Source organism: Castanea sativa, chromosome 9 (genome assembly GCF_040712315.1).
Source record: "Castanea sativa cultivar Marrone di Chiusa Pesio chromosome 9, ASM4071231v1".
Taxonomy (NCBI): domain Eukaryota; kingdom Viridiplantae; phylum Streptophyta; class Magnoliopsida; order Fagales; family Fagaceae; genus Castanea; species Castanea sativa.
In genome coordinates this window covers 23,589,348-23,643,306 of record NC_134021.1, presented here as the reverse complement: position 1 = coordinate 23,643,306, position 53,959 = coordinate 23,589,348, and the positions used below count along the sequence as shown (strand labels likewise).

Genomic DNA, 53,959 nt, shown 5'->3' with positions numbered 1-53,959 from the left:
TTTTCCAATACAAAAAATATGTGGAGATTTAGCCTTAGGGTACATGCATCCGCATTGACCAGTATCTAGCCTCATGTCTTCTCCTAGTATATCTTTTTTTGATAAGTCGATAGTTTATGTCTTCTCCAAGTGTATCATCAATATATCATTAAAGTTGAAACTAAGTGCCTGCTTAGGAGGGCAGTTTAAAACCAAACTTTTTCAAAGTACATCACTTTAAAACCTCACCTTTTTAAGTGTAGCTTTTCAAACAACCCTTTTTTTATAAGTAATCAACCAACCCATTTTCAGAAAAGCTAAAAATTAAGCTGTACCAAATGGATATACAAAGGAAGTCTGCTAAAGTCCAAAAGGTGAGAGAGTGAGAGGAGAAGAGAAGAGAGGAAAGAGATCTGAAACCTTCAAAAATGTCCTCATAGGAGGGATCACAAACTACAATGATTTCGTTCACTTCAATCAATCGTGAGAAAGTGTAAAAACTGCAAGAAGTCATAATATAATTACTTTATAAGAAAATTAATCAATGAACAATGAGTGTAAAAGCACACAAATAATACTTAAGGTACCCATCTTAAAGTTGCCTTAGGAGACAAACCTACATCTGTGTCACACCTAGGAGGTCTTACCCTAGAACTATAAAAACATGAATCAGGTCAAATCTTTAGTCACTAGATATTGGCTGCAACGATAAGTTTTAGAATAAAAACTTGCATTTATGGTCTGACTGAAAGTTTAAAGCAAGCTTTCACGTTGTGCATTTTTTTTCCCAAATGACTAAATTGATAGTCAACTAGAATAATGCATCCCATCCATTCAATAAGTGAAACATAAATGGCATATTGATATGACCAAATACTGGTTGTCCATTCAATTGTCATGAGAGGATAACTTTCCACAAGCCCTCTAGAAGAATTTGAAGCCAATCCCTTGTGATGGGAATAAGACATTCATATAGAAATTGAGTTGTTTCCATTTACCTATACAAAGCAATTGGTTGGCCTAAAAGTGGAAGATACTGCTTTGGCATGCTCACCTATTTGCAAAAACACAATAGATTCATCATGTGGCAGATGAGGAATAGAAAAACTATTGATAATAAAGAAAATGGAAGCACATATGTGAGATGTGTAGTGTGCTACATATAAACACCATACACACACATGCATGTATGTATGTATATGCAAAAAGATACAAAACCATACATCATCTCAAAGATAACAATGGCACAATTGACAGTATGAATAATATAAAGTGTGAGAGCTAATAATGACTGTACAGTTTCACTAAGTTGAATTCTAAAAGCTTTGTCCCTAAAATCATTATCTATTACAAGAAGCTGAGCGGATGTGACATCCAACTGCAGATGGGGAAAATAGACTAATACATTAAATCCAAGACATTACCAACCCCACATACCAGGTTCTGTAGTGAGTGCAATGCGATCCCTTGAGATCACAAGTTCAGGTGACAATTCATCAAAGCCCAAAGTTTAAGGTACTCCACTACTGTTGTTAAAAGCCCTTGACTTGCTAAATTTTCAGCATATTTTTCAACAAGCTTACACAAAGATGCACTAAATTGCTTCTGTCCAGTTGTGAAGCCAAGGACAATAGTCTTTTCCATCAAATCCTAATGAAACGATTAAAAAAAGAAATAAGTATTGTGGACAGAATATACAGGTCAAAATACACCTCTACATGTACCAAATTAACCTGCAGAAGCTCAGCATAGGATTTCCCTCCATGCCCAGTTCTAAGACTCCTTGACCAAATCATAAACAATGCACTGGAATGTCACCCCCCCCCCCCCTCTCAACAAAAATCATTATTGTAGCCCAGTAATGCATCTCACCATCTTATAACCTCATTTGGTCTATAGCCGCGTTTACACTTGCGGCCTACTCACCGTGACTATAGCTTCAACAGGTTTATAACCGCATTTTTTTCAATGCGGCTACAAGCTAAGACCTATAACTGCGTTTTTAAAAACACGGCTATAGGGTGAGACCTATAGTTGTGTTTTTAAAAACGCGGCTATAAACCATGTTTTGGGTGCAAAAACGCCGTTGTGGGTATCTATAGGTTTGAAATGAAAATTTTTGAAGTTCATTGCCAGAATTTTGCAAGTTGCCAACAAAAAATATATCAGCTTATAAGCCCAAATCTTCAAGTTCATTGCCAAAATATATGTGGTACAAAAAATATATCACCACAGGACAAAAAGATCCTATACATCACAAAAAGATCTTGTACTATTGCAAGCCCAAAGCAGCACTGATTCTTGAACTTGTTGAGCTGCAACAAAAGACCAACCACAAGAATTGGTATTAGCAGAGTACTTTTCAAAAAAAGAAAAGCAAACAAGTGGCAAAGCATAATCTAATTGAGTTAATAATCAAACTTATCAGCTCTTTAGGTAGGTAACTGCTTCTCTTTGTAATGTCTCAGAAAAAAGTTTTGTTTTCCCAATTTCATAATTGAAAAGAGATAGATATTGTTGCAACTGGAAAAAACAATACCTAGTACTAAACACAGCTATAAAATGTATCTTCAAATGTCAGTTCATTGTATAGACATGAGACCAAATTACTATTTTCAACACACCCGTCATGAGAGTGCTTCTAGTCCACTTACTAAGACATTATTTTATACTTCCTCATTCTTGCAAAGTTGTTATCAATTCCTGCAGTTTCACTTGCCTACTAACTATGGTTTGCTTGTTGTTAAGACCCCCATAACTTGATCAAATGGGTGTAAAAGTGAATTAGAAAAGCTAAAACATTCACAGCCTTGAGTGAGCATGCACCAACTTTGAATGAGGATGTCAAAAACTCTTACAATTGAGAATCTTTGAGTTCAATTATTTCCTACTTGACAGAAAGATATCACTTAATTTCACCCATATGGGTAACATCATCTCAACTTTGCATAGATATGACTAAAGGATAGCAATATGTTCTCAAGATGGTTTTTCTACCCCTTTAAGAAATGCGCACAGTTGAATTCCAAATAGTATTCATAAGAGAAACACACCACTTGGAGGACATCATTTTTGGCTCCACCTATGTCAATTGACCATTGAAAATCATCCCCGTTTTCTTCTCCTCACTGGTTCCTTGACTGGTCTCACCTTGCCTAAAAAGAACACAAGCAAATACTAATATGCAAATCATTTAATTATAAAGAGATGTATATGTAATTGGTATTGAATCAAAATATAGTACCATGTCTAATTCCACAGTTAGGAGGATGTGTCCGTGTCCGTTGCGGCCTTCGCGGCCGATCCTCAATGTGTGAAGCCTCTGATAGGGGGGTCTGGATGAACTCAGTATGCACAAACTCAGGGGGGACAGCGCTAGGGGTGGGTCACCCAGGGGTGGGCATGAATCTCATCTTATCTCTACCACGTACATCTGCGGAGGCAGTGCCGGTAGTTGGTGGGGGAAATGTACGAGTGGTGGGTAACGGAGATGTAGTAGAGGATGTGGGTGGGCAGGTATCATTGCGAACCATGGATGGGGACCGAGATGTGTCCCCATGGGCAAATGTATGGGATGGACCCGCATCATCATGTGCCATGGAGCCCATGTCATAACTAGTGTCCAAACACATCTCATCTACTGTCGAACTTGCCTCCTCCATGGTGTGGTCATGCACGGGTGTGTGACGCCAACCAGATGTGGGACGCCAACTAAATGTATGACGCTGACTAGATTGATGGCCTCCATGCCCTTGACGTCCACCTGTTTGCCGACCATGCCCTACAGCTGGCTCACTTGTGTTGCCCACAGCGCTTGCATCGTCCAAGGTCAACCGACCAATCTCTTCAACAGATTTCAAGGAACTAATACAGTCGATGTAGATCTCGGACCCTGGTTCGCACTTCGCCATAATCCTCAACTGTGATTCAACTTGTCACAAGTATACAAGAATAGTGTTAGTAGGTTAAACTAAACTATGCAAAGCGAGGTACGTTTATAATAGAACAGTCTTTGTGAACTTACCAAAGTGTCCTAGTACGAGGTCTCTTTTGTAATATGGCAAAGAGTGCAAGGACGAAACCACACCATATGCTCGTCATTGTAGCTCATCTCCCCATGAAAGGGTGGTGCATTGGCAATTGTGGCATGCGCATCCCATCTAGCAATATGCGTGGCATGTTCTTCAGCCTAGTTTTTGTCTAGCTTGCCCTGGAGTGTTATCTTATGAAGTTCAACTGAAGTATCGACATCGACCGGTATGCCTTGCTTCATCCCAAACTGTTGGAGAACACATTCAGGGTGATGACCTTCAACCACCCAAAAATGCATGAGCGGCAAGACAAACCTTCATATGTGTAGGCCTGTCGTACAATATGCGAGCAGGGAACCCAAATAATTTCTGTATGACTCCTAGATAATCTGCAATGATCTAGCAGATGCAAACAACCATATTAACAATATAATTAGAAAAAATGTGTAACGAATGTAAACAATACGTGGCAACAATGTTTAACTCTGAAATAAATAAATAAAATTATTCATTCCAAAGCGAATTATAAGTACAACAACTACATGCCAAAGCAATTCCCACTTGTAAGGCATGATTCTTGATTTGGCAGTAGCAAAGCAAGCGACACATGATAGGCGTATAGGACGTGTATTGGATGTTCAGTTGTTATCTTAGCCCCTTTCCATCTAGCAAACAACATAAACATAACCTTAATATTAGTTACTTACATAATTCCCATGTGAAAAAATTAATGTGGAAATGTAAAACGGTAACTATCTAAGATCCTACATACTTGATAGCAAGTGGACCTGGGGGCAGTGCCTGGTGTGGATGCCTCATCACAGGACATATGTGTGGAAACCATGCCCACGCCCACAACTGCACCAATAGCAGTGCACTGCCAATCTGCTTGGCTGTCTTCTATGATGCCTTATAGAGGTGTCTATATAGCCAACTTATTGCTCCACTACCCCAACTATAATTCTTTCCATTGTTGATTGGATTGAAAATTGCAAATACATAATTGAGAGTCATTTGCCAGACTTATCCATAAACAACATACCACCCAACATCCCCAATATGTAAAACCGAGCATACTACTGTACAAGCACCTCAGTGGCATCAGTCGGGAAAGGGTTGCTAAACTGCTCCTCGAGCCATTTGGCTTTTACCCTCCGCCCTTCCATCACTGCAGTATTCTTACCAATACCGACTTCTCTGTTAAGCAGTCTATGCCCTAGCAATTCGACGCAGAGGTCACCCCAATCTTGCATATGGGTAAATCCCACCACCAGCAAGCCATTTACAAGTACCCTCATTATAACCTCCATGTCTTGTAACGTGATGGTCATCTCACCGTGAGGCAAGTGGAATGAGTATGTCTCCGGCCGCCATCTCTCCACCAACATAGTGATCAATTCATGGTCAAGGTCTATATGGGACTCGAAGTAGCCCCTCTAACCCCGCATCTGCGATATAAGCGGCAATCCGTGGATCTAACCCACCTTCTAGGACACTTATAAATCGGTGACGACAAGTCAGTATACCTGGCACTTCCTGCAAACGGAGCAACATTGTATTAATAATAGCATTCACTAAGCACGTAATAAATATGCTTCAAACTTAAATGCCAATGCTAGGGACAAGTGCATAGTAAGAAAAATATTTCTACTACACTACAATTTTAGACAAGTGCATACCTCGCCTGCCGAAGGAGCATCCCAAAGCGAACTTGAACGATGCATTGGTTGCCTCGTCAACAAAGGTTGGACAGAGGGTCCCGCTCCATGTGGATCCATATCTGGCATAAATTAAAGGTGATTAATGGCCCATTGTACTTAAAAGCAATCAAATACAACAAAATGCATCCTAGAAGCCAACCCAAACACAGGATAAACATGGAAACCAAAAGGATTGAAAGGAGATACTAAGTGCAATTAAAACTTCATAATAGAGTATTTTTCTTTTATTCAAGTTCACTTGATTAAAGAAACTACTTTCTATTCTAGCTGACATTCTATGGTCCATATATGTGCGTGACTGCCTTCAACTGTTGCTTTGGGTAAGGAAGAATTGTTCCACAATTATAAAAATGCAGTAATAAATCAATATTCCTTTACTCATTTTTTACAGTATAAATTTATATATGTTCTAGAACCACTGGTATTTTTCTCTTCCTTTCCGTTTAAGTAAAATGCATAGGCATTATGTTTTAACTTTCTTCCTGGGAAAAAGAAGTTTATGGTGGTTTACTGTATGCAATTAGTTAGTTGTACATCACTTAATATACAATCTAACTCCTATCTTCCAGGGATAAAGAAATTTGTGGTGGTATAATGTGTACAATTGTTCAACTAAACATAACTAAATATGTAATTCCTATCTCCCAGGTATAAAGAAGTGTTTGGCAGTATACTGTGTACAATAGTTCAGTTGTGCATAACTAAATATACAATCTAACTCCCAATTTTAATATAATTTTCAGCTCTAGCTTGTCATTTATAATTGGAGCAAATACCATGCAATCATGAATGAGGAAATAGTAATACTTCTTAATATTAAATGAATGCTTGAATATGCAATTAAAACTTCAAAATAAGGGGGTTTTTTTCCCTTCTTCCAAGTTCACTTGATTAAGAAAGAAGTCACTTTCTATTCTAGCTGACACTCTGTGGCAGCCCATATGTGTGTGTGTGCACAAATGTAATACTTTTTACATAACGTTAAGGCAAATATACTGTTATTGATATATGGAGAACATGCAAAACAAGTTTTAGACTTCAAATAACCTAAAAAAACTAAGTTTTACCTAAAAGATGGTTAGTACTTATTAGAAAAGCTAGGCCTAAAGTCTCCTTCATCATTCTACACCTTCTCATGATCATGTGACTTGTATATGATTAACAAAAAATAACTGATATGCTCTAATTCTTAAATCTATTTGCTTGAAGTTTTCTTCTGATCTTCCAATATTTCCTAATGTTGGCCAATGTTGATTAGTTTTGTATATGGCATATGTGATTGACGTGTTTTGGCGGGCTTGTCTTTTTATGCAACTGCATCAATGGTTTACTTTAACTGTTTTTTCCATATTATCACCCTTGCCAAAAATCAAAATTTTCACATCAATTATTACCCCCAAAAAAAAAATTCCCATCAAGTCATCAACATCCTTCACCCTAATTGTGAAAATGAAAATTCAAACAACATTCATCAAATCAAAACAAACCAAATTTATCATTAAAAGAAAACCCTAATTTCATTCCACCCATCAAAACCATACCCAAATAACCAAAAACCCAAACCCCCAAAATCAAAAATTCCCATCCCACAAAACACCAAAAAAAGCCAAAATGTTTAATTACCTCAATAGCGAGATATTCGAGCACGGTAGAGAGATAAACCAGAGCACCAGCACGCTCAGCGTACTTTCCAGCCTTGAGAAACCTAGCGATCAATGTGCAATGTGACTGAGAGGGAGATTGAGAGCGTGTGGGAGAGTGAAAGCAAGATGATAGTGAGATTGAGAGAGTGAGAGGGAGATTGAGAAAGTGAGAGTGATGAAAGAGTAAGACTTTTTTTGATACAGATGAGAGAGTAAGATTGAGTGGGAGAAAGTTTGAAAAAGTGTTTTAAGTAGCTCGGCCATACCCAAGTTCAGTGAACTCGAGTATGAGTCTGCATCATGGAAGTAATTAACCCGAGCCATACTCGAGTTATAGAAACTCGGGTATAGACTAACACAATACTCAAGCTTCGTAGATAGACTCGAGTATTACGTGGCATTTTTTAATGCCAAATGGTAGCTCATCCAGCGCCACAGTGGAATAGAAACTAGGAACTTGAGTTTGTTAAACTCGAGTACCATTTAGAACTTGATTTTAGTGAACTCGAGTACCTAAAAAGTTGTACATTGCTAATTAGTTCCAAAATAGTGCTAAATTGCTACAAATTTTGCAAAATGGTGGTGTTTGACCATTTTCACCCAATAGTAACTACATTTTTTCATAATAAAAAAAATGCATATATAGGAGACACGATTTCATATAGAGCTATAGACAACTTTTGTTTGAGAAAAAGATAAAATCGAAGTTGATATCATCTCAAGACAAATTGTCAAACCATTTTCACCTACAGTTCATCTGAAACCATTCAAACTTTGTCTGTTCGACCAGCTCACTCCCACAACCTACACTCCACTTATCCTCTTTTATCCGAAGAATCATTCTCATCCCAACAATCCTCAAACTGATTACCTTAAAAACTCACTTTCAGAAACCCTAAATGGCTTCTACCCATTTTCTGGAAGGCTGAAAAACAATCACTTTATTGATTATTATTAATACGCCGGTATTCCATATAATGAGGCCCGAGTCCATTGCCTTCTATCTAACTTTCTTGAACATCCTAAAACGGAGTTTTTGAACCACTTTTTTCCTTGCTGTCCATATCGCAAAGAACCAAAACCAAAGGAAGTTACCCAATTAGCCGTACAATTCAACATATTTGATTGTGGTGGAATAGCAATTGGTGTGTGCATGTCACCCAAGATCATAGATGCACTCACCATGAGTGCTTTTCTCAAGAGTTGGGCTGCCACAGCAGGTGGCCCTTGTAACAAATTAGTACATCCTAATTTTTCCGAGGCATCATCAAAATCACACTTTCCTCCACAAGATGTACTGCCTCATATTTTTACACCTTTAATCGAAAGGCTTTGGTTCAATGAAGGCAAGTACAAGACAAGGAGATTTGTGTTTGATTCCAAGGCCATAGCTACTCTAAAGGTGAAAGCAAAGAGTGAACAAGTGGAAAACCCAACCCGAACTGAATCACTGTCTAGTTTCATTTGTAAATATGCGAGAGCAGCTTCTAGATTAACATCTGGTTCTCCAAGGCTATCTATATTGGCCCAAGCCATAAACATCAGGCAAAAAACAACGCCTCGCTTGTCTTATTATTCTATAGGTAATCACTTTTGGTGGGCATTAGCAGCCTATGATTATAACTCAGCAGAGTCGACAGAGATCGAGCTGCGTGGCTTGGTGGCAACCCAAAGAGAAGCTGTGGCAAAAAGCAATAGTGATGTAAGAATTTTGCAAGGTCATGAGGGTTTTACAGCCATGATCAAGTACCTAAACCAAACAGCTGCAATGGTAGTATTCTCTAGAGAAAACCCAGAATTTTTCGCTTTCACCAGTTGGTTAACGTTTGGTTACGATGAAATCGATTATGAATGGGTAAAACCCGTTTGGGTTGGGGTCATGGGGGAAGTTGGTTCCGGTAGGAAACTCACCATGCTCCAAAAAACCATCCGTGGGAATGGAATTGAGGCATGGGTGACCTTGGATGAAAAAGTTATGGATATATTAGAGCACGATCCTGAATTCCTTGCGTTTGCTACCTTAAATTCAAGTGTTTTATTCCAATGAGGTTATGCCTTAGATAATTCATAATAGCCAGCTGTGTACTAGTAGGTACAATATTCCGTACCTTTTGTATTTTGATCAAAGTTCAAACTAATAAAGTTAGTGATCTAAATAATTATTATTATTTCGTATAGAGAATCAAATATCATGATTTCAGCATAAAAAATTAAAATTTAACCCAAAAAAAAAATTTATTATTTTCTTAAGAAAGAGGTTTTATTTATCATGGATAAGACAATGCATGATTAAGATTGTAATATAATTTTCAATTTTAAGTTTGGTTTTAGGAGAGCGAGAGATAAAGATTATCTGATTGTGGCCATATGGAATATTATGTGAATAATGTTCACAATCAACTGTCTAGGATATTGAAAAACCTCAAGTGATTGGGAACATTAATTTATATTGTGAAATATAAATATAGGTTCAATTCTAATTTTACAACAAAACACACGACTAAAAATACTTATTTTTATTAGAGCACTTTCTATCACTAATGCTATGTTTAGATGTTGGAACAAGGAGAGAGAGTAGAATAGAGGGAGGGAGAGTAATTAAATTACTTTGTTTGAATTTTTTTAAGGAATGAGGTGGAAGGCTTTAGAGGGCTTTAAATTACTTCTTATCCCTCATTTTTAATTCCCCAAAATTGGAGAAATTTGGAGGGAGAGTAGAAAATAAAAATACTTAACCAAATGAATTACCAAATTTGTCCTTATTATATTAACAAAATTATAAATGAAAAGACTAATTACTCCCCTCCCCTTTACTTAATTTTAAAAACATCCAAACAATATAGAGGATAACCATTTCCCTCTACTCTCCTCCCCTCTTCTCCCCTCTACTCTCCTCTCTCTCTCTAAACTTCCAAACATGCCATAATAGTAGTGATTTTTATTGTTAACACAATTTCTAATCAACATAGCAATTAATGTGCTCACAGTTTATTTTTTAGCCTTAGCTCACTAGCTTATCAGTATGATCCGAATACATTAAGTTATGCAACAGTGTACATGCTGCTGCTATGCTAGTACAGAAATGGATATTATCAAAGATTTCGCCTCATTGGCTTAAAACACTTGGGTTTAGAGTAGCAAAGGCAAGGAATTCAGGATTGTGCTCCAATATAGCCATATCTTTTTCATCTAAGGTCACCCATGCCTCAATCCCATTGCCAGAGATGGTATTTTTAAGTACAGTGAGATTCATTAACCTCGGACCAACTTCCCCATAGATCCCTGTCCAAATGGGTTTTCCCCATCCAAAATCGATATCATCTAATCCGAACGTCAACCAACTGCTGAAAGCGAAAAAATATGGGTTTTCTCTGGTGAATAGTACCATTTTAGCTTTTTGGATTAGGTACTCGATCGTGGCTTTTAAATCTTCACGACCTTGCAGAATGCTCACATCACTATTGATTTTCGAAATAGCTTCTCGTAGGGTTGCCACCAAGCCACGCAGCTCGATCTGATCTGTCAACTCTGGTGAGTTATAATCATAGGCTGCTAATGCCCACCAAAAGATATTACCTATAGAATAATCCGACAAGTGTGGATTTGTTTTTTTCCGGATGTTTACTGCTTGGGCCAATATAGATGGCCTTGGAGAACCAGATGTTAATCTAGAAGCAGCTCTTGCGTGTTTAAAAATGAAACAAGATAGTGATTCAGTTCGGCTTGGGTTTTGCACTCGTTCACTCTTTGCTTTCACCTTTAGAGTAGCTATGGCCTTAGCATCAAACACAAATCTCCTTGTCTTGCGCTTGCTTTCATTGAACCAAAGCCTTTCTATTACAGGTGCAACAATATGAGGCAATATATATTGCGGGGGAAAGTGTGATAATGATGATGCCTCTGAAAAATTAGGATGCACTAATTTGTTACTAGGCCCGCCTGCTGTGGCTGCCCAATTGTTGAGGAAAGCACTCATGGTGATTCCATCTATGATCTTATGTGACATGCATAAACCGATTGCTATTCCACCACAATCAAATATATTCACTTGTACTGCTATTTGGGCAGTTTCCATTGGGTTTGGTTCTTTGCAAAGTGGACAAAAAGTAAAAAAATGGTTTAACGACTCCATTTTAGGATGTTCAAGAAAGTCAGAAAGACAGCAACTGACTCGGGCCTCAGTAAATGGAATGCCCTCATCGTAATAATCAATGTAAAGGTTGTCTTGCATCCTTCCAGAAAATGGGTAGAAGGTATTTAGGGTTTCTGAGAGTGAGTTTTTTAGGTGATTGGTTGAATGAGTATGGTTCTTAGGGTAAAAGAGGGTAAGTGGGTAATAGGTTGTAGGAGTGAACTGGTCCAACAGAGAGAGTTTGAAGGGTTTTAGATGATGAATTGCTGGTGATGATGGTCTGATGATTTCTCTTGAAATGATATCAACGTCCATCATCATTTGTTTCAAACAGAAGTTTATCTTTAACAAACCGTGGGTTCTATATATGTTTGCTTTACCTTCACAAAGATAGCTTAGAAAAAGGAGCCTATTCCCTTTAATAGAGACACTGAGAGTGCATAATTTTAGTTGGCAATTAATTGGCACTTAATTTAATGGTGATGTTTCATGTTTGTTTGGTTTATACATGTCGCCATCTTTCTGGTTTATCCGTTTATGTTTGCTTCTCCTTCACAAATTGATGATATAATCATTTTGAAAATTTGGGTGGTTCTCTTTGAATGCAAATGGAAAAAGATCGTCTTTGTTCAATTAAACTCCTTATCTTAGGCTTTTGCCTTTTGATGATGCAATCATTGTGCAACATAAAAAATTTTCGCACAAAAGAAATTAGCTTTCTTAATTTTCGAAACAGAACCGAAATTATCTAAGATTGACTTCTATTTTATCTTAGAAATGAAGGGAAAGAAAAGAAAAGAAAGTTCACTTGGATATTCTCCACCATTTAAAAGCCAATGTGGGTCTATGAAGTTAAAGCTTCAGCTTAATCATTGGATGCAATGGACAAACTTTTTGTATTTGGTCCACAAAAGAAAACAAACAAAAATAAAATGCATACGCACACACACCAAGGTGTATGTACCGAATTGGCTGACTTAATATATTCCAAATCATCCAAATTTTCTGTGTCTTCATCTCCTTACCAGATTTATAACTTACTATACTGTTCACACAAAAATAAGGCCCACCGGATATGATCATTTAATGTAATCTTCAACAATTTGGTTGGTGCAAATTCTACCACAACCTTGCTTCGATGTGATCTGCTAAACCAATCAGCTGTTGACACATGAGAATTATCTCTTTATTTTAAAGTTTATTCCATGACAAGTGTGTCACATAAAGGGGAAAAAAAAATCAGAATCACTCACGTGTTAAGTATTGTCAGGGTTTATGGCATATTCCAGAATATGCTAATAAGTTTGATTAAATCTTTTTGTCTCACGTGTGTAGAGATACTTCTATTCTGTTAGTATTTAAAGTATATTTTACGATAGATTAAATGGGCTTATACCAAATAATTCTCTTAAGAAAAAATGTTTGCCAAATTTTCAAAATGTTTTACAAAGTGTTCTCCAAATAGATTTTCCCAAATGGTTTAAAAATTATGTTCAAAAGTTTTCAAAGAATAAATTTTCCATTATACTCTCCAAAATCACATTCTAAGAGGGATTTCAAAGGTCTTTAAATATAGAATCTCTCAAAAATCTTTATGAAAATACCATGGGAATTTTAGTTCTTGAAAATATTTTTCTCTACAAAATCCATCGATCATTTTACTTGAAAAATCCTTTTTTTCTAAGAGACTTTGAAAATCACTCCTTGGAAATTATTTTCTAAAGCACATAAGATTCCATTTTCTTAGAAAATATTTTTCCATAAAAAAACATATGAGAAATTGCATCTATAAAATATCATTTTCAAAAACTCGTGAGACTTTCAAAATATCTTCCCGGAATACTTAGGGGGTCTCCCTTTTTCAAAAAATTAAAAATTAAAAATAATATTCCTATTCCAAAAATACCCAAAATATTTTCTTTCAAAAATATCCAAAAAGTCACTAAATTCTATTTTCCCAAAAAATATGTTTGAAACAAATCCTTTTCAAAAATGATTTCAAGAGAATAGGATATGTCCATAGTTCAAATTAATTGAACTTATGAGTTATGACATCCAATCAAGCCAAAAAATCCCCCTCCCCTAAACTAACCATTTTGGTTAATGTTATTTTCGCATGAGAATAACACTTAGAAATTTTCTACCAAAAAAAATAAACTTAGAAATTAAATATGTATTTTCTCAAAAAAATAAATAAATATGATAAAATGTATTAAGAGATTACCACTCTCTCTCTCTCTCTCTCTCTCTCTCTCTCTCTCTCTATATATATATATATATATATATATATATATATATATATATATATATATATATTCTACTTAATATGATTCACATGCTAGATATGTGTATATCTAATATTTACATGTTAACTATGTATATATTATTTTATTATGCAGTAAAGTACGATTATTTTATAGATCTTTGATATTAATAATTAAAAAATCTATCCATAAACATAATTTCGATTTCTAAGTATTCTCACACGTTGTATGTGTATATGTATGTTATATTCACATGTTATTTATATATATTTCTTGTAAATAAACTATTTTTAAAAAATGGCAAAAATTTTAGTTATTTTCCAAAAAGCGAATTGTTTGGATTGAATAAAAAGAAGTATTATTCGTAGGGTAAGCAGTGTGAGAGTGCCTAACACATTCTCCATATATAATCTAGCTTCTAAGTGCAAAGTCTTTGGTTCAAGTCGCTATCCCACCTTATTAGCTTAAGAGTCCTTAGCAAGGCCTTTAGTTAATTAGCCAATTAAAATATATTAGACAATAGGGGACCAATGACCAAGGAAGTCAATACCGTACCGGAGGCTGTACCGGTTTGGCCACCGGTACGATATATTTTGGATACCGGTCAATACCGGTGTACCGTTTCGGGTTTACCGCTATTTATATATATATATATATATATATATATATATATATATATTATATATACGCACACCAAAATCTCTAGAACCATGTTTATAAGCATATAATATTTCACTTATATTATAGTAAATATAAAAGTTTATCATAAAACATTACCTCAATTCAGAACAAATTATTCATAGTTTTAGACTTTAACATCAATTAAAAGGAAAAAAAAAAAAAAAAAAAACACAATATAAAAAATAGAAAGCTTAGTTGTTCATTGCATACTAAAAAAACAAATAATACTAATAAGTTAAATAAGTTACCATTATGCTCTTACAAAAATTCAAAAATTATAAAACTAAAAAAAAAAAAAAAAAAAACTTTTTTCTGTACCGGCCGGTACGCCCGGTACTAGCCGGTATTATCCGAAATTGGCCGGTATGGCCGGTACGCCGCCGGTACAGCCGGTATTTTTTTTGGTACAAAATAAAAGTGTACCAGTACCGGTGTACTGGCTGGTACGATATGTACCGACCGGTACGGCCGGTACCGGTACGGTATCGACCACCCTGCCAATAACACCTAAAAATACCAATAGTTGGCTTGGTGGTGACTCCCAAAAATTAAATAAGTAAAAAGAGTAAAAGATTTACTCGCACGCACATCACCCTCATGTAAAAAATGCACACACGTCACACCTCACCAAAATTAAAACTCCTTAAAAAGACTTCTTGGAGATCAAAGCGGGTCACTCGTAGTAGGAGTCAAAATCCGGTGTCCAAAGGCACTTTGGTAATTAGGTTCAGTAACAACTACCCAGTTGCTTGTTTGGCATGATTTTGACATTAAATGCTCAAATTTCTTTGAATTTCAACTCTATTAATGATGTCTTGGGCCGCAAGTTCAACCAACTAACCCTAAACTTCCTCAATTATATAAGGACTAATTATCATTAAATTCAATCAATCAACCATTAATTATGTCCGTTTAGGAATTTCATAATAATGGTTCTACCACATTAAATTCTATGCATGCAAGCCTACAATAAATCATGGTCTCAACTAATAGTGACACATCCTAAATTTGAATTGGGCCTAAATTGGACCAATTAAAACCAATTATTCATTATCACACATGGTTGGACTTAATTCGTGTAGTTGCATATTAACTGTTAAAACTCAATTTCGTGATATTTTTTAATCTGATGGCCTGTTTGAGGCTCTTGACTAGTCATTTTGAATTTTAGGCTTTCAAGATTTATTTTACATGATGCAATTTGAGATCAAATGTCAAAATTACGGTGTTTCCCTTAGGACATGAAATGATCATTTTGCCCTTGAATGAGGTTAAATGTGAGTTCCAAAATAAGGTGTATATATATTAACATATCACAAACAAGTGACATAAACTCATACATTGCTTATTCTCCCAAACAATGCGATTACAAATATTATTTAAAGCAAGATCATACATTTCTTATTCTCCCACACCATATCGGTAATGTTTTAAGCTTCCATGCGGATAACACATCGGAGAGACTCCCCTTTTAACATGTAATCAAACGCTTTGTTGATCTCCGAGAAAGGGACTAAGTGAGTGATAAATTTATCCAGTTCCAATTCCTGCAACATCAATTCACGGTATCATTATATAAGCATATGAAAACAAAGAATTAGGCCCGGTCGTTACATAAAAGTAACAATCACAAGCTATTACCCATAATAATAAAACATTAGCACTTACTCAAACTATGTCTATAAATTTCATAATAATCTAAGAAAGTTGCACTCTGCTTATTCCATTTTCAGTTGCTTATAAAAAAAATACGTGTGTAAGAAAGAACAATGAAATGGTTCATGAACTAAAAATATAAGCTTACCTTGTTCATGTACTTTTCCACCCGAGCAGGAATATCACTGCGAGGCTTGTAATTGCCAAAAATGGTACCCTTAACTGTTCTCTCATTCAAAAAATTTATAGGATGAGTCATGAATGCGTCATCTTTACTTGGCACTCCAACAAGTACTGCAAGACCCCAACCCTGAGAAGAATAAAATTTTAGTGTCGATGGAAACGTAATGGGAGACTTGGAAGCATTCTCTAATAAGAGAAAATGGCTATAAATTCGTTAAATGATTACATCATGAACACATTCAAATGTTGAGATCATGGCCTGGAAGCTTCCAGTACATTCAACAGCCCGATCCACTCCTCCATCAGTCATCTCAGCAATCACCTATAATTGAGCAGGCATAACTCTGATTAGTTTCAACAGGGAGAGCAGTGCAAACATTTTATACACCAAAACAGGTTTTTTGCCTGGTATTTTCAAAAACATAAAATATGTAGTAGAAAAGAAATCCCAAAATTCATGCTAGTCATGCCAACTGATTAATCACGAAATAGCAAGTCATGGCGTCCAAACTAACCTGTTGAACTGGCTTGTCATGATCTTTTGGATTCACAAACTCAGTAACAGCAAAAATTTTGGCTGCCAAAGAGATTAAGAATCAAAACCATCATCAGGCAACATGTAAATGGGAACATATATTTATGTAACCATTAATGACTCACCCCTATCGAAACGACCAGGGTTCAGATCAACACCAATGATTCTTGAAGCCCCAGCCATCCTTGCGCCTTCACAAGCCTAAATATCAGCACAAGATTAGAGACTTAGAAATTCTTTCTAATCCTTTTGCAGTTGCCAGAAACTATAGAACACAGCAACAAAGAAAACTCACAGCAAGGCCAACAGCACCCAATCCAAAGACGGCTACAGTTTGACCCTTTTGGGGTTTTGCAACATTCAAAGTGGCACCCATGCCTACAAGCACAAAAACAGATACACCAATGGAAAATAATAATAATAAATAGTAGGAATATTATCACTGATATAATTCTTATTCTTCAAATGAAGAACTCCTCCAGACCTGTGGATACTCCACAACTAAGCACACAAACTTTGTCAAGTAGGGCTTCAGGGTTGATCTTGGCAACGCAGCCAGCATGAGAAACAGTGTATCCGCTAAATGTGGAGGTGCCAAGAAAGTGTTAAATCGGCTGTCCATTTTTGGAGAATCTTGTCTTGCCATCATTGAGCATATGACCTCTGTCATTATCAAACCGAAGAGTTTCACACAAGTTGCTCTGTGCTGACTTACAGTGGCGGCATTCCTTACATTCTCCTGTGAAGATAGGGAGAACATGGTCTCCTGGTTTGAGCTCAGTCACACCCTCACCTACACTCTCCACAATTCTGAGCAACAACAATACAATCAATTAGTACTTGTTCACGCCATTAAAAAACTACTCCATTTACTAAACCTATTAGGATCTTCAATTGTAGTCTGAAGAGAGAGGATCAAAAAACTAACCCTCCAGCTTCATGACCAAATATGCGAGGAAACAGCGGTTTCTGCCCCTGCAATATAAAGGGACATTTTAGTTTCAACTACAAAATGAATATAGCCTCAACCGCACCAGTCTAACTTGAGCATGTTCAAATTTTACCAATCAATCTGTAAATACATTCATGAAATTCTGTTTATAAATTACATGGAAATAGCGTGGCTAACTTCAAGCATTTTTTCCTTCACCTTAATACCAAATTTGATTTCAGGAATGGAACCAACAAAATTAATGAATGATTAATTACAAATATAACTGGATTTACTATTTTGCAATAATTCAATATATTAAAATTTCATTTGTATAGTGTGGAATTTCTTAAGAATATGTACTTACCTTGTCAAGCTTAACAAAAATAATTAAATTAAATTAAAAAAACCCTAAGTTCCAAAACTTGACACCCAATAAAAAATTTTATTCTACTAAGTCTATTGCTCTTATTATATCGATGTGCCCCTTCTCTCCCAAAAAATTTAAAAAAAAAAAATTCATGGACCTTTCTTATTAAAATATTAATCAGAAATGTAAAAAAATTATATGTTAAATTCTACAAAAATTCCCTATAAAATTACAACCCCATATATCCACATACAAATGCATGCTAAAAATTAATACTTATTGTAATTGCCTTTGTATTTTAAGCTTATGTCTTTTTAATTTGGACAATTTTATGCATGTTATCTAATTGGGTGCAAGTTAGACAAGTGTAAGGTTATCATTTATATTTGAAGAGATATTCTTGTATTTATAGAAGTCTAGATCAATGAGATAAAAAAGAAAAGTTATTACCCTTTTTCTCTTCTTGTATTTGGAGAAGTATAGAATCAATAGAGAAGAAGAGGAAAAAGTTATACCCCTTTTTCTCCCCCTTGTTATGAAAAATGGTTACTGTTCACTTAAAAATTTGATCTTTGATAAATCCTTTAAAACCTCGTCAAAATCTTTGTGCCTCTCCATTCCTAGGACAATATATACGGTTATAATAAACACCTATTAATTACCACAAATATAATTTTCAAATTTGTTTTAACAAAAGAGAGATAGATATTAGCTATAAAAGACAATAAAATGAGAAAGAAGAACTTTGGCAACTAATCCATATGAAATTTCTCGTAAAACTCTTCCTATATCTTTGACAAACTAATTTGGAAAAAAAAAAACCCTTCAAACTTTTCTTATATCTTTTTATTGAATATGAATTTTGAAAATTTATCTATTAGATTGCATATTCTTATTATATTCTTCATACTTGCAAAATTTGAAGAAGATTAAATATCAATAGCTTTGTCATCAATGACATGTTTAAATTTCAAGTTTTTTGTAGTAAAAATTATACACAAAAAATAAGTTCTTTGATTGAATAGTAAATAACATCCAATTTAAATAAAATTTGATGTGCATGTTAAGAACATAAATAATATATAATTCAATAGTTAGATTTTCAAATTTTACATTCAATATAAAGATGTAGAACAAGTTTAGAGGGCTAGTTTGGAGAAAAAACGTGTCCCTTTTATAACGATTATTGTCTGAAAATTCCAATATGTTCTTTTACAAAACACTTGCAAATGATTCTATTCTTAGTAATTAATGGGCTGAAAGTATGATCATTTATCCAATGTATGTATTGCCCTAAATATTAACTTGGTAAATACTCCCGTTTTTTTTTCCACATGGAATATTTCGTATTTGTTATTTATTTTAGTTAATAGGCATTTATAATGAATTTACCAACTATATCTGAAATCTAATATAAATTTTATAGGGAATTGTTGATATAAAAAAAATATATATCATCTGAAATCTGTTACCTTGGCTTCCCAAAAGTAAACATCAGAGTGGCAAAGTGCAGTGAAGAGAATCTTTAAGCGGACTTCATTTTCCTGAGGTGGTGCCACCTCCACTTCTTCAATCACTAATGGTTTTCCAGCCTCCCATGCCACCGCGGCTTACATTAAAACACATATCCAATTTAGTCCACTAATTCCAATACAACATTAAAGTTTCAACTAGTAAAAACTTTCTAGTGTTTTCAATAAAGACATCCATAATTCAAATGGGTCTTCCCTGTTATAACTATCGAATTATCAAAAATAATAAAATAAAATTTCAAGAATGATCGAAGAGGCATCAATTTATGACATTTGTCAATATCCTTATAACTCAATTAGTTGGCATCTCTAAGTATTTCTGAATGAAAACACCAAGTCTGGAAATCTCCCCATCCCCAACTATCGAATTATCAAAAAAAAGTAAAGCTAATCTCCCCCATTTTGTTTCAAGGTTCATTTGAACCCTCTGCCTTGAATAAGAAATTTTATATATATATATATATATATATATATATATATATATATATATATATATATATATATATATATATATATATATTATTCTACTAGTTTAATTTATCCTTTAAAATATTTTTGCACATCCTAATCATAGATCAACCCATCTCAAAACCAAACAACAATACAAATCATAGATCTCTATGACACTCTGTTTCTGATCTGATCTTTGATCTTATTCTCATAAATCTCATCTCATCTCATCTCTTTTCTCTGTCTAACTATTTCGGTATCTCCGACTTTAAGAGTAAAAAGTCTCTTTATTTATATTATATGTGTATAAGTGTCTTTCATACAGATTATATGTGTTATTTTTTACCTTTTAATTTGTTATAATGTTATTTGTATGAAATTTAGTGTGTGTGAAGGTGTGCATGTATACTATAAATATAATATAATTTTATATAATTTAATAATTAATAAATGCAAAGGGTTTGTTACATGTACATGTGTATTATTATCATGTCATAATAACTTTTTGTTATAAAGTTAGTGATTCAAGAAAAGATAAAGAAAAAATATTTAAAAATGAAAATAAAAAGTAAAGTTAGTGATTGTTCAAGCATATGATTAGTTAAGTAAACACTTAGTGTATTATTTATGTATGAATAAGTGTAACTATGTGGGTCAATAATTACAATGCTAGTGGGTTAAGTTCATCATTTAGTTTAAAATATTTTTATAAAAAATAATGAAAAATAGATAATGACAATTATATAAAAATAAAAATGTTATACAAAATATTTTTTTTAAAATGGAATGTTATACAAATTTAAAACAAAATAAAATGGTCATACCCACCAACATTGACAATAAATAATGACAACTAATAATAAACTATCATCTAATGATTTTAAAATATCAAATTCGTTCAAAAAAATAAAAAATAAAAGGAGAATTTAAATATATTGAGTATGCGTTTGGCACAAATTAAAAAACCAGTTTTTTATTTTTACTATTCAGCTTATTTTTGCTACTATTCATGGGTCTTATTGCCCTTTTTAGTACTATTCATATGTCTCACTATATTATTTCAGCTACCTTTTAGCTTAATTTACGGTACTTTTAACTTTATTTACGGTACTTTTAGTTTTATCTACAGTACTTTTAACAAAAAATTTCAACTTCAGCTAAATAAGCTGTTACTAAACAGACACTAAGGATCCGTTTGGATAGAACTTATTGCTGAAAACTAAAAACACTGTAGCAAAATAATTTTTAAATGTGTGAATAGTGCTGTGAGGCCCATTTTTAATAAAAAATTGCTAAAAAAGTACATGAACAGTGCGCGCACTGCGCGTTTGTCCCCCGTAGCAGACCTGCAGCAGAAACGAAGAAAAAAAAATGAAGCAAAACGCAAAAAGCAAAACGTGGAACTTATAATCTGAATCCAAACACATTCCAAGTATACAAATCTGACAGAGAATAATAAGCCATGAAAAGGTCAACTCACGAAAATGCAAACACCAAAGCATGCAATGAAGAAGTGCATGTCTCTATTATCTTTTTTTTTTCTTTTTCTTTTTTTTATGAGAAAGCTGAATTCATTCAAAACGAAATTGGAGTACAACAAGGAGGAATACAAATAAAGGATTCAGTACTAAAGGGGATAAAATTAGGAGACGGATACCTCCATTGAACTTGAAGAGACGGAGAGTAAGAAGACGGATCGACACCGTAGATAACGCGAATAGGACGATTGAATTTACTGAGTATCCGTCATACATGAATTAGTTACAGATTCTAGATTGTATGTCACTTGATATGTTTAAGTCGATTTTTGCTTTATCTCCACGCAAGCGTGTACACTTGAACTACTTGCATCACACATTTGAGAAGACCCCTATATGGAAAAGAACTCTGGAAGGAAGTTGTATCCTAAAAGGAAAGGCAATTCTACGCCAATATAAATACCTCAAAAACCCTAGATATCAAGGTACGCACAATTGACTCAACTCTGACACTCTAGGGTTGTAAAGAATTCTAACTTGACCTTTGGAGGGTTTTTGCCCGGCACCACACCGGTGCTCTCTTTTAGGTCTCTTTGTTTTCTCTTTGCAGGTGTCGACTTGGGTTGGAGAGTGCTTGCAACTTATTGGTGATTTTTTCGGCATCATCAGTTGACGCCGTCTGTGGGAATCGAGGGCGTAGGGAAGACTATTTAGCCTTTGCTCTATTCCTAAGACAAAAAGTTGCATGGTACTCACCAAATCGATGGCGACAATCAACAATCAAGGCGAAGAACCGCATGCTACAGCGCTAGAAAGGCAAGTCCAAACGCTTGCTGCGGCTGTTGAGCGCCTCACTAAGCAGAATCATAATTTAGAAGAGCAACTGCGACAAAGGAATGCACATCAAAGTGCACCAGAGGAAGACCAGGAAGTCGCGAGCCCGGAGGGGAGGAACGCTGTCGGGCCTAAAGGTAGCACTGCACCGACTAGACCAGAGCAGTCGGAGACAAACCCGCCGTCCGTCTCGGACTCCCTACCACCTCACATCACAGCTGAGATGCAGCAGATGAGGGAACGTATGGACGTGATGATGAGTGCCTTGAGGGGACGAATATCTAGCGACTTGGGCGACCTAGTCCACAGAACAGATTCGCCATTCACAATGCCCATGACTTCGTGCCCCCTTCCTCCAAAATTTCGCATGCCAAACATCGAGAACTATGACGGATCCAAGGACCCTTTGGATCACTTGGAATCTTTCAAGACCCTGATGCATCTTCAGGGCGTGCCAGACGAAGTCATGTGCAGGGCTTTCCTCACCACGTTGAAAGGACCTGCAAGGGACTGGTACAGTAGGCTAACGCCTAACTCCATCAGCACTTTTAAGGAACTAGGCGCGCAGTTTGTATCCCACTTCATTGGGAGTCACCGGCATAAGAAATCCATTGCGTGTTTGTTGAACATCAGGCAGCGAGAAGGAGAGACCTTGAGATCATACCTCAACCGATTCAACAGAGAATCCCTCCAGATAGACGAGGCCGATGACAAGATACTCGTGACAGCATTCACGAACGGGCTACGGAAGGGTAAGTTCCTGTTCTCTTTATACGAGAATGACCCAAAGACTATGTCCAACGTGTATTACAGGGCGACAAAGTATATGAACGCAGAGGACACCTTGCTCTCGAGAGAAGACAAGCCCAAAAAGAGGGAAAGGCCGGAAGATATGCAACCAGACAAGGGGCACAAAAGGGCAAGAACCGTAGAACGACGGGAGGATCGGCGACCCAAGCCGCCTACAGGGAGGTTTACAAACTTCACCCCCCTCACCGCCCCAATTGACCAGGTGTTGATGCAGATTAAGGATGAAGGAACTTTGACGTTCCCTGGTAAGCTAAAGGGAGATCCTAATAAGAGGCCGAGAGACAGGTACTACCGCTTTCATGGCGATCATAGTCACAATACGACGGATTGCTATGACTTGAAACAGCAAATTGAAGCTCTCATTAGGCAGGGCAGGTTGCAGAGGTTCGTCAGAAAGGAGAGAACGAATCAAAACCAGGAACAAAATCCTCGACGGGAAAACGAACTTCCCAGACCACCGGTAGCAGACATACGGATGATAATAAGGGGCAGTACTTCAGCAGGGTCGTCTAAAAAGGCCAGAAAGACCTATTTACAGACGGTACAAAGCGTCCAGTCGACGGGCTCCCCACCAGAAGGAACGCGACGGAATAGCTCCCGCATCCAGTTTTCGGAAGAAGAGGCCCAGCGCCTTCACCACCCCCATGACGACGTGCTCGTGGTTAGCATACAGGCAGGGGACTTCAACATCCACCGAGTTTTGGTGGACAACGGGAGCTCAGCAAATATCCTTTACTACCCTGCGTTCTAGCAGATGGGGATCGCTAAAGAGCGCCTGATCCCGGCATGCACGCCCCTCATTGGCTTTGGAGGAACCCGGGTCTATCCTTTAGGATCCGTCACGTTGGCGGTGACGGTAGGAGACTACCCGCAGCAAATAATCAAGGATGTTTCCTTTCTTGTGGTTGATTGCTCCTCAGCATATAATGCCATACTCGGACGACCCACTCTCAATGCATGGAAGGCCGTCACATCTACCTACCATCTGATGATCAAGTTTCCCACCGAATACGGAGTTGGAGAACTGCGCGGAAATCAGGTGGCTGCGCGGGAATGTTACGTTGCCATGATGGAGATGGATGACCATGTACAGGCAATGAACATCGAGGAACAGAGAACAGTAGCAAAACCAGTGGAGGAATTGGAGGAGGTACGACTGGATGATTCAAGGCCCGACCGGACCACCAGGATCAGAACCTCAGTCGACCAAACGGTTCGACATGCGCTCCTGTTATTCCTCAAAGAGAACCAAGACGTGTTTGCATGGAGCCATGACGACATGCCGGGAATAGATCCAACAATCATAGTTCACAAATTGAACGTATCACCTTCTTTCTCTCCAGTTCGACAAAAGAAGCGTGTGTTCACCCCCGAACGGGATCAAGCCGTAGCAGAGGAAGTGCAGAGGCTACGAGAAGCAAACTTCATAAGGGAGGTGTACTACCCTGATTGGCTAGCAAATGTGGTAATGGTCAAGAAATCAAACGGGAAGTGGAGAATGTGTGTTGACTTCACGGATTTGAATAAAGCATGCCCTAAAGACAGTTCCACTCCCGCGCATTGACACCTTAGTAGACTCCACCGCAAGACATGAACTGTTGAGCTTCATGGACGCCTTCTCAAGGTATAATCAAATTAAATTGGATAAAAATGATCAAGAGAAAACATCATTTGTGACAAGCCAGGGGCTTTTTTGCTACAAGGTGATGCCATTCGGGCTCAAGAACGCAGGAGCCACGTATCAACGATTAATGAACAAAATGTTCGCGCACCAAATTGGCAGAAACGTCCAGGTTTACATAGATGATATGTTGGTGAAAAGCGCAAAGGTGTCTGATCATCTGAGGGACCTCCAGGAGACTTTCAACACTCTTCAGACGTATAAAATGAAGCTGAATCCAAGCAAATGCACATTCGGAGTTACCGCTGGAAAATTCTTAGGATTCATGGTGTCCCAGCGGGGCATTGAAGTCAACCCAGAGAAAGTAAAAGCGATTATGGAGCTATCTCCTCCGAGGACAGTGAAGGAAGTGCAAAGCCTGACAGGGAAGATAGCAGCCTTAAATAGGTTCGTATCGAGAGCGACGAACAAGTGTCTCCCTTTCTTCAGAACACTAAGGAGATCTTTCGAGTGGACGGACGAATGCCAAAGGGCATTTGAGGAGTTGAAGTCATATCTCTCTGCCCCGCCATTGCTTAGTCCGTCCACGCCGGGGGAGGAATTGTTCCTGTACCTTGCCGTCTCATCAGCAGCGGTAAGTGCAGCTCTTATCAGAGAGGAAGGGAAAATACAAAAGCCCGTGTATTTTATCAGCCGGGCATTAAGAGGCGCAGAGGAAAGATACCCACGGATGGAGAAACTCGCTTTCGCTCTTGTGACTACAGCTCGAAAACTCAAGCCCTATTTTCAAGCACATACCATAAAAGTCCTGACGGATCAGCCCTTACGGAGAGCAATGAACAATCCTGAAACTGCAGGACGGATGGCTTTGTGGGCTATCGAGCTGAGTGAGTACGATATCCAATACTAGCCACGAACGGCTGTGAAAGGACAGATACTGGCAGATTTCATTGCGGAATTCACTACACCTGAGGAGCAAGGGGCAGAAGAGACGCCCACATGGAGAATTCACACAGACGGATCTTCCAACAAGCATGCGGGAGGAATCGGGGTTGTACTCCACACCCCAGAAGGAGATAAGATCGAATGCATGATCCGTCTGGAATTCACCACTACAAATAACGAAGCAGAGTATGAGGCCCTGATGGCAGGATTGGAGCTTGCGATAGCGGCTGGGGCTAGGAAGGCGGTGGTCTACTCTGATTCTCAAATCGTAGCCAGTCAAGTTAATGGGAGCTATGATTGTAGGAATGAATAAATGAGAAGGTACCTCGAGGAAGTGAAGGGTCGAACGAGTGACCTCCAATTCACGATAGTTCAGATCCCAAGAGAAGAAAACCAAGAGGCGGATCGACTCACAAAGGCTGCTTCGGCCGAACCTATGGCCGCCCCAAAACAGGTATTGTCCTTCATCCAACATTCATCGCTATTAGACAACGTTAGAATGCAGGAAGTAAGCGCTAAAGACGATTGGACGGTTCCATGGCCGTTCGCATAATGGGGATTAGACATCATGGGTCCATTCCCGATAGCAGTAAGACAACTGAAGTTCTTGGTGGTTAGTATTGACTACTTCACCAAATGGGTGGAGGCAGAAGCTTTTGCTACTATCACGGAGAAAAACGTTCACAGCTTTGTATGGAGAAGTATTATTTGTAGATATGGGATTCCAAGAGTGCTCGTTTCAGACAACGGGAAGCAATTCGACAACGATGCATTCCGGGACTTTTGTTCTCAGCTGGGAATCAAAAATCACTACTCGTCACCTGCCCACCCACAAGCCAACGGACAAGTTGAAGTCACGAACCGGTCCTTGTTAAAGATTATCAAGACCCGGCTCGAGGGGGCAAAGGGCATATGGCCGGACGTACTACCAAGTGTTCTGTGGGCGTACCGGACAACAGCAAGAACGCCAACAGAAGAGACACCGTTTCGATTGGTGTATGGTACTGAGGCCCTCATACCGGCAGAAGTGGGACTAACGAGCTACCACGTGGAAAGCTATGACGAGAGCAAGAATAATGAAGCATTGCATCTAGAGCTTGACCTTGTTGATGAGGTCAGGGCAGCAGCAGCACAGAGACTGGCGCGGTACCAAGACATGATGGCAAAACACTACAACTCCAAGGTCCGGCACCGGGACTTCAAGGTGGGGGATCTGGTATTACGAAAAGTGCTTGGCGCTACGAATGATGCATCCCTGGGAAAGCTGGGTCCTAACTAGGAAGGTCCGTACAGAATTATCTCATGGCATAGGAAAGGAACGTACTACTTGGAGACGTTAGACGGAAGGAACTTGGGTCATCCCTGGAACACGGAGCACCTAAAGAAGTACTACCAGTAGTGCAGCAGTCATAAGACAATGTCTACCGCCTTATTTTCAGTTTAATTTTAAACATTCATAGTTTTTACTTATTAGAACCCAAGTTTTCTTTTCCATAAATAATTTGGTCTGTTAAACTGATATAATAAGAGGAATTTTTATTTAGAAAATATGAAATGCATGGTGTTGAAAATTCTACAAGTACACAAAGTGGACGAATCATCCAAAGGATGAAAGTTCTACAAGTCCACAAAGTGGACGGATCATCCAAAGGATGAGATTCTACAAGTCCACAAAGTGGACGGATCATCCAAAGGATGAGATTCTACAAGCCCACAAAGTGGACGAATCATCCCAAAGGGATGAAAAACCTAGTTCACAAAGTGGACGGGTCTCAAAAAATACATCAGAAAGTCCAGCCCATATAAAGGACGGACATCTAAAATTCTTCACAGTAGATGGGTTATCTAAATGAGATAAACGTACATATAATGTGCGACGGACAATAAGCAAGCAAATAGGCAATAAAAGATTCGATAAGTTAAATTGTATGATTACAAACGACGGTTCAACAAGTTCGCTTACAACGGTAAGAATTTTTACAGATTAAAAAAAAAAAAAAAAAAAAAAAAAAAAAAAAAAAAGAAGTATTACTACTCATGCTTTGGCGAAGAGTTCTCAATCATATGACCGTTGTTTGGTTGACTTGGAGGAAGAGCTTCACCTTCGTCAACTAGAGCAGTGACGGCAAACACTTCGTCTGTGCTTTCTGAACGGACGGGCTGTGCAAGTGTTTGCCCTTGAGCTTCAATTGAAATGTGGGATACGTCCAGATCAAGATACGACGACTTCACCTAACGGATGGCGTCGTCGAATCCATCAGCAAAGGAGTTCCCAAGCTCTGTCAGAAGGAGGTCGAAGTCGCGATATTCCTGGACAGCTATCTCCTTCGCGTTATGGAGTTTAGTCTTTGTGTCCGTCAATTCCTTCTCCTTGTCCTTCAAAATTTCGCGCAAGTGCTCATTCTCCTTCTCCACCTCACCTCTGACCTGCTCCGAGCATTTGAGCTTTCTGTCCATGTTGATCTTGTAGGTCTTCAGCTCGTGAAGCTCATCCTCCATCGTCTTGTTCTTCTTCCTTAGACGGTCCATTGTTGTCTCGTGATTGACGCAACGGCCCATTAATCCTTTTATCATAAGCATGGCCTGAAAGCAAAGTACAACACCATGTAAATGACGGATGAGCATGAGCATGACAAAGTTAGACGGATTGAAAAATACCTGCACAATATTAAAGAGACCCGTCTCTCCCATCGCCTCCGTCGCGTGATTGCCGAGGTCTTCATAGTCGTCAGCCGTCAGGATGGACGAGAGTTTTCCCAGGGCGTAGCTTAAGTCCTCCCTGAAAAGGACGAGTGCTTTCTCCCCTGTGGGAGCTGGACCCTTCATCAAGCCCTTGCCCTTTCCGTGCCTGACGGGTGCCTTCTCAGCCTCCAAAGCCACGACGGGCTCTGGTGTGGTCCTCTGCTTCTTAGGAGGACAGTCCACCTTCTCTTGTTGGATACGTTTAGACGGAAGAGACGGAACCGTCCCCTTACCTTGGCCACCCTCTTGTTTTTTCTTCGCTGCCTGTTGTTTGATGAAGGCTCTTCTCTTGGCAGCGTCCATCTCTGCAAATCAAAGACGGGTGTGAATAGAAGCAAAAAATGACGACGCTAAAATAAGACGGAGAAAATTACAGCTAACTTACGTTTTCTAACTCTGGTATCGTAACGACGGGCGGCGAACGAAGGATCAGGACCATCACAGTACCAGTGGAGAGTGTCGAGGGTGACGAGTTGTGCCCATGTCCTCTCCTGGAGCTTTGTCTTATTGAAATCCTCTCCAGAAAACTCCACTGCTCTAAGTTAACTTGTGGACGGTCCCGAGCTGCAACAAAGACGGTTAGACCTTAAAAAATAAACTAACTTTCAAAGATCAATTGGACGGAAACTAAAGCAATGGCATACCCGACGGAGGCATTATGCCCCATGTAGTGTCGACAGGCATGAATGTCCTATCCCCTGGACGACACATCCATTCGTCCCCTTCCAAAAAGAAATACTGACTCTTCCAGTCTCTATTTGAGTCCGGTGTATCACTAACGAGCCTCAACAATGGGCTTCTAGCAACAAAACTGTACATCCCTTTTGATTTGACGATCTCCGTCGAACGATAACAGTGGAAGAATTCTTTCACCGTCAACCTTCGAGAACCGTCAGACATTGCCCCATACAAAACTTCTACCCCGATGAATACTCTCCAGGCGTTTGGGGAGATCTGGGTGACGGATAGGCCGAGGTATTGAAGAAGGTGACGGTGGAGAGAACTCAAAGGAATCTAAGCCCCGCCTTTAAGGCTTACTTATAGATCCCAACACCGTCAACCCCCTTTTAGTAACATTTTTCGGACTTTTCGGGGAGACGTAGACGGATGTTATCTGGTATTTGATACTTGGCCCTAAGTGTTTGGAGGTGGGATTCGGTTATTGTGGACCTAAAATCGTTTACCGTCCAGAGGGGTAGCATGACGAACTCTTTGAGACCGTCCGGTCCAATCGTAGATTGAACGGGGGAATCCACACCGTCTAGGTCACTACTTGACGACTCCGAACTATCCGTCTCCAGATCTAGGGAATAAGAGGTACTAGACGGATTCCTTTCTTCACTTGAAGCGTCAAGTTCTCTTGGACCTGACGGGAATCTTTCATCGTAGCCCGCCCCGTCGCGGACAAACGACTGATTACTTGACGCACTAGACATAACCTACATTTATGACGATATAACCTAAGACGCTGACGGGTCTAAAGTGCATAAATAAACAATAAAATAAAGGAAAAAGACGGGAGAAGGGTTTGGAGTACATACCGGATCGAGATGGCTCCCAATGCGAGACGACGGATAAGATTAGCTGAACGACAAGAGTGCACGGTAGTAATGACGGTGGCGCTTTGCTCACAAATTTTTGATAGGAAGAGAAAATGAAGGGAGAAATGGCAGGCTTTTATAGAACGAAGGGCACGAAATACGAAGCATCGCCTTGTTTTGGGGAAACCGCCAATCCATAAGGACCACGTGTCCTTCGCCAGAAGTACAGGCCACGTGTCCTCCGTGATGGTACACTAAGACCGTCCTATCTCAATACATTGCTTTATGAATCATTCCATGAATCCGTCAGGTTTCAAAGAGGGATCCAAGGACTAAAGGGGGCAAATGAAGGGGATAAAATTAGGAGACGAATACCTCCATTGAACTTGAAGGGACGGAGAGTAAGAAGACGGATCGACACCGTAGATGACGCGAATAGGACGGTTGAATTTACTGAGTATCCGTCATACATGAATTAGTTACAGATTCTAGATTGTATGTCACTTGATATGTTTAAGTCGACTTTTGCTTTATCTCCACGCAAGTGTGTACACTTGAACTACTTGCATCACACGTTTGAGAAGACCCCTATATGGAAAAGAACTCTGGAAGGAAGTTGTATCCTAAAAGGAAAGGCAATTCTACGCCAATATAAATACCTCAAAAACCCTAGATATCAAGGTACGCACAATTGACTCAACTCTGGCACTCTAGGGTTGTAAAGAAATTCTAACTTGACCTTCGGAGGGTTTTTGGCCGACACCACACCGGTGCTCTCTTTTAGGTCTCTTTGTTTTCTCTTTGCAGGTGTCAACTCGGGTTGGAGAGTGCTTGCAACTTATTGGTGATTTTTTCGGCATCATCAAGTACATTCAAGATAGTTGAGATGTTGTAATACTATCAAGATGTAAGAGGTGCTGCACCATTGGAGGAGAGACTCCTTTCCACACCTGACTGATACCATTACGCCTAGGGTACTGAGTAAAGTCATGTGCTACCTTGTTGTAATCCCTTGTCAATAAACAACAAAACTAAAAGGTGATCAATTCATACATATATTCCCACTTAAATAGCTGCATAAGATCAATTAAAACGAAAAAAATAATAATTATAAACAGAAACAGAGAAGAAAACAACAACAAAAACACGGTCAAATTGAGAAAAGAAGAGTTTGGTGGTTCACCTTTGCACTTAATGACCTGACCGGCTGTGCTTGACATGGCTAACTTGGATGACGACGACTGTTATTGTCTGACTGAAATTAGACCACTTTTGTTTTGAATGTGAGTGCTCTGTTTTTGTCTCTCTGTGATGGTATTTATACTATTGGTCTAGACTTATTAAGGATGGTCCAACTAAGATTTTATCTTCTATCTATCAATTTATCGAAATAAAGATCGACTATCATCTATTTAGGATATTTTTAGATTGCTGATGAGATAGTTAAATCTAATCCATTTTAAAATATAAAAAGTTTGACTACAAATTTGGTCAATGATATAAAGATGAAATGTGTCATTGTCATTTACATTCACTTATGCTTCATTTGGGAGTTTATAAAGGAATGTAATGAAAATAGAATATATTTAAACAAAGGAAAAAAAAAAAAAAAGTGGAAAAGAAATGAATAGGATAGAATTACGTAATCTTGTTTGGATGTTTTAAAATAAAGAAATGGAAGATAAATAACCTTATTTAAGAGTTACACAGAAAGAAATAAATGAAATCATTTTATGATAATATTATTTTGGCATAAATGTACTTTTAGTTCTTATATTTTGACTCTATTTCTATTTTTGTCCCTATTTTTTTATTTTATCGCTTTTAGTTCCTAAAATGAAAAACATGTTCTATTTTGGTCCCTACCATCATTTTACTAACAGAAATTGTCTATGTGGCTAACGGAATATACTGTTGGCACACTAAATGCTAACGTGGCCATTTAAAAAATAATAAAATTTTTTATTTAAAATTCTGTTTGCTTGTACATATTCTTTGCAATAATATTCATATGTTATGTATATGTATTGTTTGTACAAAAATTATTTCAAAAACAAATGCCAAGTATTTAATTTATTTTTCTAAAATGTAAACATTATGATTAAATTAAAAGAAGGTACTATCCTTTGGATATGCGATATGGGGTATCTAACACCTTCCTCACTCATAACCGAACTTCCGAGTCTAAGAATCTTTGGTCTGAAACTTTGGTTAACTTGATTAATTTAATAACCCTTGAATTGATTTTTAGTTAATTAAAATAAATTAGACAAATAACTGACCAATCACACCTAAGACAAAACCAATAGTTGATAGCGACTCGTTAAAATAAAATAAAAAAAGAGACTCACACATTCACACACCTCACCTTAGTAACACATACACACAATTAACATGTCGCCAAGCACCTAATGCGGAAAAACTCAAGGGAACACACTGTTGATACCTCCACACTCGCCAGTGTGATGATGAGTACGACTCTAACCACCATAAACAGCAACATGCGCGTATAAGGGAAGGAAATCAGTGTCCCTAAAAGTGTGCACAGTGGGTGTGAATTATTAAGTGATCAATTTTATTTTTTATTAAATATATATTAGTAATTTAATATCATAATGAAGTAAATGGCCTATTCAGCGTTAGTGGATTCCAGTCTCACATTAAAAACGATTTTGTTTTAGTTAATAAAAATTCAAAAGTTCAAAACTCATTTACCTCTCCATCTCACACTCTCACTCTTCTCTTCTGATAACCTCATTTGGAGACTCATATTTTTAATCACGAATGCCATTAACGGATTTATCTAAATTCATATATTCACAACAAACTTGAACACCCCCCCCCCCCCCCCTTCTCCTTTTCTCCCATAGCTGTCCATACCACCAATATTGCAATTACTTCTCTCTTTTTATAATCTCATCATAACATAAACATAAATATTAACGGAAAATTGAGGTGGCCAGAATATACTAAATTATCTATGGGTTAATGCTAATTAAATGATAGAAATCATAAGTGGAATTCACCCTTCTAATTGAACAATAAAAAAAAATACTCACTGATAATGTCACATTATATTCAACAAGAAAATATATGATTCCCTTAATCACGGGACAAACACCTAAGGCAATTGCATTGAAAACCAAACCCCTTTGACAGGAGAGTTTGCCGAGCATCATGACCCATACTTGCATCAATATAGCAGATCCGGAGCTCTTCCCCTAAAAAATACCAAACAAAGTTTGTAATGCATTGATATTAAAGAAAAGAAAAGTGTAAGAATTCGCAGAGATAAGTATGCATAATCATAAACTACTTAGCCAAAAAAAAAAGTGTGCCAAAACTGGCTTGCAGAGGTGTAGTGGTTAGTGATGGTTAAAAACCATTGATCTAACATTTTTCCCCCAGTGATCATCCACATTGCAGCAGAGCAAACAGAAATAAGTAGCTCAAGAAAGTGATTTTAAGAACTATAAATTATGTTTGGATAGACTTTGTTGAAAATATTCTTTTATTTGTTGTTTCTTTTTCCATTGTAGATGTTCATCCTTTAAGTTCCTCTCATATGATGATATGGACACTATTTAATTTAGGTACACCCTCCTCTCATGAAGCTCATACATTTCTTGCCAATAGCATATGATCATATCAACATTGTGTCTCAACAAACTGCCTTCATACTCTCTTTTTCCCATATCTCATAATTTTTTGTTCAAATGGGCTCTAGTGTACAAGCAGCTTGACGTGGCCTCATCTAACAGATGAAAATTTCCTTACTTTGTAACAAAAAGATACTGGAGTATGAAGGCTATTTATAAATATGACAGGACAAATCTCATTGAATGCAGCTTCACATCTGTCTGTGATTTCTCTTTCTTTTTCTCTACATGATAAAACTACTGTGTGGTGCATACGTTATTAGAAACCATCAATCTGTCTAGCAATTTAAAAATGAGAGTGATGGTCTCTCTGTCCAACCAGCTTAGGACTCCTCTTCCACCTTACAACATATTTTCAAGTCTGCTATACCCTACTAGCAAGTTCTAAAAAATAAAACACACACACACACACACACACACACACACACACACACACATATATATATATATATATATTATCAGAAAAGAAAGCAACCACATGGGAAGGGAGGAAGAACCCAAAGCAAATAATAAATAAATCAGAAATTGCAATAAAAAAGACAAACCTTCCTCAACATCACGAAGTGCCTTCAATCTGGCCTCTGCATTCTGTATCCATAATATGTGTGCATTGGGATCTGCAGTGAAATGGCAGCTAATTCAGTATTTTTTTTTTTTTTTTTTGTTCTTTTGGATCAAAGGCATCTTTTGCAGGGTTTTTAATGGTGAATACAGGCCTAATTACTATCCCTTGAAAGTTTCAGCTATTTCATTTGGTTCAGTTTAGCTTCTATACAAATGACCTTATACATTTTCAAGATGCTTGGGTGAAAAAGGAAAAGATCAATATTCGAGACAACTCAATTTCACAAGCATTTGTACCAAAATATAGTGGTTGAAAACAAACCCTTTTATTTGCATGTCAGCTCAACTTGAACATAAACCCAAAATGCATTTCTCAGTGGTAAAATAATACACAATAGAAGCAACCTATGTGCATGATTATTTATACACTGCAAGCACTGAGGTAAGTAGAAGAAAATGAGAGCTTACCACAATCATGATTATAGAACGATGGAAGCATATAAACTGCATTTCCAACACCAGCTTCAGCATCTACAGAGGCAGCTGCCAATGCAAGAAGATCTTGATACGATTCCCCAGCCAATTCAACACGAAATGCATTAATACGAATACGTGCCAGAACACTAGTGTACCATGTCTTGGTTAGAACTTCTGATGTCAAAGAAATGTACTCTTTCAAAAATATATATACATATGTTGGGCACGAAACAAGTGAAACAGAAAACAGGATGGAAACTAAAGAAAAAATTCTGCCATCTGTAGGATACAAGTTATCTGTTCATCTGTGATATTAGCCTTTGTGAAGGAACTCCTTAATAAGCCAAGCTCCTCTACCATCTGGAAAATTTCTATATAGTATTATCACTAAAAAAAGAAAAGGGAAATGCCAAAACCATTGAATTTATCATAGTTATTTGTCAATGAACTCTCCATTCATTTATCAAACTTATTTACTCATAATTTCATGAATAATAAACTTTCTCAAGTGCACTAGCAACCATGTATAAAGAAGGCAAAAATGCCTTTTACACCCTCCTAGTGTCAGGCCCTATCAATGTAGCCACTCAACTATCAGAATTTGTAACTTACACTGTCAAGTATGACAATGATTTGTCATCCTTTCAGTAGCTTCTATCATAATCATGATTTTAACCCACCAAAAAACAATGCTGTCTTATACAAATATATATGTGTATATATATATATATATATATATATATATATATATATGTATATATATATAGATATATATATAAATTTAAAAAAACACATAATTAATCATAATAGTAATAAAATTCAACGACTAGGAGTTAGCAGCTTCTTACTCCTTTCTTCACTTGATCCAATCTCAATTTCCTAGGGGTGGTGGAGGTGACAGTCTTTGTTGGAGCCTTACTAGAAGTGGGAAGTTTGACACTCGGTCTTTTTGTCATAAGATTCAAAATGTTAATCCTTCTAGTTTCCCTTGGAAGGGCATTTGGAAAGTAAAGGTTCCTAAAAGGTGACATTTTTTATGTGGACAGCAGCCCATGGCCATATTCTCACTTTGGATAATCTTATACTTCGTGGTCGCCCCTTGGCAAATCGTTGTTATATGTGCTGTTGTAACGAGGAAACTGTGGATCATCTTCTTCTTTTGTGTTTGTTAGCTCATTCTATGTGGATGCATATGATTCAACTGTTTGGGATTGATTGGGTCTTGCCAGGTTCAGTTGTAGACTTCCTTTGTTGTTGGCACCATTGGCTTGGGAAATATGATTCCGATATTTGGAATTTGATACTAGGCTGTTTGATGTGGACTATTTTGAGGATATTGAGAAATCAATGGCTCAATTGTTAGATTTGTGCCAGCGGACTCTCTTTGATTGGTCTCAATGTTGGGTTCTTTTCGGATTGTCCTACTATTACTGATTTTCTTTTATCTCTTAGAATAGGTTGTTGATTCCTTTATTTCTTTTTGTCATTGTGGTTCTTTGTTCACTACCGTGAACTCTTTGTATCTTTTTTTCTCTTCTAGTAATAATATTACTTTCTTACCTATCAAAAAAAAAAGTAATAAAAAATCACCACCACCACTACATCTTCACCCAATCAACACTGCATGCCAGCCACTGTTAATCCCAATTAACACTGCAAGCCACCATCAGTTTAGAAGCCATAAATCAACATCCATATCATTCAGACCCAATCAACACCACCAACCAAGAATAAACAAAAATACTCAAAAATACCAGCCATTTTTCTATCAAAATATAAAACTAAAATTATTCAAGTCCGTTTGGGCTGGCATGCACAACCTTTCTCTGTCTCTCTCTCAAATTCTCCCCCAACCTCTCTTTTTGGTTATTGGTTTGTTTGAAATTTGAGAGAGAGAGAAGGAGAAAAGGTGAGGAAGAAGACTATGAAAGAGTCTTGATAAAATTTTACTTTCTTTTTTGGATATAAAAGAGGTAGCAGAAGAGTTAGAGGAAAAATTCAAAAATAAAAATAAAGCCTTGGAAAATTTTACACATGGTTTTGATGTTGTGCTTCTTTACGTGTCAATCTGAGGTAAGAAAAGGAGGTTGTAGTGTTCTTTGGGAGGGGGGGAAGGAGGTTTGCAACCATGTGCGATTGGACGGTGCAGAGTTGGTACTATGCTCTGATTGTTCTTGATAAAAAAAATTAAATAAATAAATCCAATAATGAGTGCTTTAACGGGCTTCAGTATCTAAAGGCTTTGCATCGGGGATTTGAAGCATAAGATTTAGCTAGTTTGATTGGAAAATCTAGAGAGAAAGTTTTCTGTTCAGGTATGGATTCTATTTTGGCAGCGCATGGTGGATGGGAAGTGACTTTGGGCTGGCGTGGCCGATGGTTGTGAGATGGTGGCAGGTGAAACGTGGAGCAAGGTGAACCATGAGGGAAATTTTGTCTGTGTTTTGATTAATTTAGATTTATTTACTTATATCCTTTTTTAAAAATTCATTATTTTTCAACTAAAACACAACGTTGTTTTATAATTTAACTGCACAGCAATAACAGATGTTGACAGAAGGGGCATGTTTACATCACCATCATTCTCAAAGGTGTAAGTTGCAAATTCTAATAATTGATCAATTGTAAGTGGTGGATCCATGTGAAAGTGGTAGGCAGCCACTTAAAGTCGACCGCATTAGAGTTGTGACAAAAGTTATGGTACAAAAGTTGTGGTCATAGAAGAACTGTTACATATAAGTCTTCAAATTGTTTCCAATTGGGGAACTTCAATTAAGTATCATAAATTAGATTTGAGAAAGAAACAGAAGAAGAAGATACCATACCACCTTTTTCTTTTCTTTTTTTCTTTTATTGGATAGGTACCAAACCACCTACTTTGAAGATTAAAATAAAGCCACTTTGCTAGATTCCACCCCTACCCCACCCCCCTCCTCCCCAAACAAAAAGTTAAAAGTGTTCCACCACATTAAATTTTTCTATTAAAAAAAAGCCATATATAATGAGCAATTAGAATCCTTCTTCCCTAACCACCTGCCCTTGTAGGTGGGATGGTACCTCCCCATTCACTAAGTGCTTGGGGGGAGCGGGGGGACAGGTTCATGTTGCAAGGTCAGTAGCACATTACATTAATGTATACATTTCTAACCATCTCAAAAAATAAATAAATAAATAAGTAATAAATCCTTCTTCCCTAAATTTTCATTATACTCCCTCCATTGACTATGACAAAGAACCCAAGAAATTTATTTTCTCACCTCTGAGATCATTAAAGGAGATAAAGTAGCAGGTTGAAGTATGTCAAGACTGTCGGCAGCTGCAAATCCTGATATTACCATACATGCTAACCGTTTCACCAGAAGTGGGTATTTCAAAGCTTGTGCTCTATAGAAAGAGATGATGAAAAGTAAGTAACCTAGATTTTAAAGCAGTACAAAACTGTCTCAAGTGTTTTAAATGTTGATAGGCTACCTATCAAAAAAAAATGTTGATAGGTAAAACCAATAAAAATTAACTGTGTAACATTAATTTAGCATCAAATTCTGTGCTATACCATTAACTTAAACCAATGATATATGTGTGCTGTCTTATGAGCGTATGATATTTTATTATGTCATATTTTCTCAATCATATGACAGTAACTGCAGTTATGACTAGGGGAAAAAGCTCAAGAAGCCAAAGCTTCAGCAGAGAAGAAAATCCTTTTCATACTTTCAGTATATACATGACATTGTAATTCTGAAAATGAAAGCAAGACTACAGGTACATCATTAGAGATTATCATGCTGCACTATGATTGTCTACCAAAGATGTAGTTCCAACTTCCAAATATAAAATATAAAATAAAATTCCTATGGCATAGAAGAGCAAGAGATCAGGCATGTATTTGTGATACAAAATGACAAAAAGTAAATTGATTTTAGTCCATTTCCATACAAGCAAGTGAAAATAAGAGGGTTTTTGAGAAAATAGCATACCGGCAATAATCATCATAGGCTGACCAATTTGCCCTCTTCTCAATATCGTAGAAAGCCTACAATCCATGAAAATTTAAGCATAAGTTCATTTTTATGTGGAGCCAAAATTGATTCACAGCTCAAACCAACTAGTTACATTTTGTGAGCTACTCAGATTATGATTAATTATTGCAGTTTTGAAAATTATATTTATTTTTTCATATACTAAATCTGAAAACAAAAAAGTAAGCTCATGGACAAAACCCAGAAAATAACTTGTCATAATAACATATTATACAAAGACATGACACCTAGAAAAAGGAAGTAATCAATAAGACAAATACTTTTATATCTAAACACAATCCACATAGCACTATCCTTTGCTCATGCATGTAAATTAAAATGTAGCCTTAGAATGCTAGTCAAGGTTTTCCTACTCATGCTTAAAAACTTCTGCAGATTTTAACCCTCCTCAGTAGAATATTACAACTATTTATAAGCAGAACGAAATGAATAACTGTGACCAGTACATAGCACATCTCTCATAGGGAAGAGACACACAGACATACAAGCACACAAATATATAAGTTTTACACCCATCAATTGCAGATCCACTAAGGGGCCACAGGGGGCTATCCCCCCCCCCCCCCAACGGGTGCAGGTTTTGAAAATCTTTTTAAACATACTTATGCTGTTATGCATGTTCAAATAATTTTTACTATTGAGATCTCATGGCCCCAAATTTTACTTTTGAGCATTTCTTTTACATTTTCCAGAGCCCATAATCTTGTTCCAACTCATAACCTTCTTACCAATAAAAAATTAAAGTGACTTGATACTATTGCGGCTCATCCAAAAATCAAATAAATCCAATTTTTTCTTTGATACTGCGTTTAGGAGACTAACACAAGATAGGTTTTTTTTTTTTTTTTTACACTTCACTTTTGCAAGTTGTGACCAATAGCCAACCCTACTAAACATCTTTCACGCCACAATACCACTCTTCCATATCATGTTATAGCAAGAATATAGAAGTTTCTTTGCTAATTACAATAATTAATGTCCCCAAAATTTTTAACTCCTTATCACAAATTTTTAATTGATTTATTTTTGTTTAAGGCAAAAGAAATATATTGTTTATTTCTCACTCATGTATAATTTCATTCAGAATATTGTTATGATTTTGATATACTAAGCTAAATTCATGATTTGTTAAGTTTTATCTTATTAAATCTAACTAATATTACTGAGAACTAAATTGATTTACTGTTAAATCCGTATTATAATTATGTCCAAATTACAAACAATCAATACAACTTTAAAACAAAAGATGTTGACAATTTAGAAAGCAAAACACCTTAGGATTTTGCTGCAGAAACTTCAATTCTTAAGGAACATCCTAAGAATCTCCATGTACAAGTTTTTTGTAAATAATTTGTTCATTTATATTTTTTTTTTAAATTGCTAAGAACTTTAGTACAAATTTGGTAATTGATTATTTTAGTTTTCTAACATAGCATTGGCTATAGTTTTAATTAGAGATATTTAGCTTTTGTATTTTTATTTCCTTTATACCTACATAGTACCTCCATGATAATTGATCAAAGAATAAACATACGTTACAATAGTCTTATATTTTTGTCTAACCTTTGCACATATTTATTAAGTTTGATAAAACTTTTTGTGATACATCTATTGACTTATAAAACATCTTGAATTATGTTTATAGTCTCTAACAAACTACTAAAATCCTTTTAATGCCCCCCAAAGACAAATTTCTTGCTCTGCCATTGATACTCGTACATTAAATTGATAGTCTTAATCACAAATGGCTTGCTTGGATTGAGGGGAGAGGGAGGGGGCGCAAAGGGGAGTAGAGTAGAGTTGGCCAGAAATTAGCCTAATTTCCGGTCAACTCTACTATACTCCCGTCAACCCTCTCTCCCTCCCTCCCCCTTAATCCAAGCGGACTATAAGTACCCTCAATTTCATGTTCCCTGCAAAGCAACAGTCAGTATAGAATCATCATCACCGTGTTTGTCCAACTACATGGTGTAGAATTATGAAATCTAAGGGACAATGCCAAGTTTATGAATAAACAAGACTACCTGTAAAACATCCTTATTTGACAGTAAAATTGACATTCAGAAGATGTCATATTTGCTAATTGATATATAATTCTAAAACTAACTACATGTTTCTACAAATAGATAATGTTGGGGAGATAACAGCGCCATTCATCACCATCACGGTGAAGTAAAAACAAACACTTTCCCGTTGAAGCAGATTCCAATACCACTTGTTAGGGAGATAAAATGTTGGGGAGACTTCAATTGAATAGTTAATATAAAATATAGTAACATCACTTTACCCGAAAGCTTAACCCCATGGGTTTGGTTCCAGTTATATTATATTAGCCATTCGCTCTTGTGATTATTATCCAACGTAAGATTTCACCACATACAAACTATACCACTCACAAGTGAATAAATTAACACATTAGTCTATAGATAGAACAGACACGGTCTCTAGTTTAGAAGAGTCTATGTGAAGCCCTTATTAGCTCACAAAAGCACATATTTGAGTCAGAAAGGCTTGCTACCGAAAACTAGTCTTTATACCTTAGACTGTTCCTAACAGAAAAAACATCAAACACATGGTGCGCATTACAATTATAACATCAAAATACCTTTGATTGCTCTTCGCACTCTTCGTTACAAAACTGCACAGCTTCAGTTTGACTTTGACAGGTAGTTTTGAGGTTTCTTAGACAAAAGTAACAAACGCTGTGGGTCTTAGAGAGAGAAGGGTGAGCAACGACGGGCTTAGCTGTGTGGATAAGCTCTCCGGCTCCGATTCTCCGAGTGGCGAACACGCCTCGCCCGGCCGACTCGGTGAGCAATACCCGGATCGGGGTGGCCCGGGTCGACCTGGGTCATTATCTTTGTCAGCTGTAGCAGTGTCGGTGGAGAAAGATGTGAGAATTAGCTTCGTTTGGAAATGCAAAAGTGTTTTGGACCGCGAAACCCAACGGCTAGTACGGGCCAAGGCCGAGGTCGACATTTTGACGCGTTTAAGGTTTAACCTCCTCTTATAGTCTCACGTGTGACTTGTGACTTGTGACTGAAGGTCAACAATCAACATTATTATTATTATTGTTATTATTATTATTATTATAGGAAATGCTAACGGATGCCCTTATATTGTTATATTCACCAGAAAAATAAAAATAAAAAATTGCCTTAAATTTTTTGAGTTTTATCTATAATGAACAATATTAGTCTATAAATAATTGTGTGTTCTAAGAATGGAGGAAGATAGTAAATGGTAGTTATTGTATGTGAAGAAAGATAAATCATTTTAAAAATCAATAAAATTTGATTTTCTTTTTAATGAAATATAATATAAAATGGATAATCTGATATAAGATATTTGGGTAAATTCCAGAACCCTCCCCTGAGGTTTGAGGAAATACCAAACACGTCCAACAGTTGTTGAAAATGACAAATTTGCTCCTAAAAAGCAAACGGCATGTACTGCCGTTACTCTCTCCAAACGATTGTTCTCTGTTCACTTTCTTCTTCACGCCATAACATAAACGCTTCTCTTTTAAAGCTCAAACCAGTCCAAAAAATACATATAAAATATGTACTTTGAGAAAGATTACAGAAAAAAAAAATCACTAAGCCAGTACCCATTTTTCAAATCAAAACCATACATTTTCAAATCAAAGCCATACATTCTCATTTGTAAAAATAAAAATTTACATTACATTCCAAAAACAAAAATCCTCCCTCCATCAAACCAAGATCAACCCAATTAGATCCAGTATCACATAAGGCAATCAAACATAGATTAGCTCAACCAATCAACCATCCAACATTTCACCTCAAATAGATCCGTTTACATCACACCTCAAAAAGATCCAAAAAAATAAAATAAAATTCAAAACAAAACCCAGACCCATTGGCGAGCATCGTGTGACCCAGCAATTGCTAGCCACCACGGCACCACCCATCGATTTCAAACCCAAATCACTCCCACCATCAAACATCACATGATTCACACCTCAAACCCAAACAGACCCCAAATTATTTATAAAAAAAAAAAAAAAAAAAAAAAAAAAAAAAAAACACCGTCGATCATCCTGTGACCTAGCAACCACTGTCCACCACGGCACCACCCATCTTCGTCAAACCCAAATCGTTCCAACCATCAAACATCACACCTCAGACCCAAACAAAACCGAAACCAAAAAATTAATAAAAACATACCTATACCCACAACGGCAACTCCACCAAACTGACGTTGCAACTGCCGTCTCCACTCATCGTAACCCAACAATCGCCATCTACAATTCATCGTGATTCGCAACCCAACCACAAAGCTTTTAACGGCGGAGTATAGCGTGAGATTTATGGTTAAACCGGCTTTGAAACCATTCCAGTGGAGGAGTTGTTGGACCCAAGTCTGAAATTTCAGACATGAGCTTGAGAGAGAGATATTTTTTGATGTGAAGGAGAGAGATATTTTGCGTGATTTGTGAAAGAAGAGAGAGAAATTACATAATATAATTTGATATAGGGTGCTTAACGGCGTTACACCTCGTCTGCTTTTTAGGAGCAAACTGGTCATTTTCAACAACTATTAGACGTCTCTGGTATTTCCTCAAACCTCAGGGGAGGTTTCTAGAATTTACCCAAGATATTTTGAAAAGATAGTATGTAAAATAGAAAAAGTAAGTTCTTATACACTAAAATAAATAGAAATTTTTGCACAAATGGATAAGAATGCTCTTAGGCTATATAACAAACAATGTATTTTTTTAATAAATAAATTTAATCCAATTTTATTTTTAGATGTTTGAATATCTTTTGATAGTTAGCATTGAAGAAATTTGAACATTGGATGTCTGTATTGAAAAGATCAGGAAATGTCAACCAATTAAGTTACACGGCTATTAACAATTATATGCATGGTTTTCAGATCTCATTCGTTTAAAGAATCAGTAAATGGAGAGGTTTAAGGTTTTTAAGGTTAGATTGAGGTTCAACCAAGGTCGAACCGTGATGATATCATAATTAATTTAGTAATTTATTAAAATAAAATAAATGTACTAAATTTGTAAATATTAGCAAACTTGACTAAAAATATCTTAAAAATTGAAACAAACTTTCAAATAAATTTTTATGATATTATAAGGTTGTCGGGGGCATTTTTTTTTTCTCGATACCCACATGATTTTTGGGTAATCAAGATAGGGACTTGACTTTGGGCTCAGAATATGGCCCAAAGGCTGTCAGTGAAATGTGAAATGCCCATTTTCGCTCAAAGTCCGGGTTACATCTAACAAAAAATAATAATCTAGTGGTAAATAAGAAAAACGTTTAGCGATAGATGTTTAGAAAATCAATAAATGTATTTGTATAGTAAAAATTATGCACTTCCTCCATAGTCAATTATTATAAAAGTGAGCCCATTATGACAAATACATAAGAGAAAAAATGGTCCAGCAATGAACATGACTGACCTCCAGCGGTACACGTCTAACAGATTAAATAGTGTGTTTACATGGTAAAAATCATATGTTTTCTTTATTATTATTAAGTCAACATAAAGGAAAATTTCCATAGTATCCAAGACATCATGGCCTTCATTATAATAGTAATAAAAAAGGATTAATGGCTTTATAATTACAAGTAAAAGAGGAAAAAAAACAGGATGGAATGAAGAGAGAGAAAGATTTAAGCTCAATGCAGTAGATATTGAACTAAGATTCTTGAGAAATATATATAGGCTGTTTTGAGTGAGTGGGTATGTAAGCTTGTGATAGTATGATAAAATTAATGCTGAAACTAAGTCTTTGATGGGTAAAAGGTTGTTTATGACTGATTAGGAAACATTTATGGGTTTAGGATATGCAGAAAATGAAAGGGAATGTCTGAGACTAAGCGAGCATGGGCTAAGGGAAATGATTTAATGAGCTTAGGGAGAGTTGAACCACAAGCAAAGTGACAAGAAAATCAGAAATTCCAGAGGGGTTGGTGTGTATTTTGTGGGCTGGAGTGCTTACCCTTTTGTAGTGGTGTGTTAGGGAGGTATTAATTAACAAAAGTTCCAAAACGTAGGACTGATCAGGGGTAGAATAGTAGACTTAATTATCCTAGGATTTTGCTATAAATGGGAGATTTGCTTTTGGGACTGCTTTGCTTCTTTGGGTAATATGACAAATGGTGAGTATTTGGGGTAATCTTGCATTAAATGCTAAAAATTCTGAGATTGTGTTCAACCAATGGGATTAAGGCAGGTATTAAGAATGAATCCTAGTGCTGCAACTAAGATTTGGATCTTAGAAGTAGGATTCAACACCTCAAGTCAGTGTCAAAGGTTAAGCCTACTTTAGAAGGTTCTACTAGAGATCCATTTATGCCCTCCAAACCGCATGTTCCCAAATTTTCCCCTTTAGGATTCATGAGTTTGGTTCATGAATCAATTACATACATTTTTAGTAAAAAAATAAACTATTTAGTTGAGGATTTCATGAGCTTGGAGGTCTTGGTTTTGGCTTCTTTGAATTGTGACCAAAACTTAGGGAAGAAGGGTATTTATTGTTCATTAGCCTTTAGGTGTCAGCCTCTGGTACTATTCAAGTTAAAGTTGGCAGTAGAATAGGTGGCCAGCTCCTAATTTGGTTTGGGAGCTTAGTGGCTGCTTAAGGTAATCTCCAGCGGAAAGTAGAATTGTATGGAGTTCTCCAGCTATATCAGTTGCACACATGGGCTGTTTTGGCTGAGACTTCTTGTTGGGCTTGGCCATGAGGGCTGAGGGGCTAAGTATTTTGATGGACCATTGACTTGGTGGTCTTCTCCACTTAGGCCTATTCTTTTGTTTTTTCATTGTGAGCCCTACAAAATAGACAAAGCTACCATATATTGTCATGGATGTTTATTCCACGTATGCTTTAGTTGTTAGTAAAAATGAAATGTATTCATGAGATTTAATAAATATTTATGATAGGTTTTGGGTATTAATTTCCATGGGTTTTAAATAACAATTTGAATAGTTTCTCACAATTTTTGCCATGGATTATTTTGTAAATGACATTTTTTTAGGGGTTTTTAAATAATGACCTCTAATATTTCTTGAGAATAATATTTACCGCAGGTTTTAAATAGAGACAATATCCATCCATGGGTGTCAAATAAAATATGGTCACAACCACTATAGTGGAATAATGTGATATTCTCATGGGTTTTTCTATAGATAATCATAATATGCTTGTAAGGTGAATAATTATCATGAGTTTTGGAAATAGATATTATGAATGCTGTGATGTAAGATAAATAGTGACCATGGGTTCTTATATAAATTCTATGGGTTTATATTATGGTTGAAATAAACAATCATAACTTTCGATGGGCTTTTATATTAGTAACACAAATTCATAATTCTCCTTGGGCTTGATATATGTTTGCCATGAGTTTTGGAAATGAATAGTATTACATAACATAAATAGTTACCATGGGTTTATAATATAGTATGAAATAAATAAATATTATGGGTTTAAGATAAATCATAACTTTCCATGGGTTTTTATATTTGTAACACAAATTCATAATTCTCTATGGGCTTAATATATATTTGCCATGGGTTTTGGAAAAATGAATAATGTTACATAATATAAATAGTTACCATGGGTTTATAATATGGTATGAAATAAATAAATATTATGGGTTTAAGATAAATCATAAATTTCCATGGGTTTTTATATTAGTAACACAAATTTATAATTCTCCATGGGCTTAATATATATTTGCCATGGGTTTTGGAAAAATAAATAGTGTTACATAACATAAATAGTTACCATGAGTTTATAATATGGTATGAAATAAATAAATATTATGGGTTTAAGATAAATCATAATTTTCCATGGGTTTTTATATTAGTAACATAAATTCATAATTCTCCATGGGCTTAATAAATGTTTACCATGGGTTTTGAAAAAATGAATAGTGTCATGTAACATAAATGGTTACCAAGGATTTTATAAGATAGATTTCATGGGCTTTTAGTATTATCGTAATAGGTTTAAGAACTTAAAACATTGTTAATCATTGGACTTTAAGTGAAATACTTATGATATAGTATTTTGCCAAGTATTGATAATTTTGGACTTTTTGCTAGTTTGGGCTTTTAATAATGCCAACGTAAATTGGGTTGTTAATATTGCCAATAAAAATTGAGTTTTTGAAATATTGTCAATCATAAGTAGCCTTGAGCTTTAAAAAAGAATGTGATGTGTGAATTGGGCTCGTAGGGCTAGTTTTGGGCTCTACTAAATAATAATAATAAAATTAGATAAGATATGAGTTTTTTGGGTTTTTTTATGATAGTTTACATCGTGATAAAATTTAGATAATAAGATATGAAATATTTGTGATTAACATAATAATAGGGCAAAAAATATTTGGGAAAGCCCAATTACTTATTAGTGTTGTTTGAAAATAAATAGGTGGCATTTAAATAAAATTAGGTGTAAAAAAATGTACCCTAACAAAGGTTAACATAGAATAGTAAATTATAAGGTTAATAAAAATTAGTACAACATAAAATGAAATTGTATAATAATCCTTCAAGTAGAAATCATTTCAATTAACTAAAAACCTCTTTTAAAATAAATTCATATATAATAAATTCCTATGCAAAGGTATTATTCTTAAATAACAAGTTAATTTAGCAATAAAAACAAATTTACTAATATTTTAATGCATTGAGAAAGGTAATAATGAAAACAAATTTAGTATTTTAATACATTGAGAAAGGTGAAATAGAAGCTTAGATTATAGAAGCTATAAATTATGTGAATCTAATATAATTAAAATAATACTGCTTAATAGTTCACATGAAGCTCATGCCATGTTGTCTATTGGTCTTGGCTTCAGTCTTGGTACTTATTAGGGGAGACAGGTCACAGGTTCAAAGCCCGGTAGCTCATGTGACCTCTTTCTTTAATTTTTCCAAATAAGTACAATTTCTTAACCAGGTTGAATCGGCCTACTGGTCAAACGGTTTTCTAGTTTGAACCTCGGTCACACGGTTCTCTCAAAATTCATACATACCTAGTTCTCACATATAAAAAACAGGAATCATTGGCGGTTCACGGTTTACCAGATCGAATTGGCCGGTCCAGTCCAAGTTTAAAAACCATGATTATATGTTTGAATTTAATTGAAGAGACCTATGTTTTACCTATAAACCATAAAGGCAATGACTAAAGTCATAAAACTTATTCTTTTGGCATGTTCCTTTTAAAACTTATACTTTTAACAAGATTATCTTTGTATAATATTGTTCAAATATCTTTGATTGAGGATAGTTCAAATTTTTCTTAAATAATTGAAGGGTAAAATACATATCTAGTCCCTAACTTTTACACCATATTTCAATTTAGCCCCTAACCTTTCAATTGTGTTAATTTGGTCCATAACCTTTTAATTTCGTGTCAATTTAGTACTGACTATTATATCTTAGATGAAAATTGTGGGGTGGGCCTTTTTAAGATGGTGGGCTGGGCTTCCTCCTGCCACACTAAGGCCCAAACGTTCTAGGTAGGAGAGTCAGGACCGATCTAATTGCAACTCACCTCAAACCGGCTTGTGCACAAACTAGGGCCCTTTTGTTAACGCCTTGGTTGCATGCTTATGGCAGATGAGACTATTGCAAGAGAATCATGGCAGGCAAGTATGATATAATAACAATCGAGAAAATGCGCTTACTGTTGAATTCCCAAAAAAATAAAGAAAAGAGCAATATGGCCATAAAGATATAATAAAATGACAATAATGAAGATGAGAAAACACCAGTATTTAATCAATAAGAAAAACAAAGCAAAAACAGTTAGTCTGCTGCACTTGGTTGCCTTACGAAGGTAAGACCAAAGAGGCACCACTTCCTCAATGTGGGTAACCTCACAGGAGAGTCCTGCTATGGAGATTACCCACTGTGATAGAATGGACCTGAATGGCTTATGCTCCAAAAAGTCTTAATCCTCAGATAGAGGATAGGCTTTTAGAGGGAGAGAAGGGGAATAGCCTATTGGTTCATGCCTGCTGTCTCACTCTTGCCTACTCTCTTTTGTGTTTCTTTCTTTTCTCTCTAAGTTTTCTACTCTCTTTCTTTTTACTCTCTTGTTCCATGTTTTCTATTTGATGTGTTGTGTTGCATGTTCTTTCCAAGTTTTAATTGCGTTGTCTAGTGTTATGTTTCCTGTGCACAGTGAAGGCTCTTTTTATACTGTCTGTCATGACTTGGTTTTTACCATTTTACCCCTTAACCACTTTTGTCTGGGTGTGGGTATCCTTTTTGACCACTCACTAGTTTGTCAGCTATCCAGCCACCACCATTTACCTGTACTGGCTGTGCCACATCCCATTACCAAACAGAGGGTCTTATTTTGTTTGCTTGTTCACCGTGACATTCGCATCCGGATAAGGGTAGGCATTCTCTCTTACTAACCTTATGGCATGCACCAAGTGATTCCAACTCATCTTCCCCCTTTTTTTTTTTTTTTTGAAAAGATCTTCCCCTCTTTTGGATAATATGTCATCCTAGTAAGACATTTCTCCTAAAAGAGTTTGAACAGGAACCCCAAAATAGACTCCCACTTCTCCTCACCGTTTGACCATACCCTCTCTTACCTCTAACCCATGGTCCACCACTCCTGTAGATTGGGTACAGGTTGGTGATGCATGAGCTTTGTGCGTGCTCCACTTCCATGTGTGTCCATAGCTTGCCTGCTACTCATGCATTTGTCATGACCTGAAAGCTCGTCTGTGCATTCTACTGCTCATTCTTGGCCTCTTGTGACATGAATGGATTTCTGAGCCTTTGTTCTTTATTGCTTCCTTCCTTCCTGTATTGGGCCTTGCTTTATCGTGGGCTTTTCTTCTTTTAATCTCGTTCTTTGTTCCTTCCATGGGTCTGCCAGTACTTCTACCATGCCATTTTTCCATTCTTGTCATGTTATTGCATGACTCGTGCTTGCTGGACTTTCTTTTAGGGTTGCTACATACTTTTCCTTTGCTTAATTCCATTGGCCCAAGGTCATCATTGGGCTAGTATTCATACTAGTTTGGGCTTTCTTGGCCCATTTCTATTAATTCTTGGCTTTCTTGGCCCATTTCATGCATTTGGACATCCTCGGCCTATTTCCTTCTCTTGGGCATCCTTAGCCCATTCCAATTCTTCACTCCCATGGGCCTTTGCTAAGTCATTTGGGCTTCCTCGGCCCAAATCTCCACATTCTTTTCCTTTGGGGGTTTATGGGCTTACCATTACCCCCTTACTCACTTAATTCATTTACTTTAGGCCTCTTTGGCCCATTGTTGCTTACTTTCTATTTCTCATAGTACTCATGGGTTTATTACTTCTCTTTCTGGGCTCACTTAGACCCACATGCTTTTTTTGAGACCCATTTGCTATTTTCTAGGCCTATGATTCATTATTCCTACCATTTGGGTTTAATGGATTTTCTTCCCAATTCACAAACTCTTTTTCCTCCCATATTGTTGGGCTTCTTCTTGCTATTGGACCTCTTGCCAAAATGAGCATCAACAAATTACTAACATGACAAACAGCCAAAATAAAATTTAAGCTCATTGTCACATCAACGAAAGCAAATTTTTTGTTTTTACTATTAGACACATCATCAATTTTCATCTAAAAGATAACGCCTAAGACCAAATTGACACAATACTGAAAGGTTAGAGACCAAATTGACATAATTGAAAGGTTAGAGATGAAATTGAAATATAATGTATAGGATAGAGACTAAATACGTAGTTTGCCAAATGCATTCCTAAGTCACTACACAAATTGCAAGAATCTCTGAGTGATTTTTAAGAAAAAAGAGATAATATTTAGTTGACTAGTTTCCATAAAATAATAGTGCTGCCTCAAGTAATATATTTCATTTGTGATCGATTTTTTGTGGATTAAAAAGATAATTTCCATAACCAAATAAGTACAATCCCTTAACCAAGTTGAACCGGCCACAGTTCAAACGATTTTCTGAGTTGAAAGTTAGTTCACACAGTTCTCTTAGAATTCATACATACTTGGTTCTCACATATATAAAAAAATAGAATTATCAATAATTCACAGTTAACTTGATGGGACTGACTGGTCCTATCCGAGTTTAAAAACCATGATTATATGCTTGAATTTAATTGAAGGAACCTAAGTTTTACCTATAAACCATAAAGACAATGACTAAAATCATTAAAAATATATATAAAGGTAAATTATTTTCTAAACCTTATAGTTTTTGGCATGTTTCTTTTAAAACTTATACTTCTAGCAACATTATCTTTGTATTATATTATTGTTCAGATATCTTTGATTGAGGATAGTCCAAAATTTTCTTAAATAATTGAATTACCAATTTCGCCAAATGCATTCCTAACTCACTACATGAATTGCAAGAATCTCCGAGTGATTTTTAAAAAGTAGTGATAATATTTAGTTGACTAGTTTCCATAAAATAATAGTGCTGCCTCAAGTAATATATTTCATTTGTGAATAAATGTGAATTAGAAAGATAATTTGCATTAGCATAACCAACTAATTGTGAATTTGATCCACTAAGAAAAAAAACACTCGTATCAATTTTTCCACAGAGGTAACGTAACACATTTTACCCAATTGAATAACTTCGAGTTAATGCAATGTTGTGTCTTGCAAGTTCCTAGTATGTTGACCAAAAGGTTATGTCAGGTCATGTGTAATTTGCAAGACACGTCATATTACCAATGCACTAAGATATGGTATTTTAGGATCAAGGGCTTTTTCATAATCTTCTTGAGGATGAAGCTCTCTCTCTCTCTCTCAAATCAAGTAACCAAACAATCATTGGATGCTAATATTTATTAAAACAAAGAAAATCATTTCCAATTTCATGAAACTTTGGGTAATTGAGTTTTAATCATAACAATTTTTTAAAATTTCTTAGAGCTTTACTAATAGAGATTGAATTAAAGTAAATTATGTTAATATTTCTTGCATCACATGGAAAAAAAAATACTTCATAGAACCTGTAAATCGTGCAAACATGTTACGAACAAGTATTATTATAATAAAAAAAACTAAATAATAAAATAGTAAAAAAATCTACGACATTCATTTCATAATGATTGCTTCTTATCATTAGGTGAAGAGATAAATTAATCTATTTTTTGTATAAATGAGATTTAAACTCAAGTTTCTTGTTCAATGAAAATGGACTTACAAACTACGCTAATTGAAAAAAGGTTGTCTACTTACAAAATAACTTGTATGATGCAATTTTATTGTATAGTATATAGTACATAAGAGAAGACAAAGCATAGCAACCAACATTTGCCATACTTAAAATAAAATAATAATAAAAACCATGTTCTCACTCTAAATCAACCTCAAGATTTAATTCAAAATCTTGTGAGTTTAAGTTAACTCACAAGTATCTTGTTGTAGAATAAGAGATTTGGGGTTCGAGCCTTACCTACACTATAAACCGATTGGCGTCTTAGCCCAATAATAAACATCAATCATTAATTGAACGTCATATGTTGAAATTCTGTCGTATCTAAAAATTTTATTAAAAAATCAAAATCAAAACCCCATCCCCACCACTAACTAAATAGGAAGTGTTATAGCAGAAGAAGACTTATTTATTGTTTAAATGTGGTGATTAATGGGTTGAAATATATATGAGCAAATAATGGGTTAGATACATGCACAAGAGAAATGTGAAGGAATGAGGTGTCAGCAATACAACAATTATAACAACATTTGTTTCTTGGGGGTGTGATTTGCAAGCATTCTTGCAGACTAAAAAATAGAGAGTTCCAATTGATTTTTTGTGTAAGTGAAATTTGAACTTGCATAATTTCCACCCCTAATCAACATATGGGCTATAAATTTTTTTTATTATTATTTATTTATAATCACATTGAGGAGAATTCTTCTAAAAAAAACTTTGATGCAATAGGTTGAGGATGTGTTGAGTTTTAAGCTTAGAAAAAATATAAAAGACTCACTTCGTTTTCTCTTTCTTCCAAAAAATTAACTTACATAAGCGATACCAAGAGACACTGGCTCTTCTTTACAAGGAAAATCATTATTCAAATTCTCCATCCATGGTTATAACTATCAATTTTATTACTATTATTTTTTTAACAACATTTACATTGGTGATACGACAAAATCTTATATTTTAAAAACACTTACACTAGCGATACAACAATATCATATATTGAGAAACAATTTTAAGTAAAACAGTTGTATTATTATTTTCGTGTGTATTCTAATAAGTATTACTAATTACTCAAAAAAAATAATTAATTCCTTAAGGATAAATTGCATTGACAAAACATATGTACACAAAAATTATATAGAGGGTCACCTATTGTGGTCAAAGTCAACAAAACAGATTAAACTCTTCAAGAAGCAATTAGCATCAACTATGAAAACCAAGATCATCAATCTGAAGGTGATCCCCAAACAAGATCCTCTTCGGGAAAATCCTTTTGTACATCTGTAGGAGGAATGAAGCAATCGATGGAGAGACCAGGGACATTGAATGCAAGATCATCAATGGTCCATGTCTCCTCCATCCGTGTGATCGCGGGGCCCGGCGGCTTCAAATTATCGCCAAATCGTGTGATGATCACACTTGATTGGCCGGCGTGGCTTACCATCACGCCCTCCACCGTTCGATAGTCGTCGATTCTTGTTGACATTGTGGTTTCCCAGTACGTAGGGTGCGTACCAGGGGATTGAATCCTGGTTAAGTAAGAGTCCTCTAAGTGAACAAGTAGTCCACTTCTTTGGCTGAAGTAGCCAAATACGACGTGCTTGATCATCTCTGCTGTGCTATCACTACGTTCAGCCAGGTCCGTTTGATCAGCAGACAATTTCAACACGAAACAATCAATGCCTGAGATTCTCTTCTCTCCCATGTACTGGGCTAGGGAAAATACAGCTGATATAGCCATAGGATCTAGTCCCTACAGATGTATTTATGAAGTTTCCCTTAATCAATCACATGACACCATAATCTGATCTCCAATGTATGGAAAAAAATATATATATACATAGTCCTAATCATTGATAGTAGTAAATTATTTGGGAATTTGACCAATTTTCTCTTCATATTGAATAAGATATTCTACCTACACAAAAAAATC

General features: G+C 36.3%; 4 protein-coding genes and 2 pseudogenes across 4 annotated transcripts in view; 2 read left to right on the top strand and 4 right to left on the bottom strand.

Annotated features, from left to right (window-relative positions):
* Positions 1–7,446: 7,446 nt before the first annotated feature.
* On the top strand, positions 7,447–9,434 carry LOC142608938 (akuammiline synthase 2-like; annotated as a pseudogene).
* Positions 9,435–10,338: 904 nt separating this feature from the next.
* Positions 10,339–11,880, bottom strand: LOC142611273 (epi-neemfruitin B 7-O-acetyltransferse L7AT-like). Its single transcript, XM_075783351.1, has one exon. It carries the CDS (start codon positions 11,825–11,827, stop codon positions 10,481–10,483), a length of 1,347 nt encoding a protein of 448 aa, XP_075639466.1. The 5' UTR covers positions 11,828–11,880; the 3' UTR covers positions 10,339–10,480.
* A 3,849-nt stretch (positions 11,881–15,729) lies between these two features.
* On the bottom strand, positions 15,730–22,385 carry LOC142608936 (alcohol dehydrogenase 1-like; annotated as a pseudogene).
* Positions 22,386–23,213: 828 nt separating this feature from the next.
* LOC142608935 (uncharacterized) lies at positions 23,214–23,981 on the top strand. The gene has a single exon (XM_075780589.1). It carries the CDS (start codon positions 23,214–23,216, stop codon positions 23,979–23,981), a length of 768 nt encoding a protein of 255 aa, XP_075636704.1.
* A 9,040-nt stretch (positions 23,982–33,021) lies between these two features.
* Positions 33,022–41,826, bottom strand: LOC142609807 (histone-lysine N-methyltransferase ATXR4). The gene is given in 8 exon segments (XM_075781525.1): positions 33,022–33,300; positions 34,284–34,355; positions 34,771–34,950; positions 35,070–35,139; positions 38,037–38,163; positions 38,757–38,812; positions 41,425–41,651; positions 41,654–41,826. Coding segments are annotated over 8 exon segments (996 nt in total). The 5' UTR covers positions 41,799–41,826; the 3' UTR covers positions 33,022–33,181.
* Positions 41,827–53,093: 11,267 nt separating this feature from the next.
* Positions 53,094–53,959, bottom strand: part of LOC142609902 (uncharacterized) — a 3,756-nt gene continuing 2,890 nt past the window's right edge. Inside the window, exon 3 of the mRNA XM_075781630.1 lies at positions 53,094–53,779. Coding sequence (XP_075637745.1) covers positions 53,252–53,779 — 528 coding nt within the window. The 3' untranslated portion in view covers positions 53,094–53,251. The remainder of the gene's footprint in view (positions 53,780–53,959) is intronic.

Bases quoted from the DNA above. Each gene is read 5' to 3' on its own strand.
- LOC142611273 (XM_075783351.1), bottom strand. From the start codon at position 11,827: ATGATGATGGACGTTGATATCATTTCAAGAGAAATCATCAGACCATCA.
- LOC142608935 (XM_075780589.1), top strand. From the start codon at position 23,214: ATGTCCAACGTGTATTACAGGGCGACAAAGTATATGAACGCAGAGGAC.